This window comes from Helianthus annuus, chromosome 4 (genome assembly GCF_002127325.2).
Source record: "Helianthus annuus cultivar XRQ/B chromosome 4, HanXRQr2.0-SUNRISE, whole genome shotgun sequence".
NCBI lineage: Eukaryota > Viridiplantae > Streptophyta > Magnoliopsida > Asterales > Asteraceae > Helianthus > Helianthus annuus.
Genome location: NC_035436.2, coordinates 195,346,051 through 195,418,139, shown reverse-complemented (window position 1 = coordinate 195,418,139; position 72,089 = coordinate 195,346,051). Strand labels below are relative to the sequence as shown.

Sequence of the window (72,089 nt, the reverse complement as noted above, 5' to 3'; positions counted from 1 at the left end):
TTTACATATTAGCCCTTGGATTACAGTTGTATATAAACTAGCAATAACATCCGCACGTGTTCTGAACGTGCGCACCTTGCAAATATAGAATGAATTAGTCTAAATGTTATGTTATGCGTTAATCATATGAAAACACGCGTTTCGACGATCTGATTGTGCTCGGTGTGATCTATATAAGCATTGCGATTGGATCAAAACGTAAAGTAAATCGAGTTTATGTCGTATGATCATAACGTATTATATGTGACCCGGCTTATATAGCGGGTATAAAGGGAAAACCGACACATGTAATCAAAAGGGATTAATTAGACCTTTTGAAAAAAGGGAAAAGTAAAATATGACTGCACTCGGTTCGAAACAAAATTTACGAACATACATATAAAAACACTAAAACAAATTGTATTTGACCTGAGTCGTTTTCCAAAATAGATTACGCTGAAACGTAGACCAACTCGAAATTATAGCAAAACGCACATAAAAATATGCACGTAAATATTTGATCTGACTCATTTCTAGAAAACATTTACGTAAAAAATAGAGCAATTGAAACATGTACATAAGAATATGCATGTAACCGTGCCAAGCAGCACCAATGTCACATCACTACTAGCGACCACCAACATCGGAAAAAACTCGTAAAACTAAAATAAATAAAAAAGGAAAAAATAATACACGACGAAAAGCAGACATAAAATCGTTGAGCCACACACGCCCGTTGCGGTGCGTTAATGCGAAGAAATTAGAATGAAACGTAAAACGTAAATAAATAAGCCGATCTAGCACACGTGCGTTGCGACAAATCCGTCAAACGGGGAAATAGACGGGTCGCGATGCGCCAGTCAAACGGGAAAAAATTGACAAAAATACGTTGAATCTCACACACATGTTATGGCGTGTTAACTCGCATAATTTAGAACTGAATATAAAACGAAAAACTTGCAAAAGATGAAAACTATGGGGGGCCTAAGTTGAAAATAAGAAAGTATTGAGGCTAAATTATAAAAAATAAAAACTTTAGGTTAAAAGTTAAAAAAGCAAAATGATTAAAATGCAAAAGATAAAACCTTTGAGTTAAAAGTGAAAAATCAAAACTCTTTTTTGGAAAACTCCTCATGCATGAGGGTACAAAACATTAATCAACAAATTATTATTGCTAATTGGAGTAATATGGAAATGGGTCTCCAAATTAACCAAAGCGTCATTGCTAAGGGTGAACGGGGCGTTCTCGGGGAGTCCCATCGGTGAGGCCTTTCCCCGATCGGGAACACCGCCGCCATCACCGCGGGGTCCCGAATCGGGGTGGGTTTTGATTGTGGGTTCACCGATTGATTTTGCGCGTGGATCGAGAATTGACCGTTTACCAACGGTCGAATTTTAAAAAAAAAAATCAATTTTTTTAAAACAATATATATACTAACCAATCTTAATTCATTTTTTACCACATTCACAACAAACCAACACCAAAATTCTCAAATTTATATCTTTCAAACACAAAATGGATTCCAAGTTCCCGTTTCTTTCTACCCTACCCGACTTTCCCGACGATGGAGATGCGTCGTCAAGCGATAGTAGCTTAGTTTTCTTCCAAAATCTCATCCAACAAGCGGAGCTACTAGACACGGCATCGTCTAGTAAAAAAAATATGTCCGTCGAGATCGTGTGGGGGGCCACGAGACACTCATGGCCGATTATTTTGATGAAAATCCAAAATTTAGTGAAGATACTTTTCGTCACAGGTTTCGTATGTCCAAGTCTTTGTTCCTAAAAATTGTTAGTGACGTGGAAGCGTATGACGAGTGGTTTCAAGAAGGCTTAGACGGGAGAATGAAGAAAAGCTTTACACCGTTGCAAAAGGTTACTTCGGCAATTAAACAACTTGCAACCGGTAACCCACCAGACGAGGGGGACGAGTATTTAAATATGTCTGAAATGACCTCTCGTGAGTGCCTTGAATATTTCTGCGAGACGGTATGCAAAAGGTATGGCGGTGAATGTATTTTTTTTTCTAGTTCGAATGTTTTTTTTTTTAATTTAATGAAATGTCTTTTATTTAATTTTTATTTTTAAAAGGTATGGCGGTGAATTCCTACGTAGACCAACGAGCCACGACATCGCGCTATTGTATCAGGCTCATGAGGATAGGCATCACCTACCTGGCATGTTAGGGAGTCTGGATTGTACACACTTCGTCTGGAGAATGTGCCCCACAGAATTGCGTGGACAATACATGAGAGGCGATCATCAATACCCGACGGTTATGTTAGAAGCGGTAGCGTCTCAAGATTTGTGGATTTGGCATGCTTTTTGTGGGCCAGCGGGTTCACAAAACGATATCAACGTGCTGCAACAATCTCCGTTATTTCTTGCTCAACGAAATGGAACGGCGCCAAATTGTCCATTTCAAGTGAACAACCATTTATACAAACGCGGGTATTATCTTACTGATGGGATCTACCCTACCTGGTCCGTGTTTGTGAAGTCTTTTCCATATCCACACGACCCGAACGAAAAAAAATTCAAGAGGCAACACGAGGCCGCAAGAAAAGATGTGGAACGGGCGTTTGGTGTGTTAAAGTCGAAGTGGGGAATACTAAATCGTCCAATGCGTTCGAAAACGGTGAAAAAAATAAGGTCCATCGTGTATACGTGCCTTATTTTACACAACATGATTATAAAAGACGACGGAAGGGCGATAGCACCGGTTCATATTCAAGATCCTCCAGTCGAACCCGTCTTCGATGATACAGCCTATACGGAGCTCATTGACGAAGACACGCATTGGAGGCTAAAACACGATCTCGTTGAGCATCTCGGAAGTTTAGATTTGCCTCACCTTGAAGTTGATTCGGACGAGGAGTAGTTTGTTTTTATATTTTTTTAGGTTGAATGTATCTTTTTTTCTAGTTCGAATGTTTTTTTTTTTAATTTAATGAAATGTCTTTTATTTAATTTTTATTTTTACTAATCTTTTTTTAATTTATAAAACATGCATTATTTTAGAATAAAAAAAAAAAAAACAACTCACCTAATAGGTGAGTGCCGCCATCAAAACAAGGTATTAGGGGAGTGTATTAGGGGAGTTGACGTGGCTTGATCTGATTGGCTATGTGTAAGATGGGGGACTCACCTATTAGGTGAGCACCCCTTACACCCTAAAGGAGCATATCATTCATTAATCACTTTAAACGTAAGAAACTTATCATGTGGCATATCATTCATTAATCACTTTAAACGTAAGAAACTTATCATGTGCTAAACATGTGGTTATAAAATTGTAAACACCACGTTGCTAGTTCTAGAATATCACAAATTAAACTTTAGTTGACGGGCAACCTTTATCCTAAACGTATTGGGTAGATTATATGATTTCTGTGCATTTTGCAACTATTGTTACCAGTTCATATAATTTACCTTTGTTGAATGAATCATATAATTTACCCAATATAATTTACTTTTGTTGAATGAATCATATAATTTACCAGTTCATTTTTTTTTACTAAATTCGTGTCAATTTTGCAACTATTGTTACCAATCTGTTAAAATCATTTTGTAACTTTAAGAAAATCAGGTTAGTTAATTTAAATTTAAACAACCAAAACCTTTTTCATGATTCACTTAATTTAATATGAACCCATGGCATTATAGCCTAGTGGTATCTTGGGGGTGGGATAAGGCTTATGACCATTAGGTCATGGGTCCGATTCTCACAAAGGGGGTTTTCCCAGATTTATTGGGTTTCCCCCTGAATTGGTGTATAGGCATTATTGCCTAGTGGAGATGGATATGATCGGGTGGTTCTGCTGGTGGCACGATGATACTTCAGTGGTCCGTCAGTGATCCAAATTTGCCGTTCAAAAAAAAAAAAAACTTAATTTAATATGAATTCATATTTCTTCTATAAATAAGAGCTTAATCAGTTATTATTCTAACGAACCTATTAAATACATTATTTATAAATAAGAGCTTAATCAGTTATTATTCTAACAAACTTATTAAATACATTAATATTTTCCAAGTTATTATATCTCATCAGGGTTTTTAAATTTTGATCGTTGCATCTTAATTTATAATTTTGTTAATAAATTACTTCAGTGGTGATGTGCTTAGCATTAGGACAAACAACTTATAACGGGGAATTGGCCTCTAATAATCACACCTAGACCTTATTGGCCATTAATAATCCCACCTCAGAATATTCACCTCACCAGTCCCACCTTGCACCTATTTTTCTTACAATGGTCCCCCGTTAAAAAAAACTTAACGGAGTTAAGCTTTTTTCCAAATTACAAATAGATTTTTAGGGCTTTTGATTAGAACGACGATACGAGTCCATTGATGTAAAACTTGCCTCAAAACGGTGCTTCAAACGATGAAAACGGCGCTCCAATTCGGGTGTTTAAATTTCCAATTTACCAAAATCAAGTCACTTGGAGCACCATTTCGAAGTAAGTTTTACATCAATGGACTCGTATCATCGTTCTGATCAAAAACCCTAAAAAATCAGTTTGTAATTTGGAAAAAAACTTAACTCCGTTAAGTTTTTTTAACGGGGGACCATTGTAGGAAAAATAGGTGAAAGGTGGGACTGGTGGGGGGAATATTCTGAGGTGGGATTATTAATGGCCAATAAGGTTTAGGTGAGATTATTACAGGCCAATTTCCCATGATCTAACATACATATCTATTGGTTGTGGAGTTCAAGGGTAACCCACTTTAACACACGTATCTAAGGATCTCGGGGGCATGGGGTTGGTAGCTTACATGCTCTGAACATTGCATCGTTAGACAAGTGGACAAGTGGTGGTGGAGATTTAAAGCGGGTAGATCGAGTGTTTTGAGTAGAGTTGTTTCGACCTTTCATGATAGCTGGAAGCCTTGGAACCCAGTTCCAGTTAAATCCAGTTAACATAGCAAAAATAGAAGCCAACTTAGGAAGCCATTCTATAGACATTCAAAGTTATTTTAAGTGGTACGGAAGTGGATACGAAATTGACTTCTTGTTAGATCGATGGGATTGCCTAAGTGTTCCAAAAGATATGTTTCCCTATTTATATTCATTAGAATCCGTAAAAATTTCAAGGTAGAAGAACAACAAATTGGTTCTTTGTGGACTTGGTGTTGGAAGAGAGAGTTGCAAGAAGGAATTGAAGTCACAAAACTTCAAAAATGTCCTTCATTTTTCACTTCATTCTCCCCCACTTATAATGACGAATGGGTTTGTTGATGGAGTAACTCTAGTGACTTCTCAGTTCAATCACTTTGGGTAGAAATTCAATGAACATTCACTACCCATGGTAGTTCACTATATCCAGGGTCAAATTCCTCCCCCCCCTCCCTCTCCTTTTTCAAACAGTGAAGGCATCCCAAATTTGAAGCCCTCTCTAAGAGAGGGGGAAATACCAGATCAAGTTGTGTAGATGCTAGATTTCTTGGTTCATTGATGGGTTGGCAAAAGTACAATTCTTAATCGGTTTAATCTTACTAAATTATGTGAAATATATTCTTGAATTGCACGACTTTGAGATGGTTTGTGTTTTCCAGGCCTTGACAGGTCTAAGGTGCGTTCGGAAGGCTTTCTGAAACATTCAGATTGAAGATGAACAAATCGGGGCCGAGAAACAAGAGAAACGAAATTAAGAAACAAAGAAAACAGACCGAACAAGGGCCAAGGCGCTGACGACCTGGCCCGCATCAGCGACGCTTCTGCGCGTCAAGAAGCATGGTAACTCACGTCGGACCAAACGGAGCCACGTCGCCAATGTGGTGAGACGCATAGGCGACACTTATGACTATTTCAAGTCAGATTTTGATGAGATCTGCCCTTTATTCCGATTTTCATGTGGGGGTTTCAAAAAATTCGAATATCATTGACTCTTGAACAATTCCCACCGATACTTACCTATCCTTGACAAATTCTAAATACTCACAGTCACCCAATTGAAGAACCAACACCAAGAATGGAAGACACAATCATGATTTCAACCACAATGCAAGGCTAATTCCTCATAATCATCCCCGGGTGAAAATTGTAAGTAGTCTAGGGTTCTATTTGCATGTTTGGTTTTATAGAAACATTTTGGTAATATTTTGATTGTAAGATTTGTACAAATCACCTTTTAGTGTTGTTAGGAATTCATGGTTGTAAATGATTTTCTTGCATCATAGACATTGTGAAAGGATAATTGCTCTTGATTTTGGTTTGTATTAGGGTTTGTGTGGGTTATTACGAAACATACTTTTGTCCATTAATTGATGAATGTTGACGTCTAAGATTAATGATTTGCTTATTTTTTTTCACAAACTGGAGAAATTATTAGAATTCTTAACTTGATCAAACCATTTGTGTGAATTGACCCTAGTTGCTTGTTAATCCAAAACCCGGGTATGAATACTTCTACAATATATTTCACAACTCATTTTAGTAAATCATTTTTTTTTATAATCATCAAGCTAGTTATAATCATTATTGTTTAACACAATATTGAATCACTTTGTGATTCATCTTTCTAAACAAACTTTTTAACAGAAAATAACAAGCTTCATAAAAGATAACGTTTTCATAAGTGACCTATTTAATCAAGTAAGCCTAAACATCGACCATAAACTCTTCGTGGTTCGACACCCTTCTTACCATTAACTATCTAGCTAAGAGTTCTAAGAAGCTCATTTTAACTTTATCTTTGACCAGACCCTCGATTCGACCAGTCACCAGCTAGTTACATGTGTTTACACCACAATCACCGAGTCTCGAATTATTGCTTTGCATAAACACCAACTCTCAAGTTGCAGTTCGGTTGACGGCTTACTAAATGTCCCAAAACAAATGTTAACATCATTGTTTCACAAGAAGGCCTTGTAACAATATTATGCCTACTGGTTGGTATTATGGAGAGCAAGAAATGACAAGTCCCTGATGATACGGCGTTCTTGATCACTAATGTCCGTGAAGACATCAAGACAAATGGATTTACCTGGGTGATACACATGGCGGATCTGCATTCCTTAGGGCATAGAGAATGCATACTTTCCATCCCTCCCATCCTTAAGGCACATAAGAGAGGGAGGGAGAGAATGATTGCCATATCGATTTAGATTAGTTTCTTTGATACTATTAAATAGGGGTGCGAGGCATTGTTCCCCTAGTTCAGACCAAACTAATACATCATCATCATTACAAACTAATGTTGTTTCTCTTCCATTGTAGATCTAAAAGCATTTACAATCAAATCTCTTACCACATCTTTGTAATTACATTAAAAACACTAACTTTTCTCTCTCTTTTTTAATTAAATAATATTTTTTTATACTTTTATCATTACATTTTATTTTCTTTTTCACCCACATCCACCTTCAAAAATATTAAAAAGCTATAAAGGTGAACAATATCTCCTCTAAATTTACTGATAACAGGACTGTAATTTTTTCTTGTTTTTCTCCCTCCTCCACGCTTACAACAATTATAAAAAAAAAATAGTTTTACATTTCCCATGCGCTCTCTTTCTCTCTCTACACTCATACCTTCCTTCTAAGTCATCCAAGGAACCGTTACTCTCTCTCTCTCTCTCTACCGGCGACCACCTCAAACTTTCAAGATTCATACATATACACCCACCCACTAATCATCTTATAGTTATTATGTGATCAACCAAACAAACAAGATCCAAATGGAATTGGGTTCTGCAGCTTCTTCAAAACCCCCACAAATCTCCGATATGTTCCAAAAGTTTGCAATCGCATTCAAAGCAAAAACCGTCGAATTCTTCACCGAAGAAGAACAAGAATCCGCCGCCACCTCCGCCGTCGTCTCCGCCGCCGTCTCCGACAACGAAGACGGCTTCACGTTACTCGACTCTACCGAAGACTTCATCCCCGATCAAAAGGTTATTATCATCAAACCTGATTTCAATTTTGAAACTACCGAAAGTCAAACTAAAAGTCAAACTCCAATTCAAAAGCAAAATACTGTTTCCATCATACAACCGTTTGATACCCACTTCGGTAATTATCTGATCTCTTCTGTTTTCGCTGTGATTTCATCGTTTGAAGCTTCGTATCTTCAGTTACAAACCGCACATGTGCCGTTTGATGGAGAGGGTATTATGGTAAATGATAAAGCTTTAGTTAATCAGCTTCAAAAGCTGTATGATTTAAGAGGGTTATATATAGATTCTCGAAAGAATCCGGATTTTAATGTTGATTTTACTAGTGGGTCTTGTTTAGAAGCTCAGGTTAATGAGAATCAGAGCAAGTTACGAGCCCTAGAAACTATGTTTAATAGGTTACAGTCTGATATTGATGGTAAAGATGATAAAGTTTCGATTTTGAGGAAGCAATTAGGGGAAATTGAAGAGGGTAATGCGAAATTATCGATGAGATTGTCGAAAAGCTTGAAACCCCCAAATGGGTTTTTGCCAAGAATTAGGGTTTTTGATTCTATGTTGCGCGATGCGTGTCGATCTGCGCATCGGTTTACCAAATGTTTGATCCAGTTGATGAAGAAAGCTGGGTATGATTTGGATGTAGCAGCTAGTTATGTTCATCCGGATGTTGGGTATGTGAAAAAGGGGCATCATCGGTATGCTTTTTTGTCATATGTTTGTTTAGGTATGTTTCAAGGTTTTGAAACTGATAATTTCGGTTTGGTTGGATACGAAGGTTCTAATGATAATTCAATGGAATTGTTTGAGCATGTATCCGTTAATCCGTTGGAGACTTTAAATAAGAATCCGGATTTTCCTTTCTCGAAATTTTGTGAAAGAAAATACGAACAGCTTGTGCATCCGACGATGGAATCTTCGATATTCAAGAACGTGGACAGAAAGAATTTGGAGGTTATGGATTCATGGAGATCGGTTACTGTTTTCTATGATGCTTTTGTTAATATGTCTAGTTCAATATGGTTACTTCATAAACTGGCTCGTTTGTTTACTCCACCGGTTGAGATATTTCAGGTGGAAAAAGGGGTCGACTTTTCAATGGTTTATATGGAAGACGTAACAAAAAAGTATTCGATTCTTGAAAACGGTATATCAAAAGTGGGCTTTACAGTGATACCCGGGTTCAAAATAGGGAAGACCGTCGTTCAAGCTCAAGTTTATTTAACCGGATCAAAGAGTACAAAATGAGAACATTCGCAGCGGGTTGACGGTTGACCGTCAATCTTGGTTGGATGTTAAGAGATCTTATCTTGTGGTTTACAAGTGAAATTTTCGGGTAATGTATTTAATTTCACATTTATTGTTTGTTTTTAGCTTAAGTTTGAGTGTTTAGTGTTGTGTAGAGATTTCTGTACAGATGTTCTTTGTTTTTTTTTTTTTTTTTTTTTTTGAGTAATGATGGGATGATACTAAAGAAGATAACGAAATGTATGTTTACTGCAAAATTGTGAAAATATCATAGCAGTTTCCAAAATCTTGTAATTCAGTTTCTATCAACATTAATTCTTATCGGTGAAAAAGAAATGCAATTTTTAGCTTCTTGCGGGTCAAAACCTGAATCTCCTTTAGATTTTTTGATTTTGTTGTATGTTATAGTGAAGAATCTGCTTGAATACTGTAGCCTCATAGCAATGGTTTTAAGTTGTTATATATTAGTTAAACCGAACCTTCATGTAGTTGATGAAAACAGTTTTTTCCCATAGTTGTCAAAAGCGGCTATAGTGTTGCCACGTAGCGGTGCGCCCATATGGCGCTATAGGATGTTTAGCGACAAATAGCGACTTTTTCCATAAATTTTTAGTTTATTTTTTATAAATCTAAATAGCGATGTCCATTAGTTTTTATTTATTTATTTATTTATTTATTTTTTAATTTCACGATTGAAAAAAGAAGCGTATTTAGATGAAATATACATGTAAAATGTTTCTTAAATTTTCTACTACTTATCACTAAACATGAAATAGCGGGCGCTATTTCGTCGCTATTGCTACGTAGCATATTAGCAGCTTGTCGCTATTTACTGCTATTCGCTGTTGACAACGATGGTTTTTCCCCACCTCTTTGTTTGAACTTTCAATCAAGATGCTTTCACAACTTTAACCTCTTTCATCTTTCTGGATGTTACTTCTTTTGAATTTATTCATTTTCTTAAGTTATGGTTGTTATTATATGATGATTCTTGAATATTTTACCCTAAGTCAAGAGGTAAAAGCAGCTTGTTTTTTTGTTTTATTTTATATAAATTTTGAATTCCAATGCTGTAAGGCTGCATCTATTGAGCATATTCTTGAAGAAATTCAAGAAACAGAGTCAACTCAGTTTATGTTTCTGGAATTTTCTTTAAAAAATGATTAGGGTCAACAAGATTTCCGTGTTTTGTGGTTAAAGGATTATTTATATATATATTTATGTTAGTTTAGGTGGAGTTTAGTGTTGTTTCATAAAAAGATTCTTTAGAGTTGTTCATAAGGCCCCAGTGTTTGTCTGTAGCTTTTCTCATGGTTGTATTTATTTAACAGTTCAAATAAGAAATGAAGAAAACATTGCTGAATATTTGTAATATAAATAATTCCGAGTTTAAAGCTCGTATTTAGATCTGAGTTTCGCTTGTTCTTGTCGATTTGTTGCTACTCCACCTGACCTTGGTTTCCTTGTATTGAAACTTTGACGAAGGTACGATAATAGTAAATTAAAAGAAAGGAATAGAAATGGCGCGGATGACATTACAGGCGCACTTCGACTAGAATCCTAAACCACTGATTCACTAGTAGAGAGACACTTTTTATACACTTTGATATCTCTACAATACAAGCACCTATTGATGCTGGTTTGAATCATGTGGGTGAACTTTTAAAACTATTTATTTGACTTGTTGATCATAAACTAGTCAAGTGTACCTATTAAATATTATAAATTGACTTTTATCATTTTTTATGGTAAATACTAAATAGTACAAGTCCTTTATAATTTTTTGGAACTTGGAAGTCATTTGGGCCGGTCAGCTGCCTATGACTTGGGACACTAATAAGATTTAGTTAAATGTTGATTGTGACAGTACTTGTTGATCTTAGTTAAAATTAGTGGTTGAGATTCATCGTATGTATGTAGATATGGATGTTCTCATTAGGTATATGCCATCAAAAAACGCCAACTAGTGAAGTCCACTTACGTTGGACTTTTTTCCATATCATGTAACTAGGCTATTGGGACACTTGTCATTCATAGAGAGCATCAATAATTTGATTTTCTCACATTAATTAAATATTAAATATTAAATATTAAATATCAAATATCAAATATCGGGGATTTAATGGATAAATAGAGGATTTAATGGATAAATTTTTAAATTTTCAAATCAATTTTAAATGTTTCAATCGTAATCATGATTTTTTTTTATTTAGCTTTGATTTGAAATTATAGAAAAAAATATAGTAAATGTAGAAGATTTGATGGATAAATTAAATTTCAAATTAATTCATAACCCCTAATCCCACCACAGTCTCCCTCATCCTCTAGATCACCGTCATCTGCTTGGAGCTTGGAATCGTAATCCACCGTTTCCCTCATCAGCCGTTGCCTCCAACCCCTTTCATCTGCTCGGAGCACGGAATCGTTAGAATAGTCGTCGGTTATTACCATGTCACGCTCACTTACTCTATCATGGATTATCTCTCTTTCCAAGGTAATCAACAAACTAATTTATTAATCTGTTTATAGTACTTAATTTGATCTTTTTGTTGATGGGGTTTTCGATTCTATAACTCATACTTGTCGGTTGTGATTATTCTTGAATGTGGCATGTTATGATAATAAAGATTTGTTATTTTATATCATCTAAGGGTATGCTTCATTCATGTTTTTTTAAATTTACAAATCAGATTGGATATATAATGTTATAAAAGTGATAAAAGTTGATTTGAAAAGATCTTGAAACCAGGGGAAAGTATAATCTATATTTTGAAGATGAATTGGAAAGGGCTGGGGGGACTCGATTAAACTCAAAAAAAAAAAAAAAAAAAAAAAGAACGAAAACATATGACATTTAGTTGTAATCAATTTTTAATAGCATATAAGGGATCATCCTTCATCAATTTTGGCTCAATTTCAATTTCTAGGTTTAGTTTGTTCATCTTGGTTAATAAATCTTCCAAGTATAGATAATAAACTGTACACTATCAATTTTTGTTGAAACTTATTCTTTAAGGTACTGTTTACATGATGTAGCATCTTATTTGGTAATTCTTCATTTAAGTGTTTAAGGTATTGTTATACGTATTAAGGCACTGTTTACATGATGTAGCATCTTATTTGGTAATTCTTCATTTAAGTGTTTAAGGTATTGTTACATGTATTTGTTTATCTCTATCCTTTGTTGATTGGAGGTCATATTATTAAACTTTTTGTGTTTATTTGCAAAAATAGGGGAATATGAATGATTGCAAGGAATGTGGAGCTCCATTTAGAAATTCTACACACCAGTAGCAACATATACAAACAGGCATTGCAAATTATTTAAATGATTTCTATTGTAGGTAATGTTATGTAAATTTGTGTGCAGACCTGAAGAAACAGTGATCTAATTAAGGTATTAATTAGGTGGGTTTATGTTCCTTTCATAGAGGTTAATCTTCTTTTAGGTATTTGAGCTCCGACTGGTTACTCAACCTGCAAAACAGAACACCGTTACTCGTTAAGAGGGGAATGTGGGGGTTTCCCTCTTAACCGGGCTCCGGCGTGAGAATAAGCGACTGCTTTGAGAGTAATTAAGTAGTAAAGAGTGAGAGCCAAGAGAATAGAATGAATAACCTGAGGGATGAAGTTCTCTATTTATAGCCAGAGTGGTGTAAGAGGTTGTGGGCTGATGGGCCTTGGGCCAGAAACGGACAACAACGAATATGCTCTTTGCCTCGCTGGCCTCGACTGCTTAGTGGCTTCTAGATGCTCGTCGGTGCTGGCGCACCTTGATTGGAGCCACGTGTCATTGTTGTCGGCCTTGTTGTCCCTTCTGTCATCAGCAGACAAGTGGAGATCGTGGGACAGTTGTCCCCGTCTCTTGATTGGTGCCATGTAGGCGTCCTTGTGTACTTATCGTCAGAAGATCGTGGCGCACGATTGAACAGAGCCTGCTGGACGTTCATTGGCTCTTTTTCCTGCCACTCGTACCCTGTGTACCTCTGTAGGTAACAGCGCGTCTTCTTATGGAGAGGATTTTGCTTGGTGGCAACTAACCCGCGCGGGGCTAGTGTGTTCACTTATACCATTGTTTTCATGCTAAGTGTTGCTATCTGACTTCATTATGTGCTCTTCCTCGCGCGGGGCTAAGTCATAATGTGACGTAAGCTGCGCGAGGCTGTTATTATCAAGTTGTTATGCTAAGGAGTATGGTCTCACGTGCAACCTGTTATGAGGTTTGCGCGACTTTTTGGGACCATACCCCTTCAAGTCCCCCCAGTCCAGTGCTGCACCATGCGCAACGCAAGTGGTTGGAGCTCTGGACTTGATAAAAATAAGAGAAGGGGAAGTTGTCCTTTTGGTCTTGACTTGTAAGGCGCATGTAGGAAACTGTAGTTTTCGATGCGCAGGTACTAGGCAGGTGTCGAGTGATATCTTGTTTGTCCTTTTAATCGCGCGAGGTATTGTAGTCTTCGTATATCTGGCGCGACTCTTGTGACTTCTGCATGAAGTTACTTGCACGTTTTATGGCGGGAAACTTCGAAATTTGAACCTCTGACAGGTTGGTGGGATAAGTCGCTGAGGGCGACGTTTGAGTTGACCCCTGACACGGGTGTCATCATGCCGCCTGCGGCGGTTGCACTTCATGTCAGGAGAGTGGGTGCCACGCGCGCGTGGTAACCGTCGTCCCTGTTTTCCCGCTCGACGTGGCAACCTTTCGTTGGTTGCCCTTGCGGCTAGTGCGGCACGGTTACCCATCGCATTAAATGCGATGGGTATAAATATCCGAAGAGAAGGGTGAGAGATTCACTTTCTCTTCGTTTCTTCTCCAATTTCCTCTCAAAACTCTTTGAATCTTCAAAGTGTTCTTCGTTTTCTTCAAGATTTCTTCAAATCTTCAAACTTTCTTCAAGTTTTTTCCAGCTTTTTCTTGAAATATGAGTGAAGAACATCAAGAAGCTCCTGTTAGTGAGGAGGGGCCAGTCCCAGTCCTGAGATGGGACTTAGGTTTATTCGAACAGATCGTTCGAAGTTTTAGGTTTCCACCGGAGTGGGATGCCCGGTACCCTGCTCAGGGTCAGACCGCGGCTGATGCCCCACCCGGTTACATTACTTTGTTCGAAGACTTCTTCCTTCAAGGAAACTTCCGGCTGCCGGCGACTAACTTCTTTGGTAGCATATTGTCCTACTACAAGTTTCATATTTCGCAGTTAAGCCCACCTGGGATGGTGAGGGTGAGGCACTTTGAGTTCTTGTGTCAATCTCACGGCATTGAGCCGACGGTGAATAAGTTTCGTGTCTTCTATCAACTGCAAAGAACAATGGGGTTCTTTTCTTTTGCTAGCCGTGGTACGGCTAAGAAGATTTTGTTGAATCCTCCCAAGAGTTTCCACGACTGGAAACCCAAGTTCTTCTTCATCCGGGAGGAAGTCTTGCCAATAGCTATGCCGTTTAGGGAATGGACCGAGGTTATACCAAAGGAGGACCTTCCTATACCGAAGTCTGCTCAGTGGTATCAGCAGCTTACCGCAACCCCTAACCGGGTATTTGGGGAGAATGTTCTGGTTGCTGCCAAGATGAGTGACCAGTGGTCACCTAGTAGCAGGGAACTCCCGGTCTTGAAGATCGGGGATCAAGGTTAGATACTTTCCCCCTTTTTGTTTTGTTTCCGAGTACATTCACTTAACTGGTTTCTTATACTTTGTTTTTGTGGTGTAGAGACGCAACTCTATCAGGCTGCCTTCCCAGCCTTTGGTGGCTCCATGGGCGTTCGCCCTCTGCGCGATGATGAGGAAGGCTGGTATGACCAGATAAAGGGGAACTTCATGTTTCCTCCTGCTGACGCCTTCGCCTCGCCGCCGGATGCAACTGAAGGTGCGCAGTATCCTAAACCTCGTCCATTGCGCTCTGTGACTTCTGCTGGGAAAGAGACTTTCTATCTTTCCAGCGAGGAGTCAGTAGGGTCTTCGAATGGCGAGTTAAGTTCGTTGCCTAAAATCTTTGCAGGTGTGTTGCGCGATCTGGGGGTTGACCCAGAGGAGAAGAAGAAGAAACCTTCGAAGAAGAAAAAGAAGGCGGATGTTGAAGTGACCAGCAAGGGTCCTGGCGCCAGTCGCGCAACTACTGCTGCTGTCAAAGGTACGCTTCGCCTCCGGCAACGTGACTTAGACGATTACGTGATAATCAGTGACTCTTATGAAGGTTTATCATATGCAGCTACGGGAAAGACTGGCGCTGGTGGGTCAAAGGGCTCTGGGAGCGCGGGTTCTCGTAACCCGGATGCTGACGCAACTCCATCTCAACCTGAGGATGAAGAAGAAGAGGAAGAAGAGACTGCCCCGTTGATTGGAAGAAAGAGGGGTAGAAGCGAGGTGACAACTGGTATGGCCTCTGCGCCTGTTTCAGTTGTTATTCCCGTTGTTGGGAAGAAGAGCAAGTTGCGCTCGTTATACCAGTTTTCTCCTGGTATGCTCTTATCTCCCTTCTTTATAATTTAACCTCTTTTTGCTCAAGTGCGTTTGCTTTATTCTTGTAGAGATCAAGAAGAAGACCCCTGAAAAGGGGGTTAAGTTTGTTGAACCCAGCACGAAAAGACCTAAGGTTGCCACTGAACCTTCCGATTCTGCTGCGCGTGATGCTGCGAAAACTGCTGAAGCGCAGCGAAAGGCAGAAGAGGATCGGAGGAAAGAAGAGAGTAGGATTGCTGCGCAGAAGAAGGCTGAAGAGCGAAAGCGCAAAGAAGAGGAAGAGAAAAAGAGGAAGGAGGAGGAGGAGAGAAAGCTGGAGGCGGAGAGGAAGAGGAAAGCGGAAGAGGAGAGAAAGCTGAGGGAGGAGGCGGATAGGCAGAGGAAGGCGGAAGAGGCGAGGAAAGAAAGATCTGCCGATCAGTCTTCTGTTCAAGGGCAGTCTGGTGTCCCAAAACCTCCCCCTGCTGCGCCGATTGTTACCTCTAAGGGGTTAGGGCGCTATGTGTCTAGTGGTGCAAGCTCTGGAGGAGCTGGGGGCTATAACCCCAATGTGATAGGTGCGAAGGATACCGTCGGGGACATATATTATAAAACTTATACTGAAGAGGAACGTGGTGATGCTCCTCATCAAGCCCCTTGGAGCTTAAGGCAAAAGGATACATTTGTTGAATTTGGTCCTTCTCGCGATTGGTACTTGAACCAATTCACTCCTGGCGAAGTTAACCGTCAAAAGGCGAAGCCGCATGAAATGTTGTATCGCACTTACATTCTTGCCGAGGCCAACGCTCGATCTGCTAACCATCAGATAGTTCGTGAATGGCGAACAATGGTCAGAGAGCGCGCCGATTGGGAGGCTTACCGAGAACGTGTGCTAAAACGTGTTGGTGAATTTGAGAAGGCTAAGGCCACATTTGATGAGGAGAAAGCCAAGTTTGAGGCTGATAGGAAAGCTGAAGAGTGGGGTCGCGAGGGCCTGCAAAAGAAACTTCATAATGTGGAAGAGCAACTGGCCAAGGAGAAGGCCGAGTTCAAGCGTATATGCGCTCAAGACAACGAGCGTACTTATGCTCTACGCCAGAAGATCGTTGGTCTTGAGGCTACAGTTGCGGACTTGACCTCAAAGGTGGAGGAAGCGCAGGGTGAAAAAACTGCCAAGCAGCAGATGGAGGTTAGTTCTACTGATTCCCGCTCTTCCTTTTTGTTTACGAGATTTCTCTAAGTCAATTCTCAAGGTGTTTGTCAATTTTTAGGTTGAGCTGACTGAAGCCAAGGTGCAATTGTCTAACAAGGACAAGGATCTCCATGCCAAGGACGTTGAGATAGCGGAACTCAAGCGTCGCTTGAATGAGCAAATCGACAGATGCGAGTCTTTGGAGATTGACCTTGAGGCTGAGAAGGTCAAGGCCACCGATGCTGAGGAGGCGCGTGCTGTCAGCACTGCGGCGCTTAACGTGGCTCAGACAAATTATTCTGAGGCCCAAGGCATTGTGGACACGCTTGTTTCTGAAGCAGAATGGATGCGCACTCGGGGAATAGTGCTGGTAAGTCCCTTTTGCCTTACCTTTTTCTTTAACATGTTGAAGAGTTTATTCTTAATGCTCCTCTTTTGATGAAGGTTGCCAACTCCATCCTGAACGCCGGCGAGCTAGATCGCGCTGTTGCTGCTCTTACGGATGCGGCGCGTGCAGTTGGTCATCGAGGAGGTTACCTGGAGTGTGCTGATCACGTTGAGCGAATGCTGGGACAAGAATTCGATACAAGTCATTGCTCAGTGACGGAACAAGCTGATGCTGCGCTGGCCAGTGCTGAGAACTCATATGACAACCTCTCCTTGCCCATCATGGACTTGGTTGTTAGTGCCTTAAAAAAGGATGATTGGTGTCAGCGCCTCAAGGCGATCCTTGATCCACCGATTACTGTTGAATCATCTGATGAGGAAGCAGCTGGTGATGATGGCGGAGGTGATGACGATGGCGACGATGGTGAAGGGAACGAAGATGATGATGGTGAGAAGAAAGAAGACAAATAGAGTAGGTTGTTAGTTTGTTGATAGGCGTTTGTGCCTTTGTTTCTGACTTGATTGTAAGTGATGCGCTTTTGCGCAGTTTTAATGACAATGAAATGCCTTCGTTTTTTCTGTTGCAATTATTGCATTGCTGTAAAAACTTAGGTTAAATTAGCTCGAATAAATGGAAGCGTTATCTAAGTATAAGGTGGCCACCCGGTTTCGCGCTTTGTTTGCGGAGGACCTTGGAGGTGGTTTTGAACCATCTCAAAATGCTGGAGTGTTTTCGCGCTAATCAGAAGTTTAACATGCATTTGTAACGAAAAAACAATGTAATAGAACATGTCGTATGTTTTCATTCAAATCAGAAGTTGGCTCTTAGGCCTTCATACATATTTGCCAATGGCTCGTAGCCGGCGTGGCGAAATTGAAAAATGGCGCAAGGCCGAAAAGGTTACATATAGCATTTGCGCAATTGTTGCGCATTCCAAGTTCTTGGTAAGATGTGGCCATCTAAGGTGCGCAATTTGTAGGCCCCTTTGCCTAGGACCTCATGAATCAGATATGGGCCTTCCCATTTAGGTGCCAATTTCCCTGGGCGTTCCGCATTTGACGCTTCGTTGTCGCGAAAGACGTACTCCCCTGGATTGAAGGTACAAATGCGAACCCTTGTGTTGTAGTACCTTTCCAGCTGGGTTTTGTATTTGGCCTCTCTGATTCTTGCGATTTCGCGCCGTTCTTCTAACAAGTCTAAGTCTAGACGCCTTTCTGCTTCATTGTCAACCGTGTTGACCATGGTCATTCGCGGCGAGGGCAAGCCAATCTCTGCCGGGATTACCGCCTCTGAGCCATAGACTAGGCTGAAAGGGGTCTCGCCGGTACTTGTCTTTGGTATGGTCCGATGAGCCCATAAAATGCTTGGGAGCTCATCGACCCATCCGCGCCGCCTTGTTCCTAATCTGGCCTTTATCCCTTCGACGATGCATTTGTTCACACTTTCCACTTGTCCGTTGCCTTGTGGGTGCGCAACGGAGGTGAAAGTGTGTTCAATGTTCATCTCCTTCATCCAGTTCTTAAGATCGTCTGACGCGAAGTTGGTGTCGTTGTCTGTCACGATCTTGAGCGGGAGGCCGAATCTGCATATGATGTGCTCCCATATGAACTTGCGCACAATCATGGCTGTGGTGGATGCAAGGGCTTTGGCTTCTACCCACTTCGTGAAGTAGTCGACAGCTACTATGATGAACTTTACGGCGCCGGGGGCATCCGGGAAGGGTCCTACCATGTCAATTCCCCATTGCTGAAAGGGCCATGCGGTGGACACGGGGATAAGATCATTTTTAGGCCGCAACGTTTTTGGAGCGTGCCTCTGGCAAGAGTCACACTTGCGGATCTCCTTCATTGCGTCAACATGCATACCCGGCCAGTAGTAACCGGCGCTCATGATCTTCGCGACGACCATCCTTGGTCCGGAGTGGATGCCGCAAATCACTTCGTGGATTTCCCTTATCAAATAATTCGCGTCCTGGGGGTCCACACAGCGCAGTAGTGGTCCCAAGAAGGATTTTCGGTACAAGATACCGTTGTTCATTTCGTACTGTAGGGCTTTGTTTTGGATCTTTCTTGCTTCCGCTTTGTTCTCAGGAAGCACCCCCTCTCGCAAGTATTGGATGATAGGGGTCATCCATGATGTCTGCCCTGTTTCGATTACGTTAACTTGGCGCAGTAAAACCGATGGGTTCTTGAGTACCTCTATCCTTACATCCTTGGCTAGATGTTGAAAGGAGGTCGAGGCGAGCTTGCTCAGGGCATCTGCGGGCTTGTTTTCTGAGCGATTGATATGTATGACTTCGTGGGTTTTGAATTGTTGGAGCAATTCTTTCGCTTGTTCCAGATATAAAGCCATGACTTCACCCTTCGCGTCGTATATGCCATTTACTTGACTGGCTATCAGGAGTGAATCCACATGTGCGCGCAAGTTTTTTGCTCCCATCTTGATGGCGAGGCGTAAGCCTGCCAGAAAAGCCTCATACTCAGCTTCATTGTTGGTGTTTTTGAAGTCGAGCTTAATGGCGTAAGTAAACTCGTGCTTTTCTGGGCTCACTAGACGTAAACCTGCTCCCGCGCCATCTTCATTTGATGCCCCGTCAGTGTAAAGCATCCAGATCTCCTCTGTTGTGTTTTCCTTGGGAGTCTCTATCATCTCGCACTCCTTGATTTTATCGGCCGGCACTTCTGTGATGAAGTCGGCGAGGACCTGCCCCTTAATGGCTGGGCGCGGCCTATACAAGATGTTATGTCCGCCCAGTTCAATGGCCCACTTTGCCAACCTGCCTGATGTCTCAGGCTTCTGAAGTATAGTGCCAATGTGGAAGTTGGTAAGCACAGTTATCACATGGCCTGTGAAGTATCGGCGCAATCTTCGGGAGGCGTGTAGTAGCGCAAGAACCAGCTTTTCCATTGTGGAATATCTTGTTTCTGGGTCTGTGAGTACCCTGCTGACGTAATAGATCGGGGTTTGCACGCCGTTCCTGTCTACCAACAATACTGACCCTACTGCCTTATCCGAGGAGGACAAGTACAGCACAAGGGGCTCTTTTTCAAACGGTGCCGTCAGCGTAGGGAGTTCGATCAGACACGCTTTCATTTGTTGAAAAGCTGTTTCGGCTTCCGGGGTCCATTTGAACTCTTGCTTCTTTACGCAATTGCGCAACGTGCTAATGAAGGGATACGACTTTGCGGCGTGATTGGAGAGAAAACGATTTAGCGCGGCCAGCCGGCCGGCTAGTCGTTGCATTTCCTTGATGTTTCTTGGTGATGGCATTCGTTCTATAGCTTGTACCTTCTCTGGATTCACCTTGAAACCGCCGTTTGTGACAATGAAGCCCAGAAACTTCCCTTCTTCCATGCCAAAGGAACACTTGGCTGGGTTTAGCTTCATATTTACGCTGCGCAATGAGTTGAACGTTTTTTCGATGTCTTTTATCATTTGGTCCTCCTCGGGACTTTTCACCACTAGATCATCGATATAAACCTCAATGTGCTTTCCGATGTCACCTGCGAAGGTTTTGTCCATCAAGCGTTGATAAGTCGCGCCTGCATTCTTTAAACCAAAAGGCATTTTGGTGTAGCAGAATATTCCAAGATCAGTCCTGAAGGCTGTCTTGTCTTCATCTTCTAGCTTCATCTGCACTTGATGGTATCCTTTATAGCAATCCAAGAAACACTTCCATCGGTAAGGCGCGAGGGAGTCAATCTTTTTATCGATTTCTGGCAAGGAATAGCAATCCTTTGGGCATGCTTTGTTGAGATCAGTGTAATCTACGCACATGCGCCATCCGCCATTTGATTTCTCGACCATCACAGGGTTCGCCACCCAACTCTGATATCTTACTTCCCGCAAGATCCCGGCTTTAAGCAGCTCGCATACTTGCTCGTTCATTGCCTTTGTCTTGTCTGCCCCTAGGCTGCGCCTTCTTTGGACCTTTGGCTCGACAGATGGGTAAGTGTTTAAGCAATGCTCGGTGATGTTGCGCGGGACACCGGTCATGTCTGCCGGCGTCCAGGCAAATATATCCATGTTGCGGAACAGCAGTTGCTTCAAATGTTTTCTGATGTCTGACGAAATGGCGTGGCCAATTGTCACTGTCTGCTCAGGGTACTTGCGGTTTAAGACCCATTTTTCTGGCTCGGTCGTAGAGACCTTCGCCGCTTTTGTCGGGCGCATCTCTTCAGTTGACATCACTTCTTTCTTGGCGTATATGATTGCGACGCCTGTCTTGGTAGGAAACCCTATGGCAGAATGAGGTGTTGAAGTCACCATGTTTAGTTCGCCTTGTGTTTCCCTTCCAAGAAGCACATCATGCCTTGATTTCACTGGCATTACCATAAAGTTCACATTTGTTGTTCTTGAGTGTTTCCCGTCAGAGAGCGTGACAGGGAAACTGATTTGCCCGAGAGGGAAGACCATTTCATTGCAAAAGCCGGACAAAGGATAATCGACTGGCTCGAGTCTCGCTTTGTCTTCTTCATCGAGTTGGTTGAAACATTGTTCGTAGATGATGTCGGCTGTGCTTCCTGGGTCGATGAAGATGTATTCAGTTTCATAGTGACCAATTATGCCAGTAATGACGACGGGTCGTGTAGCGCGAGGACCGCCGCGCACTACTGGGAATATGACTTGCTGTTCTTGCCAAGAAGGCTCGTAGGGCCGTTTGCCTTTTTCTCTCGCGGTGTATCTTGGTCCGTTGACCATGTGAGTCTCTAGCCGTCTCACCTTTTTGTGGCTGCCTTCATCATGACGCTGGAGTTGACGGGTGTCCTTGCGCACATTCTTCACTAAATGGCTTAGCTTGCCGCTTTTGAGCGCTCTTTCGATTTCCTGGCGCAAACTGTAGCAGTCATCGGTCAAATGCCCCGAATCTTTGTGAAAATCGCAGTATAAGTTAGGGTCTTGCCCTTTCTTGTTTGTCATCGGCCTTGGCGCCTTGAAATCGACATTCTCCGTCATCAACACCTCTTTTGGAGTTTTTGTGAGCGGAGTCCAGTGTTTGTCGCGGTTGTCGTCTCTGACTGCTTTCTTGTAACCGATTCGGTCAATCGTATCTCGCGCATCTTCTCTGTAACGTGGCCTGTCGTCGCGGCCTCTGGGTCTCTCAGACTTCCAGTCATGACTCTTGTACTTGTTGCGCTTGTTGTTGTTGTTGTCGCGCGGCCTCTCGTTTGCTCTTGAAAATCGATCTTCGGAGTAATAACCCTTTCCACCAGCAAGGGACTCCTCGGTTTGCGCGACGATCTTTGCTGCTTCCATCAGTTTATCCCACTCTTTTGGCATCCCATCTTTGCCTGTGATGGTTCTAATGAGGCTATCACAGCGTATAGCCTTCTTGAAGTGGCAGCGCATGAGTTGCTCACTGACGCCGCCAATCTCTAAACATTCTTTGTTGAAACGCGTGATGAAGTCCTCAAGACCTTCACCATCCCTTCGCCATATATCTTCTACTTCCGCCGTATCACGCTGATAGCGACGTTGTTGGCTAAAATAGCTTAAGAATTGTGTCTTGAAGTCTGTCCATGACTTAATTTTTCCGGGCGGAAGGCTGTCAAACCAGGCGCGAGCCGCTCCGGTCAGCGTTTGAATGAACAGGTGGCACCACATGGGCATGTTCCAACCTCCCATGCAGCCCACACTCGTGAATGTTCTGACGTGGTCGTCTAGGTCAGTCAACCCATTGAATTTCCCAACGGTTGGGGGTAGCTTCTCTCGTGAGAGTGGTGCGAGTGCGATTTTCGGGATAAACTTGGAGTGTTCCGCAGCTTCCGCTGGCCTGTAAGCCAGGCGGAAATCTCTTTCAGCTTCTTCTGTATAGCCAATGTGTTGTCTTGGCTTATAGTACTCGTGGTTTTTTGGTAAACGATTGAAGACTGACGACTCTTCATCACCTTCCCATGTAGGATCGTATGGGTCGGTTTCTTCCCATTCATTGTTCATGTTGCGCGGCGTGAGCCGGCTGTGAACAGGGCCTCGTTGAAGGTTCGACGGATATTCATAGTGACTATCCGTTTCCCCTCTTGTATCGCGCGTGTCTTGTACGCTTACACGTCTTGTAGGGGGAGGCCTGTTGGTTCTGCCTTGAAGATTGGCTGGTGGTGGCATTTGGCGCACCCCCTGACTAGGAGGAGTGACCAAGGACGGTTCTGCCGTCAACACTGCTTGCTGCGCGATGAGCGATTGGTATGCTGCATTGATAGTGGCGATGTTCTTGGCATACCACGAGGCTGGGGTTTCGCCCTCTGGTAAGCCAAGTAATGCAGATACATTTTGAGGTGGCACCGGGTTGGACGGTCCTTCGCCGTTGTTACCTGGGGTAGCCATTTGTGTGATACGGGTAACGCTCCCGCGCTGACCCCCCGTGTTGGTGATCTCAACTTCACCTATCTCTTCGATTTGGGCTTGGAGGTTTTGGGCTCCTTCACCCAAGGCCGTGTTGGAGTTGGCTCCGAAGCCGAACTCTGGAAAGATTCCTTGACCAGTCATAGTCGAAGGATGAAAAGATGTCAAAGGCTCAAATAAAGAAGATGAGGGTGGTTATAGAAAAAATCGGTGGGCGCCAATGAAGAAACAGTGATCTAATTAAGGTATTAATTAGGTGGGTTTATGTTCCTTTCATAGAGGTTAATCTTCTTTTAGGTATTTGAGCTCCGACTGGTTACTCAACCTGCAAAACAGAACACCGTTACTCGTTAAGAGGGGAATGTGGGGGTTTCCCTCTTAACCGGGCTCCGGCGTGAGAATAAGCGACTGCTTTGAGAGTAATTAAGTAGTAAAGAGTGAGAGCCAAGAGAATAGAATGAATAACCTGAGGGATGAAGTTCTCTATTTATAGCCAGAGTGGTGTAAGAGGTTGTGGGCTGATGGGCCTTGGGCCAGAAACGGACAACAACGAATATGCTCTTTGCCTCGCTGGCCTCGACTGCTTAGTGGCTTCTAGATGCTCGTCGGTGCTGGCGCACCTTGATTGGAGCCACGTGTCATTGTTGTCGGCCTTGTTGTCCCTTCTGTCATCAGCAGACAAGTGGAGATCGTGGGACAGTTGTCCCCGTCTCTTGATTGGTGCCATGTAGGCGTCCTTGTGTACTTATCGTCAGAAGATCGTGGCGCACGATTGAACAGAGCCTGCTGGACGTTCATTGGCTCTTTTTCCTGCCACTCGTACCCTGTGTACCTCTGTAGGTAACAGCGCGTCTTCTTATGGAGAGGATTTTGCTTGGTGGCAACTAACCCGCGCGGGGCTAGTGTGTTCACTTATACCATTGTTTTCATGCTAAGTGTTGCTATCTGACTTCATTATGTGCTCTTCCTCGCGCGGGGCTAAGTCATAATGTGACGTAAGCTGCGCGAGGCTGTTATTATCAAGTTGTTATGCTAAGGAGTATGGTCTCACGTGCAACCTGTTATGAGGTTTGCGCGACTTTTTGGGACCATACCCCTTCAAGACCCATATGGAAGTTTGGGTGGTAACTCGAATGTTGCTACTTCTTTATCGACATATATACATGTATGCATTCTTCCTCTTTTAAAAATTGATATATTCTTTAATTCTAAATCATACGTTTCATATTTACTCATTAAACAAGTTAGTGCAATATACAAGCAATTTCTAGCAAATGAGATTAACCACACTTTGACAAGGTAATGGCACTATTACTCCTTTTTCTCAGGTTACCATTTTGTTTTTATATTTAATAATTGAACATATACATGAATTACACAGTTTAAATACATATGATGTATTTGGTTAAGACACACAGTCGTTAATATACGTTTTTTGAAAAAATGAACTTTGATATGCTATATAATTTTATAACATTTTACTTTGTTTTTTTAATTTATTATTAGGTTAACGTCTTTTTTTTCTAACCCTTTTGGCCTCAGTCCAAAAGGGTAAAAGTGAGGGCTCAGATAGTGCAATAGACGGTTTTTAAAGATACAATTTTTATTTAGTATATAAAATTATATTTATTCAGCCCGTGTAATACACGGGGTTCTAACCTAGTTCAATATAAATAAAACAAACCATCAGTGATCAATCCACAATTTAATAAGATACAAAACAATAAAGCACATTTGTTCTTAACCTCTTGGATTAGTAAGTAACTCGATGTCGGGTTTCCACGCATCTGGGAGAGCCAAGTGGCTAGCGGGGGTCGAGTAGTCAACCTTGATCACAACGTCCGGTGTCACAGTGGTTGGCACGTCGTTCCTTGCCGTTAAAAAAAGTAACTAACTCGATGTGTGCAACACATTAAAAAAATATTAATGTCCAACATTTCATACACCCACGGTCATAGAGATTAGCATAATTAAAATTGAAATTTTAAACTCTTAATAAGTAGCAGAGTTCAGTACAAACTCTGTTCAAACTTCAAACCCCAAAACCCATGGAATCTCACATTATTTATCCTTTTCAAAAGCAATTTGTTCATTCATATTTCAACAATTATTAATCAACAAAACAAATATTCGACTGATCTGCAAGCAGCTCTTTTAGTCGTTTTATCGAACCTGAAATGTAACTCATATGTTAAAAAATACAATATGAATGAATTTGGCCCATTTCCTGTTTAGTTAGTGATTTAAGCTAGAGATGGGCATAAAAATCGGTTCCTACCCGATTCCAGTGGACCCGACCCGGACCCGGTTGCGGTTCCTACCCGATGCTCAGAGGAAACGGTCCCAGGTTTAAAAAACCCGACGGGTATTACCCGGTTCTCATATTATGTAAAAAAAACAACCGTACCCGGTTCCAATCTGTACCCGGTTCCTACCCGTACCCGGTTCCTGTCTGTACCCGATGCCTATCTGTACTCGGTATATTACCGTTGTAACCGATTCCTTATGACCGTTGGAACCGAATCTTGAGTATCTCAACACATGCTCAGAGGAATTATCAAACAAATGCGAACCGATTATGATGAGTCCCGAAGGAACCGATTTTGTACTACTTGAACGATTATAAATGCGATTTTTTTTTCACAAACGAACTTTTATTTCACAAACGAAACGGTTACATTGATCATAAAGTTAAACCAACAAACATCACACATAAAACATAACACATCAAACATAAGTAAATAAACGGATCCACCAAACTACACATTAGAAGAACCGGATCCTTCGCCCTTTTCTTCCTTTTTGCCTTTGTCACCGGGCAATGTTTGTCGATATGCTTCTTGAGGGTACAAAAATTAAAAAAAAAAATCGATTCCTAACGGTACAAAAATTAAAAAACCGATTCCTAACGGTACAAAAATAAAAAAAAAACAACTTTTTCAGGGGGAACCGATTCTGAATAGTGTGCAGCAGCTTTATTGAAAAACTCACTGTAACCGGTTACAAATAGTACCCGTACCCGGTTCCACACAGTACCCGTACCCGGTTCCATTGTACCCGAAACTGGTTACGCCGGTTCTAAATATATTGACATGTACCCGGGTTGTATCCGGAACCGGTTCCACTGAGCACCCGGGTCCACTCACTTGTATCCATACCCGGTTTCGGGTTAGAACCGGTTCCAGGTTTTAAGAATACCTGATTATGCCCATCTCTAATTTAAGCTTAACCAATTTGGCCAGTCAAAAATAAATATAACCCAAATCAATTTGCTTATAAATGGGTTAAAATGGGTTGCGGTTTGACCTATTATTTTTTCTTTTTGATTTTTTTAATCTAAATTTTGAACGTGTCAGCAGGTCGACCTGTTTAATAAAATGGGTTAAACGTGTTGACCCAAATACAACACGTTTAATTAACAGGATTAAGCTTGTCAACCGAAATAGGACATGTTTATTAAATGGTTAATCACACATTCACACATAAAGATCATTCATACTTACTCCTTACTCCTTTCATGCTGAGGCTGCTTCAATTTTTTCAAGCTAGCTCACAATCTCACTTTTAGCACATATTATCCAATCTTTCATGCAGCAATTGCAAAAACACAAGAATGATACAAGTACGTGACAATGTAAACTCGTATAAAACATGTTAAAATATAGTTGTCCAAAACTTTTCAGAATTAGAGAAACCTCCTCCTCACTTGGTGGTTCAAGAATTTATTAAGGGGAAAAGAAATGTTCAATTTTTCTAGCCAAATACCAGGGTGTTAGTACTATAAAATACATCAATAATCATAAGAAGCATGTAATATAATTCTTATTTATCGGTATCAGATGACAAATTCCAATCTTGCCTTTACTCACTAAACTGAGATCTTCAAGAAGAAGAATGAACCTTCAGACTTCTGAAGAGCTAATTCCAAGTAATCAAAAGCAACACCTAATCAAACTTTAATGAAAGAACGGGTGTCACATTCTATTTAATAAAATATAAATTAATTGATATAAAGAAGCAATAAGAAAAAGGTTTGAGTCACACCAACTTCTTTCAAAACATCTCCTTTAAGATATAACTAAGTTCAAAAGATTGTATGATTCATACTCACATTGAAACCATATATAGTAAGAACATCATAGCTCCACTCATTTAGAAAGATTGAAGATATTTGTGCGTAGAAGATAATAATTTATGGCATTACTTTTGAGTTAGAACTTAATGCCAAGCAGAGCTCCAAAACAAATACCAACAAAATTTGCTTTAAAAAGTGTACATAATAAAGACGTCGCATTGGCTCAGTGGTTATGGAAATGAAGGAAGACTCTTGACCGAAAGGTCTCGAGTTCGATTCCTGATCCACCCGGGTTTTACCGGCTTTGCATTGTCGTGCCCTCGGGCGGGTGCAGGGTCGGGTTTTCCCCGGAACTGGTGGCATGGTGGGCTAGGGGCTCCGTGCGTGCAGGTTGGGCTGCCGCGGGCTACCTTTTGGCCAATGGGTGCCGCGATTCTTATGTTGGACGTTCAAAAAAAAAAAAATAAAAATAAAATAAAATAAAGACGTCATCGCTAACCGAAAACCCGTAGTGTCACAACCGAAAACAGTAGCGATAAACTATATTCAATCCAATCTATAGTAATTCAATATTTGCAAATGAGAGTGAAAATTTAGTATCAGCTGATTTCTTTTTTTTTATTCATGTACCTGAATGGTCCTTTCCAGTAAAATTAAACTCTGCCTATTTTACTAACATGGAGTTGAAGGATAGAGGCAATAAGTATAATTAGATAACCAACCAATGATAGTTTTTATCATAATAAACCAATCTCTATTTATATATTTCAAAAGCAAAACCACAAGAGATAGCTCATATTACTTCCATTCCATTGACAGAACCCTCTGAAGGTTTGTCTTTACAAAGCTCAATTGGTTCTGACATACAAAAATACACTTAGGGGGTGTTTGGCCTAGTTTTTTTAACAAAGCTTATAGCTTTTTTTAGCTTTTTTTATAAAATAAGCTTAATTTGATGTTTGGTTTAGCTTTTTAAGCTTATGCTTATTAGCTTATATAAGCTAATTTGAATAAGCTTATTTGATGATGGTTTTTTAGCTTATTTGTAGAAGCCTTCTTTGTGTAAGGGCAAATGATATAAATAAGCTATAAGCTAATCCAAACACATTAAAAAGAGCTTATCAAATGATAGAAAATAAGCTATAAGCTACTTTAAAATATAAGCATAAGCCAAAAAATAAAAACTAGGCCAAACACCCCCTTAGACTACACTTTTATTGATGAACTCAATTAACCTAATTAAGAGCATACTATCGAGGCATGCTTCATGACACAACATGTTCATACAATGATTTTCAGAATCAGATAACATGAGGGGTGTGAGGGCACCCAAACAAACATTGTATAACAATGAGTCAAATATCGATTCCTTATGCCACGAATCACAATACGGAATTACAAATTTGAATTCAAATTAAACGTTTGAGATGGAGATTCAACCATCAACCCTAAAAGGTAACACAGAAACGAAAAAAATTAAAAAAAAAATGATTAAATGAATAACCAATGAGGATTGAATGTATAAACAAAATCTATAAACATTAAGTTCTAGAGAGGAAGGCTTACTTGCGTTGTCACCAGAGAACAGAAGATCGCCGTTTACGGAGCGAGTGGGTGGAGATGACTGAAGATTGTCGTTTCCAACCACCATGATTATCAAGGGGCGACGGACGTTTTTTTCCCCAAATCATGTATTATAGGTGAAGATGAAGATGAGTGATGCGTGATGCTTGATTACCATACCTGAAGCCTCTTCACATGATCTAAATTCAAAATCATACCTGAAGCTCACGAGAAGGAAGGAACCTTTTCCTCTTTTGGATGATGGGGGTTTTATTCCATCAGTATTTAATTGGTTAAAAAAAAAAGAAAATTCTCTAAGACCATGTGTAGTGATAGAAGGTTATAATGCCTCCATCATAGGGCATTATACGATACGTGGCGTCCTAGTCAGCAAGGGGGCATTATAGCAAAAGTGGTGTAGTGGGGCACTATGCCAATAACCCCCATTCAATCATTTTACAATCATTTCACAATTATTATTTTTAATTTAAAACATAAAATAAACTTCATTAATTTAAAAATAAAATTACATTACTTGAAAAAAAAATAAAAAAAAACTGAAAAAAAAAACCGAAAATAAAAAAAAAACAGAAAAAAGCTGAAAAACAGAAAAAAATAAAAAAAAAACAGAAAAAAATAACATGATCTAGAGTCCATATTTTTCTCTAATTTTTTGACGACGCATTTGCGCAAGGATCAACGCATCGCCTTGTAGGTGGTCGATAGGTTTGGACAAAAACTCGATGTCCTTTTCCATTTGCCTCGCCTCTTGCATCTCGTTAAATTTTTTGGTTTCGGCCACTCGTTCCTTCATAATCTCATAACGTTGGTGGCCGAGGTCGCGAATGTCTTGGAGACGACGGTTCATCTCCTCGAAATCATCCTTTAACTCGAGATCGGAAGACGACTCGACCGTTTTTTTCCCGTTTCCCTTTCTTCTACCGGTGGGTCGGACCAACTCTTCTTGAATGCCCTCGTCAACGTCCACCGACTCATTTAAATCAACATTGCGGGCATCCGATGTCGGAGTTGACGGGTCAACGGAGGATGATGTTTTTGACCTTTTAGCCCGACGTCTACTACTAGACGTCATTGGATTAACTACCGCCCACTTTGGACTTTTTCGTAGTAGCTCCCAACACTTGTAGTACGTGAAAGGGCATTTTGTCCTCTCGAACTCCTCCAAACTCTTCGTTAAAACCCCCACGTCACCTTCACCGCTCGGCCGATTATCGTAGTTACGTTGGAAGACTTCTTGGAACGCATGACACTTGTTGTTGATGTCGGTCCATTTGCTAGAAATGGAGTCTTTGTCCCGATGTTCGCCTTGACCCCACGTGCTAAAGAAGAGTGCACGAACCCTATCCCAAAAAACCGGGCCCGTTTGAAAGTTTGCTACAAAAAAAAAAAAATAACTTGTTTGTTAAAAAATAAAGTAACAAAATAAGTAAAATAATATTTATATAAAATAGTTACCGGTCTCTTCGTCCTCCGAAATGTCGACAAACGCCCGAGTCAACGCGTATTCCTCTTCCTTCGTCCATTTAATGATATTTTTTGTACGCCGCGGTGCGTCCTTATCCTTCTTCTTATGCGACCTTTTGCCGCGTTTCGATGTTTCTTGCACCGGTTCGGGTTGCGTCTCCGGTACGACTTCCACATCGGGTTCGGCTTCGGGTTGTGACGGTTGAGACCCGCCGGCTTGACCATAGCCGAAAGTAAGCCGCGTAAGTTAAAAAGCTCGGGTCCATGTCTTGAAGGTTGTACGGGGTTTGCGGTTGGGTTGTGTTCGGGTTTGCGGGTCTAGCGGGGACACCAAAAGGAGGGCGGTATGGATGCATGATTGTATAAAAATTAGAAGAAAGTGGGGTTTTTTTTATAAAAGTTAGAAGAAAGTGGGAGAGAAAGTGGGAGAGAAAGTGAGTTTTTTTTTATAAAAATAGGTGTGAATGTAGGGTATATATTTATAGTGGGAATATTTTAAATTAAAAAAATAAATAAATAAACAATGTTACCGTTGGGGAACGGTCAAAAAGTGTGGCCCCCATCTCTTTTAAGCGTTATTTTTAAAATGCCGGAGGAGTTTTTTTTCGAAAAACACGCCCCAAAACGCCCCCTGTAACGGGGGGTTGGGCGTTATAGGGCGTTTTCGGGCAAAAATTTTTTAAAAAACGCCCCACTACGGGCGGTCTAAGATTGACACATAGGATGGTGTTTAAATGGGGGCTTGAGAGTTTGCCACCTAGGATTGAAAAGTTTTACTTTATTATATAAGAAGATGGGCTTAGTCTTTTTTATTTTTCTAGAAACATAATAATCTTTCAAAAATAAGTAAAGAAAATATATAAAACTAGTATTACTTGGAATGTGAATATGTGATCTCTATACCTAATAAAAGAACAAAGGTTCTGCCACTTGGCATCACCACATTCAACCAATACACATGTCAACACCACAAGCCATCCTTTCTCCTTCTCTCCTACATGTCAATCCCAGGCTTCTTCTAGGCCACATGTCCATTCCTTATTTTTTCGATTATTTCTATTTTTTAAACAATTGCCAAAGGTCAAAAGACCATTAATAACTGCAGACAAATTGGCTTTCTCCCTCCTCTCTCTTCCTGCAAGTCAATGGAACCGTCCAAAATAAGCAGTGAGACAACAGTCTTCTTTCCCTTTCATTGCCTTCTTCTTCTTCTCTCCTTCTCTGTATCATACAGATCAATTCCATTTCGAGTTTGGATTCGTAAGCACGGTCTACTTCTCTTTCAAAATTCAAATCCCAGATCTAAAAATCTCATTTCAAATTTCAAATCCCTCTTCCTCTCTTTCTCTCTTTCTCTCTTTCTCTCTCTCAAAGATTCCGAAATTCCTTAAACTCTTAAACCCTAATTTTCTTTTGTTTCACTGAAATTGAAATTTTGTTTGGTTTTCTGTTTGTATTTGGGTTCTAGGGTTTCCGTCGGTATTCAACTTCAATTTACGATTCTATTGTTTCTTGTAATCCACGAGAAGGCTGTGAATCTGTTGTTTGAGAAGAGGCCGGAGCAGTTTGGAATCGGCGTTTGATTGTTGTTTCGAATCGAAGGTTTGTCATATTATTAGGTCAGATAACCATTTAGCAAGTTAAGGATTGTGTTTGTCATGTTTACCTCATTGTGTTTGTGTTGAATGATGTGAGTGCATTTTTAGGAAGATGTAGGTATATTCATGGAAATCCCGCATATCGGTGGCCATCTCTATCCCTCTCGTCCGTCACGCACCGTCGGCAAAGTTTCAGGTAAGGTTTCTTTGTTATTCGTATAATGTTCAACTTAAGAGTTAGGCCGGTTGGAGCTGGAGAATCAGAAGGAGATTCCTCATTACACACTTCATCAGATTCAGCCTCGTGTGGAATCCTTTGAGGAACAGGTTTGTTTGTTAGTGAAATTCTAGAGTTATTTGTATTTTCACTGCCTCTGTATTGCTCATACTTGAGTAATTGTGAATTTTTTTTATTATCTTTGTGTATCTCTGTTTAACGCTGCAGATTTCAACTTTGAGGTGAGTTTGTATATTTTAGGTTAGTGAGAAATTAATGTTTTAAATGTGTTTGCAGTTTTGTTTGTTAACAAAAATTAATGTTTTGAATGGTTTCATGTCATGCCCACGATTGTAGTAATTTTAGAGTTTTCTAATTCAGATTCCCCTTTTCCTCTCTTGATTCATTAAAATGTGTTTTTTATAGTTAGTTTGTTATATTTTGATATTTCTTAGTATAGTTGTTAATAGACATCGCCTCTTGCGCCTAGGTCCATTTTCTAGGCAAGGGGAGACGGAAATTCTTTAAATTTCGGCAAGATTCCAGCCATATTTTTCTTCTAATACATAATTTCGGCTCTGATTTGCTTGCGGATACCGAACAGGTGATATCGGAGTCGAAGATATTGGATGTGTTGCCGAATTTCCGATGGTTGTTTGCAGGAAAGTTTGAAAAGAGGTATGCGGCTGTGCAAAAGAGGCGTGATGATTTTATGCAGGTTTGAATTGATGAGTTTAGAGCGGGTGGTTTCTGGGTGGTGAAGAGAAGAAAAAGAAGACATTGCTTGAGATTTTATTGTCTCTACAAGATGCTGATCCGGAGTATTATACAGACGAAATGATCAAAAGCCTTTCACAGGTATTATAAATAGTTGTACGCGATGCCATATCGCGTATACATTTGTGTATGTATAGTGGCGGATCTTGAACTTTTTTTTAGTTTCGTTTTAGTAGATTCTCACAATTTTTTTTTAACAAATTAGTTGAAGCCAGTAAAAATAGATTACATATTTAAGGGTTTATACAAGTAAAAATAGACACACCGGCAAAGTTCACCAAACATTGTTTTGATATAACTATATTAAGACACAAAAAATAGCTAATTTTGTGATTTTCTTTGTTTTCGTGGGTGACAGGCTCTATTACTTGGAGGAATCAATACATCGGTCGAGACGATGGAGTGGGCGATGACGCTTTTACTTAACAACCCGAACGTTTTACACAAGGCGCAAACTGAAATCGACATCTTCGTAGGATGCGATTGATTAGTGAACGACGCCGATCTATCGAAGCTTCCATACTTGCAGTGTATCATCAAGGAGACGTTAAGAATGCACCCAACCGCGCCTTTACGTCTTCCTCATGAGTCATCCAAAGATTGTGTGGTTAGTGGTTACAATATCCCACATGGTACAATGTTGTTCGTGAATGTGTGTGGGCTATACAAAATGATCCAAACACTATACAAGGAGATTTTTAAAGAAATTTGAATTATATTTTGTAAATTTAAACTATCCTATATATTTTTAACTATATTTTTTAAATATAGAATAAAATTTTATCTTCTTTTTATTTCCAAACAAAATTAAACTACCCTCATTTGTTAAACCGCGTGTACACGCGGGTTATAACCTAGTATCTTTATAAACATGTAAGAAAGAAATCACATTCACAATGACATGTGGCAAAAGTGTCCAATATTCAGTTTTGTTCGTAAATGCATATTCTACAATCACTTTCACCCATGTGCCATGTACCATCAGAATGTAATCACTTTATTGATATTTTTAGGTGATAAGCAACATAAACTAGCATACAATAATCAGAATGCAATCACTTTATTGATATTTATAGGTGATAAGCAACAAAAACTAGCATACGATAAACATATTTGTGTATAAGTTCATATTTAGAGTTAATTACAGCGTTAGTCCCTATAGTTTGTAGAAAGTAACAACCTAAGATACTAATAGTTTAAAATAACATCCTAAGGTATTAACCTTCTAATTTGTAACAAATTAGGGTACTAACACCTAACCCGGTTTAATTTTAACAGAGTTCAAGATTAATTAAGTCCTTTTGCATTCTTCATTTATCAAAACTAATAAAAAAAACCCTTAGATGTATGAACCCTTACTTATTCTCTTTACGTAGGAAGTTACATAATAATGTCAACATGTGACATGAATATTGTGATTTTTTTTTTTACAAAGCAATGGTAGGTAGTCGGGCAACAAGTTGCGCCGCCACCCCTTTTGAATAGATTCTTTTACTAAATTAAGTTTAATTGTGATATTAAATTAAGTTTTTTATGTTAAAAAAAAACATATTTTGAGTCTTTTTGACTAATGGATTCTTTTACTCACATTTACCAAAAATGTAACTTTTGGCTATTTTGTTGATTAGTTTATGAAATAATCAAAACTTGTAAGGTAATACGTAGTGGGGCGGTATGTCCAAGCATGGCGCCGGCAAAACGCCGGGCACACCAATACGCGAGGCGCTATGAATCGAAAATGAGGGGTTGGCGCGATGTTTATAGCGGCGTGATGTGTGGGTTTGTTTGATTTTTTTTTTCCTTTTTCTGCTTTGTTTTTGTGTTTGTGTTGCAGGTATCCATCGAAGAAGAAGAAGAAGAAGGAAGACAAGGAAGAGGAAGAATTTTAGGGTTTTTAATTTATGGGCTTTGGGCTAGTTTGTGTTTTGTTTTATATGGGCTTTGGACTGATTTTGTGTTTTGAGTTAATTAGTGTAAGGTTTTTTTTATTTTTTTAGTCCAACTTTTTTTTAGTGGAACCGTTTTTTTTTTTTAGTGTAATGTTTTTTTTTTATTTTAGTGTAATGTTTTTTTAATTTAATGAAATGAATTTTAATTTTATAAACTTAGAAAATAATTATAAAAAATTAGAAATTAATAATTGAGTATGATTAGGCGGGGGCTTTATGACTACAGCCTCAAGTTGCATAACGCCCCATAAAGCCCCTTGCTGACGTGGCATGCCACATGTCGCATAACGCCCCCCAAAAGGGCCTTATGACTACGGATGGCCTAAGGAGACTCGGATTAGGATTATATCTGATATGAAATACAACCAAATTAATCTGTATGAGAATTTTTATGTTTTTTTATTGAAGATGGTTGTTTTATCCAAATTAACCCGTATGGGAATTTGTATTTGTTTTTTTTTTTATTTTTATTGAAGATGGTTGTTTTATCCAAATCAACCTGTTTGTGAATTTGTATATGTTTTTTTATTGACATTTTGTTATTTTATCCAAATCGACCTGTATGTGAATTTGTACGTTTTTTTTTATCGAAGATTGTTGTTTTATTCAAATAACCCATTTGGGAACTTTAACCTCTTTCATCTTTCTGGATGTTACTTCTTTTGAATTTATTCATTTTCTTAAGTTATGGTTGTTATTATATGATGATTCTTGAATATTTTACCCTAAGTCAAGAGGTAAAAGCAGCTTGTTTTTTTGTTTTATTTTATATAAATTTTGAATTCCAATGCTGTAAGGCTGCATCTATTGAGCATATTCTTGAAGAAATTCAAGAAACAGAGTCAACTCAGTTTATGTTTCTGGAATTTTCTTTAAAAAATGATTAGGGTCAAAAAGATTTCCGTGTTTTGTGGTTAAAGGATTATTTATATATATTTATGTTAGTTTAGGTGGAGTTTAGTGTTGTTTCATAAAAAGATTCTTTAGAGTTGTTCATAAGGCCCCAGTGTTTGTCTGTAGCTTTTCTCATGGCTGTATTTATTTAACAGTTCAAATAAGAAATGAAGAAAACATTGCTGAATATTTGTATTTTTAATTAAATCCGAGTTTAAAGCTCGTATTTAGATTTAAGTTTCACTTGTTTTTGGCGATTCGTTGTTACTCAACCGGACCTTTGTTTCGTTGTATTGAAACTTTGGTGAAGGTACAGGCGCATTTCGACTAGAATCCTAAACCACTGAATCACTAGGTGAGAGACTTTTTATACACTCTTTGATATCGCTACACTATAAGCACTTATTGATGCTGGTTTTGTTGGGGTTGAGTCATGTGGGTGAACTACTAAAATTATTTATTTGACTTGTTGATCATAAACTAGTCAAGTGTACCTACTAATATTATAAATTGACTTTTATCATTTTTTATGGTAAACAGTACAAGTCCTTTATAATTTTTTGGAAGTCACTTGGGCCGGTCAGCTACCTAAGACTTGGTAATAAGATTTAGTTAAATGTTGACAGTGACAGTACTTGTTGATCTTAGTTAAAATTAGTGGTTGAAGTTCATTGTATGTATGTAGATATGGATGTTCTCCTTAGGTATATGTTGGGCTGCAAACGAACCAAACGTTTAGCGTACAGTTCGTGAACCGTTCGACGGAAAGTTCGTTTGTATTCGTTCGTTTATTAAACAAACGAACATGAACAAGAAATTTTGTTTGTTTAGTTAAATAAACGAACATAAATAGAGGCCGTGTTAATATATCAAACTTTATTTTTGTTAAACATATCTTAACGAATATATATGTGTTAATCAATTACATTATATTTATTCAACATATGTAATACATGGGTTTATTCAACTCGTGTAGTGAAATATACGTTTTTTTTTAAGATATAACCTTTTTTATTACTTTGTATATAAATTATTCAACCCATGTAATACACGAGCTTCTAAACTAGTTAGTTATCAATATAAACAAATAAATAGTTTAAAATTAATCTAAACTAGTGTATTTGACCGCGCCTTGCGGCGCTACGGTACCGCGAGCACTGTATCAGTATCGCTTTGGTTTGCTATAGTACCAGAACGATACATGCACTAAGTATAGAAATCAACATGTATTATACATCGATCCAAAATGATAGTAGCGAACACTGGTACAGGCACCAATGATGTTCGAACGGTATCGACCGGTTCAGCTCGTCACGGTACCGATATTTATATCCCATCGCGGATAGAGTTGTATAAATGAAAAATTATCGAAACCAAAAACAATAAAAGTGAGTATGGTCCTGGTACTAATGTTGTTTGGTACGATACGATGTAAGTTTATTGAAAGCAAAAACAATAAAATACATAATGGTACCGAAACTGATATTGTTCCTTCGGTTTTGGCACGTTTAACTACGGTAGCGACACAATATCCCTTATTATACATGAAACCATAAAAATAGATACACGTACCATCACTGATCTTGTTCGGTTTGGTATGGTACGATATGATAGCGATACGGTGTCAGTTTATCGAACGCAAAAAAACAATAAAACTAAATACCAGCATCGATACAGATTTTGTTCGGTTGTTTCAGCTCAGTCTGGTACGATAGCGACACAATATCCGTTTTCAATAAAAGTTATATCACAATGTTAAAAAAGTTAAACATAGAACAAATAATAAATTATCATTCATCGTCCATTTTGGTTTGGTTTAATACGACAACGACACGGTGCCCATTTTCAATAAAACTTATATAGCAATGTTGAAAAAATATATAAACATAGTTACAAACTAAGATTTTTTTAAAAAAGTTAATAAATAAAACTTATTAGAAAAAACTAAACTAAATTATAAAAAATAAATACTAAAAACATAGAATAAATAAATAAATAAATGATCAAAAAAGAAAAAGTAAACAAATACTTTAAAAATATAAATTACTGTTCATGAAGACTTTATGTTAATAAGTATAACTAGTGAAATTTTTCCGCGCTTCGCGGCGAGCATCTGGTTAGTATTTGTTTGGTTCATTACGATATCGGCAGTCGCTATAGTTATTGAAAGAGACCTTACATCGATCTAAAACAATAAATACGAATATTGATAACGGTAATATTGTTCAATTGCGTCGCTATAACTATCGTATCAAAACGAACCGAAACCAACGGTATGACATATGTATCGGTACCACTATTAATTTTTATTGTGTTTTTGCTTTCAATAATTTGACATCGTGTCACTACCATACCACACCTAACCTAACAACATCGGTATCGATATGTATTCACTTGTTTGATAACATATATCGTGTCGCTACCCTAGTGAAACAAACTGAAAATTTTTAAAAATAAATAAACATATATGCGAATTTAGATTTTTTTAAAAGTCAACGAACGCAAGTTATTACTAAAAAATTCAAATTGGACGATAACTAAAATACTTCTTATAAAAAATTAAAAGAACAAATACTTGAGAGTTATCAAAAAATAATATCCATTACTAAAAATCAAAATAAATAACAAATAAAAGACTAAAAGAATAAAAAACAAATACTAAAAAAACATCAATACTATTCATCACCACTTTTATTTGATATGTATAAATATAAATATAATATAATATAATAATATATAAAGTGGTTTAAATTGATTTTTATTTTTAAAATATATAAATGAATCAAAGAAATGATTGCGGATTTTCAGATCCATTTCTTCCCGTTAGGCCAAAATTTCCCAAATATCGTTTCCTTGTTAAACACCCCCTGACCCCTCCCAAACGTCTAGAGAGTCGAATTTGGGCCTTGACAAGCCCAATGGGTGCCTCCACAGCCCACGAGACAAGTTTTAACTTGGGTCTTCTAAAATCTAGTTCTTTTTTCTCAACATCTTACCATTGAATATGGTGTGATTGCATTCGGGTTAAATAATCAGTTACATTGCGTTTACATCTGCTCTGTTTTTTTAGGTACATAGACACCATGTAATTTAAATGATAATAATTTGTTTCATGGTAATAAATTTTTGTTAATGTTCTTTAAGAGACTTTGACTACTTTGACTTTTTTTTGAAAGGCAAGGAACGATGTGTCAGCCACCGTGACATCGGGCGCTGTGGTCAAGGTCGACTACTTGACCGCCGCCAGCCACTTGGCTCTCCCAGATGCGCGGAAACCAGACATTCACCCGCCCGAAGGTACGACAGTGGAATAATCAGTAAAACCTCGCTTCCCATCCAAGACGAACCGGCGCCACCCATATTCGCCCTTCACCTGGATGCTGTAGAAAATAATGAGAGTGGGAGTCGAACCTGGTCACAAGAAATACCAAGTCTTTCCCCAACCACTCCTCCACTATCTCATTGACTACTTTGACTAAACTAGAGGACTTATCTCTCATAAATAGTTGAAAAAAGGATCGTACTCCGTTATTTTTCGAGTTTGAATTCAACTTTAACATACATTAATTCGTGTTGCAAAAACTTATCTTTAATAACTATTTCAACAGACGGATGTTATATTTTTAAACAATTCACCAAAAGTAACGTTTATCCTTGTTAGGAAGAAGGTTTCTTCAGTACAAAATGAAGCTTATTCTCTTTCGTTCATTCTTCTTCTACATTACTATCGATCCACATATAAGTCGATTATTTGAATTCCCAACATGCCTGGAAAATTGATTTGTTAAGCTGAGTTTTATTCCAGATCTTTTTGGAACAAAAAATACATATTCAAGATTTTGTGGCCTTATAACTAAGTGAGTTCTGATGAAGAAATGGAACCTTAAGTGAGATTTGCGACTTACCAAAAACATTCATTATAATACTTTATTAGATTGTTTTAAAATCTATCTGATACTTGCATGACTTGTGTCAAGATCATATAAGTACACATGCTCTAAAGCTGTCTGGTAATTTTTAGGCTGCTTTGCATGCAACTTTTTTTTTTTTAAGGTAAACTTCATTAAAACAGGTCGGCCTGATTAAAAAATGCAGGACCGCATTAAAAACCAACTACAACCTATACAAAGAGAATTACACCAATCTCTCCAAACAACGTCCCTATGCTTTGCATGCAACTATGTTGATTATCTCCTTTAGTCTTTAATCGCTAAGTAAATATAAAAAAGGTAAAATAATTACATGATAAATGAAGTGGTGGTTCATTGGCAAAAGGTAAAATCTTTAAACACTTTAGGAGAAGGGAGGTCTTGGGTTCAAGTTCCAAAATAAAAGAAATTTGCCGTTCAAAATAAAAAATTACATGATAAATGGTTTGTTTTACCGATAAGGACTTATCGAGGTTTTTAAGAGATATATGCCTAGAAACTTGAACCTATACTTTGTTTTTCAACAACATTTTTTACATTTAAATACCACATAACCTTTTATTTGTAGAAATTTGAACGCACATCATATTTTTCAAAGAAGCACTACACTACTAAGTCATAGGTTGAACCTAACACTTAAAAGGAAAAACTACTTCTAACAACAAAAAAATACTCATTTATTATTCAAGTGATTGTTAGTGCATGTTTTGGATGACAAGAGCTTAAAGATCGTTTTTGCGTGTTTATCTTGATTTGAGTAAGTCTGTAAGCGAATACATCTAGGAAGCGAACCTAGACAAGCGAGTCTAGTCCTTTGCTTATTGTCTGTAAGCAAGCGAAACTAACGATAATTATTGATTTTCACTATAAATAGGTGTGTAGGACTTGTTTCATTGTAACCTTTTGAACTATTTGACATTTCAGAGTCTATAGACCTATTCAACAAGTGAAATCAGAGAATGAACGAATCGATATTTACATCTTGTGTTCACGTTTCTACCTTACATATCAAATTTACATGATGATTGCACTCATGACACTCGCATGTTTTGATTACGCAATTATGCACAACTGTATTTGATCCTTATATAGAAGATCCGAAGTGTACTAGGGACCAACATGGTTAATCTACTTCTCTCTAACATTCACTAAAATCACAATGATAGATATTCAAACACCAAGTATTAGTGACATCCATGAAAAAATTCACGTGTCCGCCATCGTGCTTTGTTAATTGTTAACCCACATTTACGAGTCTCGATCACTAGCTAGATTGTTGAACTACCCAATTGTCATACTACTCCCCGAGTATGCATGCCAGAGCGAGTCACGAGCTTATCCAGGACTACAACAGAAGCTATCCCTGTTCGAACTACAAACAGCCAAAGCACCTAAGATTTTTGCATCCAGACCTTCTAGACTAACCTACCTACCGAAGCTAAAGCTTTAATCATATCTGCATATCTTATAGTACACCTCAGAGTTGGGTGGTCCTCTCAATCCCATGTCCACTATCGTAATCCCAAATTGTACCATCTCAATCCCTCTCTCCGCTGCTTTGATGGTGTATCGTTAAGGCTAATCTATATTAGATAAAAAAAACAACTCCAACTGGCCTCTCTTATAGATCAAGAGCTAGTTCTACCATGCGATTTGATTAATATTGTGTCAAGGCATAGTAGAGAAGAATGGCTCATTCATAGTGTGGCTAGACACTTTAAAGGCTATTCACATTAAATTCGAAATGGACAACAATGGTGATGGTAAGTTTGGTAGGTGGATGAACCACACAACCATCTTCTTCAAATCACAAGGATGGCATATCAAATGGTATTCAATGACATAAGAAGGTAACTTAGCACATGTCTCTCCATCCTCTATTAATTCCCTCATTTAAAAAAGAAATGTAGTCCCAAATTACCTCCTAATGCTTTAAGAAAAAGAAAAAAGCAATGTCAGAACATGAGATTAATCATGTTACAAATTGGATGGGATGAGTAGAATCAGCATGAAAGGGCCTTCAAGAGTGACTAATTACTAGACATTAAACATGAGATCTCCCTTTTGATATGATAAAGCAAGAGACTTTCATTTTAAGATGATAGGATAAAACAAGAACCCCTAATAATTCGGTCTTTATTAGACATTCAAGCAAAAGTACACACCAAATATAAAAACCCTAATTAGCTATTTATAACTTAGCCCTTCAATTTTTTAATAAGGTGAAACACCCACATTGGCTGCAGTCAGAAATCCATCTTTCATGAGCAGGTCCTCTCCCTCCTGTATAAAATCAAACATAAAGATACATATGTATGCAGTGAAACATAAGCACATAAAGGATAAGAACATAAAAAGAATTTAAACCAAGGTCCAAGATAGTATTGGATTATTATTATTGTTAGAGTTTATTACCTGTTGGCACACATTGGGTTTCTTCACGGGTTGATCAGGCATGAGTCCGAAGTGGATGTGAGGAAAATGGGCCCACTTAGAAAACAAATAATCAGATAAAAGAATTAGATAAAAAGAACAACCCTAGTTTAAAAAAGAAACTAGTTAGATGTTTTTTTTTGGATTTAAGCTAGAAAAACAAGAATATTATTTAATCTCACATTTTTTGCAGCTGCACTGAAGGCCTCTCTGTGACTGATATCAGGGTTTCCTGCTTTGATACGTTGGATCTCTTCCCTGCAATTCATAGGTTTAAAATTAGAATATTCAAATTTTCTTTTTCTCATCTATTATTATAATACACACACATATATATATATAGTAAATTTAGTATTTGAAGTATTTCAAAAAGGAACTACAAAGCTCTAGTTTGTCATAATTTTTAGTGGTTAATATTGGTTAAAACAAAATAGTTTTCTACCTCATAAAATTAAAGTGCATATATCGCTTATTTGTTACACATTACGTCATTATATTTGTCATACATGTATCAACATATATATTTGACTTAGAAAAATACATGTATTAACATATATATTTGACTTAGAAAAAATAAACAATTCTTCTGAGCCAAACTTAGTGCTTGCAAATTTTCATTAACTATTAGAGTTTATTAACTACAGTGTTAAAACCAACACTTGAGATCAAACATCAATGTATCCACTAGCATATACACAGAGAGAGTACACACATATATATATGGAGGTCACTTTTGCAACCATTTGCATTTATAGTACAAGAGATACAATTAATAAGTTGTACCACCATGCTGTCTAAACAGTACCCTTTTAACTTACAAAATTGAAATTAAGGGTACTTTAAAATTTCAGATTTGAAGTTTGTTCTTGTTCTTTATGTTCTAGCATGTTCATCATACGTTCTTTCAACTTAAATGCTTATATCATTTTAACTCACAAAATTAAAATTAAGGGTACTTTAAAATTTCAGATTTGAAGTTTGTTTTTGTTCTTTATGTTCTAGCATGTTCATCATACGTTCTTTCAACTTAAATGCTTATATCATTTTAACTCACAAAATTAAAATTAAGGGTACTTTCAAATTTCAGATTTGAAGTTTGTTTTTGTTCTTTATGTTCTAGCATGTTCATCATACATTCTTTCAACTTAAATGCTTATATCATAATAAAACAACTTCATGTTTTCGTTTATAAATATAAAATGTCAATAAATTTTAACAAGCAATTAGCTGTAACTAGGGTTGTAAACGAATCAAACGTTTAGCGAACAGTTCGTGAACCGTTCGACGGGAAATTCGTTTATGTTTGTTCGTTTAGTTAATGAACGAACATGAACAAGATATTCCGTTCGATTAACTAAATGTACGAACACGAACAAAGGTCTCTTTCATTCGACTACGTTCGTGAACGTTCGTTTACATTCGTTCAGTTTTGTTCGTGTTTGTTTGATTATGTTAATTTGTTATAAGTTTTAATGCTTTTTAATATTCCACTTTCCCTCTTAAGTTATACTTTCCTCCTTTTTTTTACTTTCCACCCTAAGCATTAGTTAATAATTATATTAAAAAATAGTAAATTGTAAACCCTCATATTAAAAAGTTGGACACTAAAGACATTTTTTACGGTATGTCTAAGTAACTTTAGATAATTATGTCTTAAGTTAACTAAACTTGATTTCTCCTATTTTGCTTTTAGTAGACTTCTTGTGTATTCTTGATTTATTATTTAATGTTTGTATTTGACTACTTGTGTTAGATATTTAAGATTAATGGTGTTTTTTTTTAATTTAAAGTTTAATGTTTATTTATGTTCGTCATTACCAGTGTTCACAAACAACTAAAATTCCTTAACAAACGAACACGAATATAAACTTTTGTTCGACATGTGTTCGCGAAAAGTTCACGAACATCTTCATTTCCTTAACGAACATGACCTTTTTCGTGTTCGTTCGGTTCATTTATAGCCCTAGCTATAACATATAGATCCTCTTCTATTGAAGATCATTAGCTTAAATCTTTCAAAAGAAAGAAAAAATTTAAGCTCGCTCTTTTGTAACACAAATAATGGTGAAATTATTTTGATTGGAGTCGTCAGTACACCCACACATGACACATTTCCTTATGTTTTGTACACTGGTTATATATTTTAATGTGTAAAAAGATTTTGTGATCAAAGATATATCTTTTATGTGTTAAAAGTTAAAGATACTTACTTTATGAATCTGTTGTAAGCAGAAGGCACTCTTTGGCGCTTTTCTGGAGCTGCAAATACAAGACAAACAAAGCGACAAAGTAAACAGACAATACATTAAAATCGTTTCACTTCTGACTATTTTTAAACTATCTTCTTCATACACCACCTCTCTCGCCCCTATCATAACATCATCATTATCTTTATCTATCAAACAATTGTGACCATTTTACTTTCTGGGGTAGAAACACTTTCTGATTTTGATAAACTTTAAAACATAAAAGCAAATAAAAGGTCTGAAATATCAGATCTAAGAACAAAGATCCAAACCGTGAGAAAACAAAAAAAAAAATAAAAAATGAAGAAATTATTGTTTTAAAAAAACAAACAAACAAAGAGGTGAGTATTACTATATTAGGTCTTGTTAGGGGATAGAATATTAGGGTTTCTTGAATGAGCAGTAATGTAACTCGTTGCATAGTTGATGAGGTAAAGTTACCTTTTTGGTTGCAAAAATTATAAAATTCAGAAACAACAAAGAAGGGAAAGACATGAAATAAAATCTAGAGAAAGAGTCTCTTTCTTGTTACCAAAAACAAGAGTTTTCAAGATCCAGTTGAGTGTATAAAGCTTTTGAAAGTACAAATACTGTAATAATTTCGTAATCATGCTTCATTTTCTCAAAACTACTCAAGATTAGAATCACAAATAGTATAGTATATTATGTCAAAATAACTAATTAATACTTTCATATAACTTCTTACTTAATGTATAGTTAGTAAAACAAAATTAAAAAAAAAAAATTGAAACCAAAGAACAAAAGGACTGAAATCTTACGTCTGTTCGCCACAGGAGGTTTAGGAAGCTCATCAACTCTAACAGGTGCAAAGGGGTCGTTTGGATTTGGTAGATTCATGAACAAGTTAGATGGGGTGTTTCTCATCTCCTCCTGAATATATTTGTTTCACATCTTAAGTAAACATATATGTAAACATTTTAGAGAATTAGGTCTAGATGATAACTTTTTTTGATCTTTAAAAAAAAAAAAAAAATTCTTTTGAAACCCATATATACAATGGGAGAATCTGGAAGCAACCCAAGATTCCCACAAAGAAAAAGTTGAGAAAAAACCATAATTATGTGTCAAACACACACACACAAAAGATAAGTAAATAAAAAAAACCCTAACCCTAAAAATCCTTTTATTTTACTTTTTTTTTTTGGAAAATGAATGGTAGAAATTAGAGAGTAGATGTACATCATATGTGATTTGAAAACCTTTAAAAAAAGATTTCATGAATTACCCGTGAAATACCCATCTGGGTACGTTCTCTTTTTAAAAATCTAACAGAAGGCATAGATATTGTTTTGGATAAATATATTTTTAGTAAATTTATACCATAATGTTTTGAGGAGAGAAGAAATTATGGCCCAGATGGAATTGAGTAGCAGCAGTGTTGGCGGCGGCCGAAGCTGGGAAGAGTCGCATGTTGACCGACAAGAGATTAGTGCAGTGCCCACATCGGACGGTAACAGTTGTGTACAAACTGCTGCAAGGAACACTCACCTACAACACCAACAAAGATATTATTTATCTATCTATCATCAACATTTTATAATATTCCTTTTGTTTTTCTTTCAGGTACATCCTGAAAATCTTTAAGAATATTTGAAACAAAGATAATCATATCAAAGATCTATAGTTGTAAAAGTATTTGAGAGTTTATTCAAGATTGTGATGGCTTCAACAGGAGAGATATGTGTGTATATATATAAGTAATAAGGTTGATAATGATGATGATGTTTTGTACCGCAAGGATAGTTTCACAAAAGTTGCATTGGACATAACACAGCTGCTCGGAGGGGAGAGAGAGGTGGTGGTGATGGTGGTGGTCCGGTGAAAAAGCAGCTGAAGATGACATAATTTTCCTCACTTTCTACTCTCTATTTTCTCTCTCTTGATGGATTCTCTCTCACAGATTGATTTGATTGATTGATAAGATTGACTGAACAATGTATTTGGATTGATTGATGGACAGATTAACAACCTTTGGGATCTGACCTCCTTATGTTTATGTTTATGTGTGTGTGTTCTCAAAGACATGTGAGAAGGAAGTTACAAATGAGAATGTGAGAGAAAAGAGAACGAGAGAGGGAGACCCACTATATAGGATAGCACTTGGATGAATCAAACCCTACAACCCCTTTCTTCCTTGTTTTTTCCTTAATATTATATTATTGTTCTTTTGTTGTTTATGACACATGAATCATTGTATTATTATTGTGATGTTTCTTTCAAATTGATTTTTTTTACTTTACCCCATCTATGTTTATTGCATTGCATATAAGGCTACAAGGGTGTAGGGGGTTCTCGGGTTCATGATTTGGGTTCTTTGGGTTCGGCGGGAGCACCGCTGCAATTGGCTCGAATTGTAAAAAACATGAGAGTCAGAATGTGAAAATCAGATAGCTAATCCTGGTTCAAGCCGATGAGACAAGTGTTACTTTTTTGGACATTTGATTTTTTAACGCTAATTGTATCGCTAATTGTATCGTGGGTTTATAAAAAAATAGATTATTTTTAAAACTACAAATTGCATCATTTTTATCGAATTTCAAAATGATTTTCTAATCTTCTACTTAAATGGATCCAAAACAAGAAATCGAAGGCCACCCACAAATCATCTAAATTGAAGGATGGTTCGAGTTCAAGCCAAAATTAACCAATTCCGCTACAACTATTTCAATATCCATAATTCTAACCACAATATCCACATATACCAACAAGGGCGGGCCTAAAGCCAACCCAAGGTGGGCGGGCGCACCCCCGAGGAAAAAATAATTTAGTGCTAAATTCCGTCGAAAATCCCGTCCGCACCCCTTGGAATTTTCCGTCCACACCCCTTGAAATTTTTCGACCGCGCCCTTGAAATTTTTCGTCCGCACCCCTTAGGTAAAAAGTGTTATCAATTTATATTTTAAACCCAAATACACATACCTTTACCCACTTATAATTCCCAACTAGCTAGCCCACTAAGTCTTAGCCCATTAACCAAACCCAACAATATTTCAAACTATAATAAAATAATTAAAGCCCAAAACCTTTAGAAATCCTCTCCCGCTCTCTCTCTCTTGCGTCCCTGCACTGCCAACGAACAACATCACCCAGCGACAACAGTCCAACAGCCGGCGACCACCATAATCAGCCACCATACCACCATCGTTTGACACCAAATCTAAACGGAATCCGAACACGGGTAAGTTTCTTTGTTATTTTGATGAGTTTGGTTGATATTATAGGAGAAAAAAGGGTAATAAAGTTGTTAAATAGGTTTCAAATTTTATGTGTTTTGACGTTGTTTATGGTTGTTTAGATGATTTTTAGGGTGATTATGTTGTTTATATATTTTTAGGGTGATTATGTTGTTTATATATTTTTAGGGTGATTACAACTTACGTTATGATTTCTAGGGCTTGAATAGTTGAAAATTAAAATTGAAACATTATGTTATGGAGCGATGAACTTATGTTATATAAAGAAAGAATTGCTTAAGAAATTAGTTTTAGATGATATTTTGGATAGATTTCAAAAAATGAAAACCCGTAGGGCGTCGACGTTTTAATTATGTTTGTAACAAGGTTTGACATGTTTTTGATGATTATATAAATTTAGTTTGATGTTCGTTTATTTTACATGACCCGACCCGACCCGACCCGATACGAACCGATTTTTTTACTTATATACCTAGGGCATAAAATTTTTAAAAATGTTCCGCACCCCCATAGAAAAATTCCTGGGTCCGCCACTGTATACCAAACATGACTATTCAAATTGCTACAACTCGAAACCTATTCAACACCCGCTACCAAAATCTACCATATTGTAACGCAATTCGTGTTGAAGAAAGCCAATACCTTACTAATGATGAAGAAGAACAAGAATGTACAAGATGATGAAGAAGAAGATTTGGATCATAACGAGGACCCGCTCAAAATAAATGAAATTTCTCTAAATAGGCACTTGATAGGATTTGGAATATCAAACAAGAAGTTGCATTGGCCAAGGGTTTTCTTCCTACGTTCATATACCCAAATGTTAAAAATCAACAAAAGACTGACTCAGAGTTCTTGCACATTTCAAAGCATTACTAGTTGGAAGCAACATGATTCTCAGCCAAATACATTCATAATGAAAGGATTTAAATTTCAAGATGAGTGGGTTCAACAGACTATGGCGGTGTTTGTTTTTTGAGAAAAGCACTTCAGAACCTCTTATGTCTGCCCCACGCAGACCACGCGCAGACGTTTGAATCTGCAGCTTGTTTGTTTTTTGAAAGTGATTTCATTAAAAAACCTCTTCCAAACCACTTCCTCAAACAGACTTGGCCTCACATCTTCACACCTCTTCTAAACCATTCTTCTCTTTCACAACCCTAGTATCATCTTCTTCGTACACAACGACGTTCCATTGTATCTCCACAGCCGTCACCTCCGTCGAGATCTCCACAGCAGCGACGCTCCGTCGTTTCTTCCCCACCTCCGTCAAGATCTCCTTAGCAGCGATTCTCCACAGGTAACTTTAATTTTAACCTGCTCAATCCCCTTTCTTCAACCTTTCTTTAACCTGCTCGATCCCCTTTCTTCAACCTTTCTCCACATGTAACTTTAATTTTAACCTGCTCGGTCCCCTTTCTTCAACCTTGGATTAGCAGGAAACCAACCCTGCAATCCCCTTTCTTCAACCTCTTAGGGTTTTTCTTGTTAGGATTCTCCACAGGTAACTTTAGTTTTAAGCTAAGATAATCAAATTTGATTTTTTTGATCATAGGATATATGAATTACACTGATTTTGTTTGACCTGTTAATGAATTCACTGATTTTGTTTGACCTGTTAATGAATTCATTGATTCACTTTGTCTTTTTTTAAAAGTTGGAAGCTGTTTGTTAATCCTTCGAGTATCCACTGAACTTTTTTTAAAATATTGATTGTTTTGATCATAGGATATATGATCCACTCAGCTTTAGGTGCTGTTTGTTAAGCCTTCGAAATCTGTTAAGCCTTCGAAATATGTTAAGTGCTAGAACCCAAGTAAGTCTTCGAAAAAACAAACAGTCTTCTTCTTGCAGACTGCAGAGGTTTGTTCCACCTTTTCAGCTGCAGATGTCTGCAGATGTGGTTCGCAGACTGCAGACGTTTTACTCTGGCCTATAACTCCAACGAGTATAATTTCTATTTATTTATTTTTTATTTATTAATATTTAGATATATTATTTTAGCGTATGAATATAATATATATATATATATATATATATATATATATATATATATATATATATATATATATATATATATATATATATATATATATATCGTCACTAATAAACTAACGCAAGCTCAAATTTTGATATAATGAAGAGAACAATGAAGTAGGGACTACTAAGTGATGTGAGGGTATTTAACCTGTTTTAAAGTGTTTAACTTTGAGGTTTTACATGATATGTGTATGAAAATGGTGTACTTTGAGTTGGTTATAATTTGCAGGTATCCGGAGCTTAATGTATGCCTTTTGAAGCATAGCGGAGGGGTTTCGGGAACCATTATGGAGAATTGAAAGCATACATGCGCTGACACCATGTTTGGGACGCCAGGTTGCACCTTTTTTGGTGCAATATAACAAAAAATTTTCACTTGGCGTTGGTTTTGGTGCCACCTTATGCCATGACCAGATTTGATACTCAAAATTCCTTATTTCTCACTCTATTTAAGGTTAAACGTCCCTCAAACGCAAAGATCATCAACCCTAGCCGTTTTTTGACTTCCTAATGATGATTTTTGGAGTTCCCAACCTCAATCCATTCAATTCTATCATGCAATCAAGATACCAAACATAAATTAAAGATCTAATGACGAATATGAGTGGCAAAACCACCCGTAATATCTCTGGGACTAGGGTTTGTGTTAGTAATCGTGATAACGGTTGCTACATACTTTGGATTTGGATTTTGTCTAATCATTCAGTTAGTTAGTTGAATCTTTATGTTTAGTTGTTTTGATTAAACAACTTTTGGATTATAAACGTACACTCGTTTTCATTAGCTTTTTGGTTTTGTTCTTCAACAATTGGGATTAAAATCTAAGTTGTCATTGTTTTTTTACCTTTAGCCATTGAATTCGATTGTGTTTGTGATACTTAGGATTGGTAATTAATTAGGTTACTATTTTGTTGCATCAATATTTTGGTTTCAATCATGGATCATTGCAACCAAATATATTAATAGTTAATTATCTATCAAAACAAGTAGGTTTACAATCATGTCTATGTGATTTCGAATTCGCAACAAACTAGGTGCTTAACAACTCGAAAACCTATAGATTGGTCCTTTTTTCCCATAATTGTTTTTCATAGCAACATTCTCAATCAAACAAAATAATAACTTTAGAACTAGCCAATCAATGAAAACCCCATGAACTATAACACTTTCCACTAATTTTGCATGGATTCGACACCATACTTGCTCTTTACTAGTAAAAGTGAATATAACACACTTTCTAAACATGTTATTGAACGACCTTACGACACCAATCACCAAGAAGTGAATAAGGAGGAAAAGTTTCCCCCACGTGGACGCATGAGAGATTGTAAGAAACCATGCGAAACGGACTGTTATATCCCCGACCTTTTAATTCCATTTCCATTTCAATAAAAACATCCCACGAGCCAAACAGACCGTTAGTTTTTTGCGCACTAGTAATCAATCAAATAATTGTAACTTCCTTTAACCATGGGGACTATCTCTAGAGGGAAAGTTATAGAGTGAAAATAAGTTTGTATAGGTGTTCAATGTATAGAAAAGCTGACTTAAATGTGCCTTTAAACATTCTTGTTAGACTATTTCTATCATAGCCAAATATTGGCAAGATGTACTTTTCATACTCGTGATTCCTTTTCAATTGGTAAAGCCCGCATCTTTGGCCTAATTAACGCTCCTTAGCTATCTCTAATTAATGAAAAATAGTTGCCGTGTTATGAACTATCATCTCATTATTGGTTTTCAAGTCATATAATGATAAGTACCTCGATCTTAAGGTTCTTAGCAAGTCCCCTTTATGAAAGGCTTCGAACACTTTCGTTAGTCAATTTCATTTCGCTTTATTACAACTGGTGATAATACAACTTTTGTCTAAAATGATTACCTTACTATAACAGACTAGATATATCAACAAAATCTATTAGTAACAACTCTATTTTACCAAAAATCACTAATCCCTTCTTCATCTCCTATCCAACTCATATTTTATAAGGATTTGAAATTATTTTCCTTTGATCCTATTTCTTTATTACTGCATTATTTATTTTAGCCTTGATTGGCATTTTCTTTTTTCTCAAACCCAAAAGGTATAAATGTTCGTCTGCTGATTAATAAAAAAAATTAAGTCTTGATACCACTTCTTTATGGTATTAGAGCGGGTGGATCACCACTCAAATAAACCTCGAAAACCCTAAACCATAAGCCGCCGATCACAACAACCATGGCCGGTGATGAAATTCTAAAATCTTCCAAGTGTGATGGAAGTGTCATTGATCACAATTCCCCTTACTATCTTCACCCATCTGACTATCCCAAACGAATGCACGTTAATGATGTGTTAACCGAAAAACATATTGCGATTGGGCATATGAGATGACGAATTTATGTCTGCCAAAAACAAGATAGGCATCATGGATGGCAAAGGGTGCCTAGGATGCATCATGATTATGGCATACTTAGACATTGAAGAACCAATATCCATGGATCATCCAAACTTTTCCAAGGAATTAGAGCCTTTAAGGAAGAAAGAACAAGGCCTACTAGGCACAAGTCTATTAGCTTTGGGGGCTGTAGAAAATCAGGGAATAAGAGAGCAAAGAAGGGCATGTTTGAAATAAAGGGATGAGACCTCCATTTATAGGGGAGTTGAGGTCCAAGGGTGCACGAATGTGCATGGGCGAGATGCACCGTCCCACAATAGGTGTACTTCTGGTCTCCTATTTTGTATTGTATGATTTGTCTTTAGTGGAAGCACGGTCGTGCCTGGACATGCACGAGTATGCCTAAAGTTTTCTTCATTGCACACCACACTTATATGATCTTTGTTAATTTTCCAAAATGTGGGTCAAGGCGCTTGTGCACGGTCGTACACCTTGTGGTGCATGGGTGTGCATCCTGGAAACTTGTATTTTCCGTTCGTTTTTCATCGGTTTTCGCTTTTTTCAACTTTGGACCTTCAAATCCTAAAAAAAATATAAAAAAAAGAATTATTTAGGTTCCGTTTCCGTATAAAAATGCTTTAAAAGTACATATAAATGGGGTAAATATGCATAATAAATATGTATAATTGATAGCACATCAATCTACCTGAATCGTTACCTCCCCAATTCCAACGGTATGGTCTACCTGAGAAGGATGTTTCAGAAACAAGATTTATAGGTTGTTTATAGTTGATCTTTATTCTACTGGGGCATTGATCCATCAGACTTTTCCATCTCTAGCTAACACCAAGACTTTTCCAGCCCCAACACCAATACTTACTGGAAAAAATCCTTTGGATCTTCCAATATCAATAGGTTGATTGATTCACTCGCGTATCTTTCAAAAGGAATAAAATATAAGATTTCTTTCATGATTCTCAAAGAGATTACTTGGGTACGTTCTTCCAATAACCAAAAAAGTGTATCATGTAAGATTTTAAATGGGGTTTACTCATTTAAATGGTTTGAACTTATAGTTCAAGTGTGAAACTAGAAAAAAAATGGAAGATTTGATGAAATGGGATAAGTTTTTTTTAAACTCACTTAAAAAAAATCAAAGATGCTTTCCTAAATGAAGTTCTAACTAGGGTGCAGTAGGGTCGAGTCTAAGCTTGACTATGCTCGAGCTCGTTTAACTTATCGAGCTCAAGCTCGGTTTGTAGATAGTTTTTCAAGCAAAAGATCGTCTCCTTTATTAATTTTTAATTATTTAAATTAATTATAATTATTATTTTATAGGTAAATTTGTTATTTTTCATATTTTTACAAATTGTAAATATTTTTGTTTAAATATATATTTAATATATTAGTTAAAAGTTATATAAACAGTGGCTCATTAAGGCTCGCGAGCCGACTCGAGCTCGATAAACAAAGTTTACGCTCGGCTCGTTTACTAAAAGAGCTTGTTTCTAGGCCTGAGCTTAGCTTATTTCGAGCTTTTTTTTTGAGTTAAGCTCGAGTAGTTTGCGAGTAGCTCGACTCTTTTGCACCCCTAGTTCCAACCATATAGTTCTTGTTTGGAATGAGTCAAACTCAAATTTGATGCTCTATATCCAATAAGTCAATGTGGGAACAAGTTAAATCAATGGATTAAGATTTTAAACATGGTAAATAGAAAGTCAACCTTGCTATAGAGAAGTTAGAACCAGGGGCGGCCCTAGGTGGGCGGAAGGACCACCGGTCAGGGCCTGATATTTCGAATGGCAAGTTATTTAAAAAAAAACCCTGATATGTATATATGTAAAAAGATTAATAGGGTATATCCATACAAACACTGATATAGGCCCACGTAGAAAACTATTCTTATGGTTTATATTAGTTATTAGTCAATGGACATTAAGTTTAGACTTTTAATGAGCAAAATACTCAATTTCGTGTAGTTTCGTGTAGGTCCCTCTCGGAGGATGAGGTTCAACCTTAACCTTGTTATACTAACACACTAGCAAGTGCGGAATCCAAGCTAGTGAGCAAACCGGGATGAAACAAGCACAAACACAAACACACAAGGATTCACCGATTAACACCACTTGTATTAATGCGAATGAAAGGTTCCGGTTACAAGCACAATGTTTACAAATCAGTTTTTGCAAACTCTCTAAGTGTGTGTGTGTTCACAGCAGAATGCTCTCTATCTCTCGAATGTGTCTGTGTGCATATGTCAAATGAACACACTGCATGGGTATTTATACCCAAACACAGGTAGTCTGTCCAAAGGATCATCAAGGCAGATCGAAGGATCCGATAGATGATCGAAGGATCATCTATCGAAGTCAAACCTGTCGAAGGACCTATGTATATCTCGAAGGATGATCTTTCGAGATTCATCTTTCGAGCTCATCGAAGGATCTAAACTATCCTTCGATGAGACATCCTTCGGCACAGACATTTTACATTCATGCACAAACTGTTTGGCCAAGTCAAACTAGGAGGATAGTTGACTTGGTCAAACTTACAAGACTAACATAGACATCGTTTTACATTGAGACCGAATACAGACAAAGTACAGACACAAGTGCACCGACAAACTCCCCCTTGGCTGTAGCTTTGTCTCGTTCTTGATCATCTTTGATCTTCGTGTCTTCAAGTCTCGGATGTCCTTTCGAGTCATCAAAGTCAGAGGATCTTCAAAGTCTTCACGTCTTGAAAGCAGAAAGTGTATCAACAAACTACCCGTATCATGTAGGAAGTGTGTTGACAAACTCCCCCTTAACATAAGCTCCCCCTTGAGTTATGCTCGTGAATGACTTGATCTTCAAAGCTTAAGATCCTTGTGGTGTTGATGATGGTCAGCGGCAACTCGATCATCTTCATCTTTTGAGTGCCTTCACGTCGTGTCTTCATTCCAAAGCTTGTCATCGACCATGTTCTCCTAGCCTTTAGAATCTGCACATGCAAGAAATCTAAACGCGTAATGAGAACAACTGCTTGGAATAGTTAGTATAAACAAATGACACACGTATGACCATGTTTCAATCAAACACCGTCCGACAGTTTGAAAGTTTAATAAATTTCTCAATTTTAGATTTAACTTGCAAAACTTGCAAATTTCGACCGTTTATGAAGATTTAGCCAATTCGGTTTTCGTTCAGGTTTCAGGTAACGAAGACTCGAGCTCCAACATCGTACGATCGAAAATAAAGAAGAAATAAATTTTTTTTTTTGGCTTTTATAAAGTTTATATTAAAACAGATTTTAGGTGTGTTTTAATATTTCGAAAGACAACAATTTTAATATCCTTTGAGTGTTATCAAACGACATCACCGCAAATGTCGTGCTGATATGCACCAAACGACGAAACTGTTTAAAATAAGACAATAAAAGTTAAGCAGTAAATAAATATTTACAGACATTCCTTTTGCGAGTTTTGAGGGTAAGAGAATCATATCAGTGTACGGTCATGCCAAAACACTCTTGTTGTTCAGTTAGTTAACATTAAAATAAGCATCCTATAACAATTATCGGTATTGTTGTCCACTTAAGCTCAACTTATCAGATGTAATCATGGCGAGGGGATACGTTAAGGTATGATTTATACTTACCGACCGGTGTTCATCCACATCACGACACATTCCCGTATCAAGGTATGCACGAGGGTTCATCTTACCGGTGAGTATACCGATTATCATCTGTTTGACCGTATAAGATGTGAGATTCTCACTTATTTTGATTTGAAAACAAGCCCCATGTGATACAATCACTTATTGATGAGGAACTTGATTTTCATATGCATGAGGGCACAGGAGCAAGTCCGTGAACAGGTCAGTACTTCCGTACAGCAGAGAGACGAACTTGACTCCCGGATAAATGTGATATTTTATCACTTATTTGTTTGGACATGTGATTGTTTATCACTTATTGAGGTCGAATGCAGTATGTAATATGTACACGTATGTATGGTATCATGGAAGATCTAGACTTGCGTCCCCGTTATTTTTCGGTAAAAGATACAACCATGATACCCAGATGATAAGCAGCATAAAGACCGAATATCTCAGAACCTCGGCAATCTATCAAACGAAATTTCGGTACTAAGACCATATGCCAATGAATGGTTCCCACCTGGTCTTCAGTCGATTTAAGTTTATATCACCCTGCACACTTTAAAATGATTGTGAGCCTACCGATACATCTTATATAGAGGAGCTGCTTATCGTTTTTCATTTAAGGTTTAAAGAGGTTTGGATAGACCACTGATGTACTATCATTTTCTCTTTTGCTCGCCAGGAAACTCATTTTTGTTTTTCTATTGTTTTTGTGTTTTTGAAATTTTTTGATGTTTTTGGATTTTCCGATTTTTGAATTTACTCCCCCTAAAATCAACAAACTAAGACAAATTTAAAACACAAAGGTATTTACAAAAATGATTTTCCGATGTTGGTTTACTCTTGCTTGACCTTAATGCCGTTTACCAATAATAAAAAGTCAAATCTTGATTTGTCAAATGCTTTGGTAAAAAGGTCGGCACGTTGGTCATCGGTGTGGACCTTGTAGGTCCGTGTTTCGGGATCCAATCCGTGATTTTCATGTTCATGTTCAAAGATGGAAGAGATAAAGAGATGATAAACAAACAACTTTTGTATTAATCCGGTAGTAAACATTACAAGTCGGCCCGATTACATGGAAACCGAACTAATACCAAAGAAGTATACATCCAGGGAGAAATCAAGTGGTGATTTCTCCCGGTGAGGACTCAAACCTCCTATCACTCTCTTGCACACACTTGTGCTCTCACTCTTGTGTTGCAAATGACAAGGTGTTGGTATTTATACCAAACACAGGTTGCACGGTCGAAGGATTAAACTGACTGGTCGATAGATCATCTGTCGACCATCCAGCTTTCGAAAGATACACACATACCTCGAAGGATGCCATATCCTTCGAGGTCCATCTTCAACCTTCGATGGATATCTTTCGAGCTCATCGAAGGATACACAATCCTTCGATGCCTTATCCTTCGACACCAACATTAAACAACCATAAACTGTCTAGCAAACACACACGGTCAACCGAATAACCCTCTCGTTTGACCACTTCAAACGAGCGGGTCTATACACGTTCGATAGACCGTTTCACTAACTATTACAAATTCAGCGTAAAATAATGACTAATCTATTCGACAAGCATCGGACACAAAATCTGCATCAACAAATTCCCCTTTGTCCGTTGCTGTCGAATGCTGAAAATGCAACTGCAATCATCGATCTTCAGTCAAGTAATCATCTTCTCTGTGTAAACAAATTCCCCCTTGACCGATGATCCAGGTAAGTAGTATCTTGATGCTCATTGTATAAGATTTCCCCCTCAGAGTACGCGCATCCGTGTTGAGTGTTGTGCAATTTCCTCAAAAGGCTCAATTGACCGATCTTCCGCTGATCTTCCAATACTCCAACCGGCATTTGATAAGGGTTCCATTCTTTTACAACTGCATCAAGTCTTGATCTTCAAGCGTCTGTGCAAAACATTCCACGCTGAACCGTTTGTATCACCAGAAAATCACAAACTCTACCACCTGTGATTGCGTTTAGAAATTTACCGAAGAAATTCAACATTTGAAAATTTTTATCCCCCCGTTTCTTTGGTAAAATCTCTAAACCTTAACAGATTCTTTCCACTTCAAAGAAACTGTCGTCAAATGTTCACCAATTCCCTCCACTGAGCGGAACTGTCATCAATCTTCATTGAATGTTCTCGGTTCCGAAAATTCACGAACATGACTTTCTTCTTTGCATAAACTAGTTGAATAAGAACGTCCCCTGGTACCCCGTAGGATCTGACTTGTATCCCCCCAAAGACCAAAGACTTTGTGAACTCGTTAGGACCGGTATAGACGTTCCAGGTTCATACGTTCGTCTTCAAATGCGAGAATATGACAATAAACAAAATCCTTTCGAACATTTCCGAATAACCGGTAACAATCATAAATACTGATGCGCGGAAGCGAACATATCGTGTTGTTTTTGGCCCATAATAGTCGCGTTACCATTTTTGTCATTGCATCGGTAACCGTGACTACCCCACAATTTTTCAAACATCAAGTTTTCATCATCTCTTGTTTTCATCATGCTGCATCACCCCGCGCGCTCCCAAATTCATACGAATTTTGACGTTGACATTTAGAAGCGCGGTTCAAATCAACTTTGCGAACACCCGACCCCACTTCATGTTTCATCTAAAACATTTGGTCCATATGAAAATAATACTTGTATCATTTGTGGCCCAAAAATTTATAAGTGCAAACAATAGTGTTAGGCCTAATATTGAACCAATTCGTTGTGGCCCACTTCCTTTGATGGCAACTAATAAAAACCATTAGTCAACAACCATAATATTATTCCATCACAGCCGACATCCATTCTTTCCCCTTTAAAAGAAACGATCCATCAACACATTGGCTGTAATTGGGTTGTATGGGCGGCAATTATCAACCACCAAAGTGGGCGGTGCATTGGAAGGTGAACACAAACAACAAAATGAAATTTATTTGGTGTCATGGGCGGTGCATTGATATTTGATCCACCCACAAGTTTGCAACCCTTTTTTTTTTTTTTAAATCATCAGCCGACATCAACATGTGTAATCTCTTTCCCCAAAGTCAGCCGATAAACATCATCTTCATTTTGTCTTTATTTCATTCTCTTTCTTCGATAAACAACAATCAGCCGACAACTTTCATGTCTCTCTCCTGGTCCTTTTCATCGAGACACACAACAAGCATTCAAAAGTCAACAACCCTCAATGAAAACATCACCAGCCGACCACATCACTTTTCAACCGGATCCTTCGAGAAATGTGATCCTTCGACATCAGTTGATGTTGAATCTTTCGAAATTTTGTATGCATCAAGGAATCCTTCGACATCAAGATGACATGACCTTTCGAAATCAATTCATGATCAGTAAAGGTGATCTTTCGAATTTGGTGGGAATTATAATTGATCCTTCGATTCTGTTGACATGACCCTTCGAACAGAAAGTTGACATGACCCTTTGAACAGAAAGTTGACCTTTCGAAAATTTATAAGTTGACCCTTCGAAAACAGGTTGGGGTTAAGGATGATCCTTCGAAAATTTGAAACTGACCCTTCGAAGTTCTTTGTGGGTGGAAGTTGATCCTTCGATGTTCTTTACATCTTTCAAGTTATGAAGATGTGAAGAACATCAAGAACACAGAAGCCTGGGAAAATCTGCAGATTCGATGAAAACATTTGTACACGATTTTTGATGAAGAAAACCTGAGTATCATAGAGAAAAACATAAAACCCAACACTCGTTTTATCACAGATCTGGATATTCGGGTCCAGATCTGAGTTTTTCTCACTTTCACCATTTTTACATCTTGAACAAAAACCCACAAAAATCACAGATCTAGAGCACATGTGACTTAGTAAACGGTTAGTTTTACTAAATCGGGCACCATGGCTCTGATACCAATTGTAGGTCCGTGTTTCGGGATCCAATCCGTGATTTTCATGTTCATGTTCAAAGATGGAAGAGATAAAGAGATGATAAACAAACAACTTTTGTATTAATCCGGTAGTAAACATTACAAGTCGGCCCGATTACATGGAAACCGAACTAATACCAAAGAAGTATACATCCAGGGAGAAATCAAGTGGTGATTTCTCCCGGTGAGGACTCAAACCTCCTATCACTCTCTTGCACACACTTGTGCTCTCACTCTTGTGTTGCAAATGACAAGGTGTTGGTATTTATACCAAACACAGGTTGCACGGTCGAAGGATTAAACTGACTGGTCGATAGATCATCTGTCGACCATCCAGCTTTCGAAAGATACACACATACCTCGAAGGATGCCATATCCTTCGAGGTCCATCTTCAACCTTCGATGGATATCTTTCGAGCTCATCGAAGGATACACAATCCTTCGATGCCTTATCCTTCGACACCAACATTAAACAACCATAAACTGTCTAGCAAACACACACGGTCAACCGAATAACCCTCTCGTTTGACCACTTCAAACGAGCGGGTCTATACACGTTCGATAGACCGTTTCACTAACTATTACAAATTCAGCGTAAAATAATGACTAATCTATTCGACAAGCATCGGACACAAAATCTGCATCAACAGACCTTAACAACATCGATTAGCCTATTCTCAAAGCAATCACGTATGAAGTGATATTTGATTTCGATGTGTTTGGTCTTTGAGTGCTGCACAGGATTTCTAGTGATCTGTAATGCAGCAGAATTATCAACGTAAATAGGAGTAGTTAGGAATTCAAAACCGTAGTCCCGCAATTGTTGTTGGATCCAAAGAACTTGGGAGCAACAACTTGAGGCAGCAATGTATTCAGCTTCGCATGTTGATGTAGCGACGCACGTCTGCTTCTTGCACTGCCATGTGACTAGGCGATTTCCTAAAAACTGACATCCAGCCGTTGTGGATTTGCCGTCGATTTTGCATCCGCCATGATCAGAATCACTGAATGCGATCAAGTCAAAGTTATTATCCCTAGGGTACCATAGACCGGTGTCAGGGTAACCCTTCAAATAACGAAAAATCCTTTTTACAGCTGCAAGATGTGAGGCCTTCGGGTTAACTTGATATCTGGCAATCAGGCACGTTGGGTACATTATGTCTGGCCTTGATGCTGTGAGATACATAAGAGATCCGATCATTGCGCGATAGTATGAGGGGTTAACAGCTTCACCCTTCAAGTCTGGAGTAATTCCGTGATTTTGTGGCAGTGGGGTACCAATGGGCGTTGCATCAGACATCTGGAACCGGCTCAAGATGTCACCAACATATTTAGTCTGATGGATGAATATCCCAGACTCAGTTTGTTGCACTTGTAGGCCCAAGAAGAAGGTCATTTCCCCCATAGCACTCATCTCGAATTTATCCTGCATAATGCGCTCGAAATTCCTACACAAGACATCATTAGTAGAACCAAAAATAATATCATCAACATATACCTGTACCAGAAGAAGATCTCCATCTTGTTCTTTGATGAAAAGAGTACAGTCGATAAGACCTCTTCGAAAACCGTTCTCCAGCAGATAGGTGGATAAGGTTGCATACCAAGCTCGTGGTGCTTGATGAAGACCATAGAGAGCTTTGTTGAGCAACCAAACCCGATCGGGATGGATAGGATCTTCAAAACCTGGAGGCTGTTCGACGTACACCTCTTCTTCAACCACACCATGTAAGAATGCACTTTTCACGTCCATCTGATAAACCTTGAATCCTTTGAATGAGGCATAAGCCAGAAAGATCCGAGTTGCTTCCAGACGTGCAACAGGTGCATAGACTTCGTTGTAGTCGATCCCTTCTATCTGACGAAAACCTTGAACGACTAAACGTGCTTTGTTCCGAATAACCACTCCACGGTCGTCTTTCTTGCATTTGAAAACCCATCGAGTGCCAATTTTCTTGTAATTCTCAGGTTTTTCAACAAGCTTCCAAACACCAAGCTTTTGAAATTGCTGCAATTCTTCCTGCATGGCTTCAACCCAAGCACTGTCTTTCAATGCTTCTTTCCACGATTTTGGTTCTTCTTGTGACACGTAACACGCGAAGGACCAGTCATTTTGTTGACCAGATTCTCTTATAGCTGAATACAAACCAGCATTCCGGTTGTTTCTCAGCTGATTACGCGTCTGCACACCGCGATGGACATCTCCTATAATATTCTGCTGGGGGTGGGTATCATGAATCCTCATTTCCGGATTTTCTGGCACACGAGCATTGATACCCAAATTGTTAAGATTAAGATCAACAACCAACTCCACACCAGGAATGTGTGTAGAAGTGGATGCATTCCCTTCAGCAGTGTCTACATTCTGCATATGAGGTGTATCAACAGAGGCACCTTGAACAGGAGCAACTGGAGCCGAAGATCCTTCAGCTGCATCATGATATTCATCATCTTCAGAAGATTCATTATAATCAGCAGCATCTTCATAAACCTCATTTTGAACCATATTGTTGACAGACGAAGAAGCTTGTGGGTCAACAACAATAGGTCTAACCAAAGGCGAGACAGCAGCGTTGTCACTTTCCAACAACATCCTAGCCGCTGCTGATTCTTCGTCAAAGGTTGGCAGATTGAAGGAGTCAAATAGTCCATCATAATCGAACATCCACGGATCACCCGGAGCCCTAACAGGACTCGTGTACCTTTGAACCCTCACTTCACTCCATAGCTCAATCTTTTTGGTAGCCAGATTCCAAACACGAAAATTCGGAGTTGCATATCCAAGGAAGAAACCCTCGATGGCTCGTGCTCCAAACTTTCCATCCGGCTCAATCATAGTACATGGAGCACCAAACGGTTCTAGGTAAGAAAGATCCGGTTTCCTTTTCTGAAGGAGTTCGAAGCAAGTTTTGCCATGTCTCTTTACTGTAAGAACTCTGTTTAACGTGTAGCATGCAGCCGATACAGCCTCCCCCCAAAATTGAATAGGGAGTTCCGACTCTACTAACATTGTTCTTGCAGTTTCTATAATCGTTCGATTCTTCCTCTCCGCGACACCATTTTGTTGTGGAGTATAACGAGAACTGTACTCATGAAGAATGCCTTTAGAAGTACAAAACTCATCCATAACTTGATTCTTGAATTCGGTTCCATTGTCGCTTCGGATCCTCTTCACTTTCAACGAATAGAGATTCTCCAACATTGTAAGAAGATCCTTGAGGATGCCAGGAGTTTGACTCTTGTGTGCCATGAAGGATACCCAAGAAAATCTAGAATAATCATCAGTAACAACTAGACAATAAGCATCTCCGAAAGTTGTCTTGTGCTTCATAGGTCCAAAAAGATCCATATGAAGACGTTCGAGAGGCATGCTGACAGTGTTGATTTTCTTCAAAGGGTGAGACTTCTTTGTTTGCTTCCCTTTTTGGCACGAGACACAGATATCTTGTAAATGAAAACTTCTCACAGGCACACCATTCACAAGATTATTTTTCACCAAATGGTTCATCTTTCTCAAGTGAATGTGTCCCATTCTTCTGTGCCAAGATATAGACTCCTTTTCCGTAGCTTTCGAGACAAAGCAAGTGACTTGTGCAGATGTAGTAATCGCTTGGCTCATGTCGAGAATATAAAGATCATTAACTCTCGGAGCCGATAAGAGAATCCATTCTTGTGGAATTTTGAATCCAGGTTTCAGCACATAGCAGCTGGCATCATCAAAATGCACTGAGAATTTTTTATCGCAGATTTGCGACACACTGAGAAGATTATGATCAATTTGCTTAACATAATTGATCTTATCGAAGCACACAAAACCATTTGAGATACTTCCCTCTCCAGTGATGAATCCGCCTTTGTCTCCCGCAAATGCAACATACCCTCCTCTAATGTTTCTCACGTCGTATAGGAGCCGTAAGTCGCCAGTCATGTGCCTGGATGCTCCACTATCAACAATCCAGTGACTGTTAATAGGTCCTCCTAGAACATCCTGCACATGTCATTTAAAAACATCTGTTGAGAATGGGGACCCAAGCCTTAGTGGTCTTGGGTCGTCCCTGAGCATCACGAAACGTGATATCAATCTCTTGATGGTTTTCAAGAACAACTGCTCCCCCTGAATTGTCACCCGCCTTAGGTAACCAAGTTCGTTTTTGCCTACCAGTTTTTGAAGATTCTGGTTTTACAGGTTGTGACACACTTGGTTCCCTTTGAACTGTTTTAACTTCAGGTTTTAAAGCTTTTTCAACAGTTTTCATGTTCTTACGTCGTTGTTTAGTTTCTTGTTCTTTTACAGTTCGTTTGTCATGTTTAGGTGAAACTGACCGACGTTGAGGATGAACTGTTTCAGGTGGAGCTTTCTCAACAAATTTATTCTTTGGAGCATTTGGGCAGTTTTTGATGATGTGCCCAATTTCTCCACATTTAAAACATGTTCTCCTTTCTACAAATTTAGGAGAACTTGATTGACCACAAGATGTCGAACTCGTGGAACCCGAGGTACTAGCCTTTTCATCACACCCATTTGTGTGTTGAGTGTAATTGTTATCACTGTTACGTTTTAAGATTGTGACTTGTTTTACAAAATCAGTGTTAGATTTGTTCTCAAAAGTTTCAATCTTATCAGTACCCTTGGATGACACGAACTTGACATCTTTTGCTTTCTTTTGAAATCGAGCTCCTTTTGTTTCAGACTTCATCTGAGAGACTTTATGCTTTTGAGCTCGTTTGACTGGTTGTTTACCATTAGAAGCACTGGGTTGTTGAGTAGTTGAAGATTTTTGATTACCAAACTGTTTTCTAATCTCAGCCTTAGGAATTGGATCACATTGTGTTACAACAATTCCCGGAAGGGTTTTTCCCAAAAATTTGTTTGTGTTATCTTCAAAGACTTTATCAATCAAGGATTGATTTACATTTTTAATTGGGAAAACGTGATCTGAGTAGATTTTATTATCTCCAACCAATGTATACAACACATTACTGCTTTTAACAGTAGACACACATGTCTTATCAACTTTGACAGAATCAATCACTTGGTTCTTAACAGATGAGACATCAGGAGTATCAGGATCACAAAGAATGTGATTCTCTTGTGGAATAAATACTCCTTTCATCTTGTTAAGTGATTTATCCTGTTCACCTACATCCACTTCTGATTCATCATCCGATGTCTCATAGTCCTCGATAATTGGAGGACTTTGCTTCATGGATGATGAAGTTTCTTGTTGCTTAGAGGATGTGTTTGAAGAATTGTCCGGTTTGAACCCTAGACCAGTAGCAAATTCCTCAACATCAAGAGGCACACTGGGTTCATACCGAGGCATTTCCTCCTCATCAGGCATCTTGGTATAATTGTTCATCAAGGGGGGCGGACATTTCTTATACCCTATGCCTTTTTGATTTCCCTTCGGTTGTTGAACATCGATGATGTGATCAAGCAAAAATTGGGAGTTAGAATAACTCTCCAATTTTTGTTTGATCGCATCATGCTCGCATTGGGCAATGGCTAATTGCTTCTTAGTTTCTTCCACAATGTTAATATATTCATTTATACTTACTTGCTTGTGGTAAACTACTTTGTTCACTTCGGACACATTTTTCTTTAAAGTTTCAATTACTGATTTAAAATCTTTTTCGTTCCGAGTTAAAGCCATATTTGCCTCTTTGCATTTGGAAAGTTCAATAACCAAATTTTGATTATGACTATGAAGCTTTTCTAGTTCAAGCTTCATTTCAGCACAAGATTCACAAACACTAGGAGCAGGAGGTTCAGAATTTACCTGACTCGAAGAGGCTGACACATTTGTCATAAAAGCAGTTTGAAAAGAAAAAGATCCGTCTTCAGAAAAGAACTTTTCCATTTCCCTGGATGTAGTAGCAGCCTTCTTGATCAGAATTGATTTCTCACATAAGAGATCATCAGCTTCATTCAATAAATCTTCAACACCAGAACCTGTTTCCTCCTTCACATCAGACTCTGATTGATTATCCCCAGAAACAGAGCCTTCTTCATCAGAACTTCCAGAATAACCAGAACTGTCATCACTTTCAGAGGACTCTTCTTTATGAACATGCTTGATGATCTTTGCATAACAAGCTGTTCCACCTCCTTGATCACCTTCACCAAACTGCACAGACCAGTCACATCCCTCATCAGCTTGAACAGCCAAAGCCCGATTGGGATTTGAAGTTCCAGACTGGCCCTGATTGTTATTAACTGCCACAATCCTCCTCTCACGGTTTTCTTGCTGGGCATTCACATTTGTAGTACTCGTCTGGTTTCTGAAAGGGTTGTGATTGCCTTGTTTTGTTGGTCGAGTGCACTCACGTTTGAAGTGCCCTTTATTACCACAATTGAAGCATGTAACGGCGTTGATATCAAACCCATACTTCGTATCTTTCTTTCCTTCCAACGAAGTTCTTCCAGTTCGAGCCATGAAATCTTTTGCCCTTCTCACTGCACTAGCAAAAGCCCATTTGATATCCATCAACTCCATTTCTTCCTTGTCGATCTGTTGATAATCTTCATTGGTCATGTTGATGTTTCCAAGCTGACCTGCTACCAAACCACAGTAAGCACTGACCATTGTATTGATAATTTCCATATGCTCCTTAGCAACTTCAATGCTGAGGTGTGAAAGGTTTGAATTATCGACTCGGATTGTGTTAGGATTTTGAGGTTGAGGATTGTTTGTATAGTGAGCCTGCTGTTGTTGTTGTGGTGGTTGGACTTGTGGCTGTGTTGGGACGGGAATGTAAGACCTTGGATCAAAAGCCGGAGCAGCAGTTGATTGAGGAAACGGAAGAGAACTTGTGTTGGACACAAATGCAGTTTGCAGTTTAGGTTGCTGAGCTGCAGCGGATCTTGCCAAAACATCGAAGCCTGGAAGGTACATCTCTGTATTCTGAGGAGCGGGAGCTCGCTTTGCTTTCCTGATTTCTTCATCATTTTTATGTTCCAGCTTCTGAATGAACTTATAGATGTTAACCGTGTCTAGAGTTCCAGTATGCTTCAACAACTCAATAAAAGAACTCCACTTTGGAGGTAAGGCGTCAGCAAACCTATTCACCATGTCTTGTTGAGTAGAGACAACCCCATAAGCACACATTTCACTAATCAGATGATAGAAACGTGTTGTCATATCATTTAGAGTTTCGTTTTCCAAAAATTGAAACGATTCAAACTCTTTCTTCAACAAATCATGACGAGACTTTCGAGTAGCTGCATTGCCTTCTCCTCTAGCAACTAAGGCATCCCACAATGTTTTCGTGGTCTTGCAGTAGGAGAACTGATGATAGATATCTTTGTTGAGTGCTTGTGTAAGTGTAGCAAAGGCCTTTTTCTCCAATTCATAAGCCTTCTTGTCATTTTCCAGCATGTTAGCATAACCTTCTGAAGTGGACGCCGCAACCTCAAGATTAGCATTGAATGCATTGATGAAACACGTCCAAAGATCGGTGCTTTGCCCTTGAACATACGTGTGAAAGCGGTTTTTCCATGATGGAAAGTCGTTCATATGATTCAACTTTGGTGGACGATTGTTGCTGCCCGTTTCGCTTTCACTAATCAAAAGGTTTTGAATGCTTTGACTTTGATTGGATACCAAAGCCCATTGACTTGGACTGATTGATGGCGGTGGAAACATACTTTTCGCCCAAGCTGCAGCAGAGGTTAGCTCTTGACTAGATTGTGAGTCAATACTCCAGTCCCAAGGACTTGTACAACTCATTTTGATGAAATACAAATAGAAGACCTACACAAACACAAACTGTTAAAGTTTAAACAGACACGAATTGAAAGATACTGACTTGTTCGAAAGATCAAGACTTGTTCGAAGGATCAACAGTGTTCGAAAGATCACTGTTGAGTTTCGAACAAAGATTTCGAAAGATTCACAATTTGAAAGATCCTTATCTTTCGAACACTAATCTCGAAAGATTCACAATGAAAGATCCTTATCTTTCGAACAACAATTTCGAAAGATTCACAATTTAATGATCCTTATCTTTCGTATAACTATCCTTCGAACTAGATTCCCTGTATCGAAGGATAAGTTACCAACTTCGAAGGATGGGTCGAAAGATGATTATCTATCGAGCCTTCCTTGATCGAAAGATGATCGTTCGATATCGAAAGATATCCTTCGATCGCTTCTGACACAACTGACGAAAAGGTGACAGGTTGGTGAGAAAGGTGATTGGTTGGTGAACCAACTTTCGGCAGAAAGGATGTTCTGACCTCAACTTTTCACCAACTTTGATTTTCAAACAAAATATGCCCAAAATGGCAAACCTTATCCAAAAAGTCCAGTCACCGGAACACACCGGAATTTGGCCGGATATCACCAAATTTCGTAAAAACAAGTTGTAAGTTACCCAACCCGCTTTTTAACACTCCCGGTTGGTTTAGAACACGTTTTTATGCCAAGAAATCCCAGAAAATCACTAAAAACGGGAGCTAAACCAAATGTCCAAACACACCAAGACTTGAACAAACCCGGTTTTTAACAAGGTAAAGAGCCACGGCTCTGATACCACTTGTAGGTCCCTCTCGGAGGATGAGGTTCAACCTTAACCTTGTTATACTAACACACTAGCAAGTGCGGAATCCAAGCTAGTGAGCAAACCGGGATGAAACAAGCACAAACACAAACACACAAGGATTCACCGATTAACACCACTTGTATTAATGCGAATGAAAGGTTCCGGTTACAAGCACAATGTTTACAAATCAGTTTTTGCAAACTCTCTAAGTGTGTGTGTGTTCACAGCAGAATGCTCTCTATCTCTCGAATGTGTCTGTGTGCATATGTCAAATGAACACACTGCATGGGTATTTATACCCAAACACAGGTAGTCTGTCCGAAGGATCATCAAGGCAGATCGAAGGATCCGATAGATGATCGAAGGATCATCTATCGAAGTCAAACCTGTCGAAGGACCTATGTATATCTCGAAGGATGATCTTTCGAGATTCATCTTTCGAGCTCATCGAAGGATCTAAACTATCCTTCGATGAGACATCCTTCGGCACAGACATTTTACATTCATGCACAAACTGTTTGGCCAAGTCAAACTAGGAGGATAGTTGACTTGGTCAAACTTACAAGACTAACATAGACATCGTTTTACATTGAGACCGAATACAGACAAAGTACAGACACAAGTGCACCAACATTTCGTTAAGGTCTTAGGGCAAGTTTTTTCAAGCTCGAACATGATACATGAATTCTCAGGGCTAGCCCTGGTTAGAACATGGTTACATGAACACTAAAGTTGTAAATTAAGGACTATAATGCTTTTAATATATGCAAATGTATCTATCTAAGTAAAAAAAATATATATATATATATATATATATATATATATATATATATATATATATATATATATATATATATTCAGGAGAATAAAACAATTTATGTTTGGGACAAAACTTTGTGATGGTAAGTTTAAGGTAATGGCAATAAAGGAGATTGAACCAAATGTTGTGTAATCTTCTCATGTGGTTGCATCGAAATTAAGGATAGATGGTGAGTATACAAGTTGTCCGTGTACCCACCACCATGCATGAGAGAGAAAGTTAGAGAGAGAAATGAATGTATGGTTGACATTTCCGATGAATGCTTGTGTTAGAAAGATGGGTTGCAGGAGCGGCAGAGGTGGGGGAGAGAAGTAAGAAAGGGACGTTTGCATGGTGTGATTAGCTTTCTCACCTTCACCTGTTGTTTTCAATACTTAACACCTTCCATCTTCTATTTTTTCACTTTGTTTTTTGTTTCTTTTCTTTCTTTTACCTTTTCCATTATGAACCCTAATTAGGGTTAAAGACCAAACTATCCTTGTCAACTCTAGTTTTAAAATAGTTATGTAATTTGTATGCAGTCAATTTGTTCCACATAAAACGGAAAGTTGTATAGTTTTCAGAAGTAATTTTCCACTCATTTTTTAATACTGTTTTACATTTTTTCGACATGAAGTACTTCTATATATTTATATATGAGTGTAGCTATTGGCACACCAATGTGCCTATTGGCACACCAAACGCTAGTTGAATTAGGGTTTATTTATGTTGCGTATAGAACTATACGTAGCATAGGTAAAGCATGGATCTTAGAGCCTGATCAGCAATCATTGCACAAAAAACAAGGGTTTATATACGCTGCGTATAGCTCTATACGCAGCATATATAAACCATCTGAACTTTTGGGGTCATTTTGATGGGTTTGAAGCATCAGTTTTTCACAAGGTTTATATACGTTGGGTATAGAGCTATACACAGCGTATATAACCTTTGATAATTTTGTTTGGTCATTCAGCATATTTGTGGTATAAATTCTCACCCGGTTACAACGTTAACTCGCTTAAAGTATATAACGAGTTAAAAATATATAATGTTTTTTTATTATTTAGTCGATATCGTCGTTAATTTATTTAGTCGATGTCGTCGAAAAGCGTATAACGTTAAAATTTTGAAAATCGTATATACGGTTCAAATATATAATATCGCTATCGAGGTTTTGAAATAAGTTATTATACCAAGTCTAGTGCCGTTCGAATACTATAAACGTTTAAATATTATACCATTAATTATTTTTAAGTGTGTGGTTCGAATACTATAACCTTAAAATATTATACCGTTAAATAATTTGAAATACCCGGGTACTGTTCGAATATGTTACACCGTTACAGCAAAAGTTTGTACCTAAATAACAAAATGATAAAATACTATGGCAGTGGATCCTGCTGCTCCACCTGCTCATGCTGCTGATGTCATTTCACAGGCGGAATGAATTGTCGTGGAGGTAACCCCTCACGCTCTGAAAGCCTCTGCGGCTCTACAGCCATCCACTCCACCACATACGTTAGCCTTTCAACGTCGCGACGTAGCCGCTGATATGATGGGGCAGGACCGGGCCCAACATGTCGTGAGAACTGAGGCGCCCCAGGTGGTCCATGCGGCTGTGGTGGCTCCGGAATGACCATGGCCGGCTCATGCTCCTCCGGCACCTCCGGATCGCGCGGGGGATATACCAAGGTGTGCAAGTCTATACGCTTCGTATAGGTCTATACGTTGCGTATCACTTTATGTACATATGCTGCGTATGGACCTATACGCAGCATATGTCAGACTGATTTGACATGGTACTAGGTTTGATTGTCTGGTCGTGTACATACCCCTTACCTACGCTCTGTATAAACCTATACGCTGCGTAAAAGGGTAATCCTATACGCTGCGTATAGGACTATACGCAGCGTAGGTAAACCCTAAATATGTAGATAGTCAAACAAGGTGTGGAGATAGTGTGAGCGATTTAAATATTCATATTTATATTTATATATTATTGTATTATTTTAAGAACTTTCTAGTGTGTCGTCTGAAGAAGATAAGGCGTGAGGAAGATTGTGGATAAAATAATTAACACTGCTATACATTTTCTTTGAATATAAAAATAAAAGAATGTTTGTCACTAAGGGGAGTGGGGGTGGTTCGTGATGGCCACCCTATCACTCGTTATTTTTTAACGAGCACCGCCGTCACCACTTTGGTAACGAGTGATAGGATTAACTCGTTTATATCACGCGTTGAAGAATTATTGAGGTATGTATATGACTTGTACATTGTGTATTAATACTTGTACATTGGAATCTCATCACTAGTGATGACCACCGCCACTAAAGAATACTTGTGAGTGATAGAATAGTGGTTGCTGACATGGCGGAACATAATTGGATATTTGTGAGTGATGAAATTTAATCACTAGTGACCACCCCCACCCCTAATAACTGTATTTCTTCATATTATTTTTGTACAATAATCACTTAGCAATATGAGTTATATACACGATAAAACTAATAGAAAAGATAAAGATATAGAAAAAAAACATGTCAATATTACAATGGTTAGGATGATAATTTATAAAGGTGATGAAATAAAGCCTTATATGCCGGGCACCTATGCCTGCAATCGCTATTCCTATATATTTGTCACCATTTGTACAGTCTGAAATTGCCAACTTATCATTTAGCCTTCGAGTGCTTTCTCTATGGTCCAAACAAATCTATTAATATTTTTGTATTTTTTTATTGCAATAAAGTAATATTTCTTGTTTTTTTGGGGGACGTGACTACGTGAGAAGTTAGGTCAAACTTCCTAGAAGGATTATAAACTTGTCCGTAGTCCGTAGGTATGACAATGAAATTACCAGGAAAACCTGTTTGGTTTAAGGATCGAAACCAGGTTTCCCTGGGTCTCCTATTGTTGCTCACCAG

At 38.3% G+C, this 72,089-nt stretch overlaps 3 protein-coding genes and 2 long non-coding RNA genes across 9 annotated transcripts; 3 read left to right on the top strand and 2 right to left on the bottom strand.

The window, feature by feature from the left end:
* Positions 1-7,664: 7,664 nt before the first annotated feature.
* Positions 7,665-9,125, top strand: LOC110937740 (protein GRAVITROPIC IN THE LIGHT 1). The gene has a single exon (XM_022180199.2). It carries the CDS (start codon positions 7,665-7,667, stop codon positions 9,123-9,125), a length of 1,461 nt encoding a protein of 486 aa, XP_022035891.1.
* Positions 9,126-14,003: 4,878 nt separating this feature from the next.
* Positions 14,004-17,730, top strand: LOC110937741. The gene is made up of 6 exons (XM_022180200.2): positions 14,004-14,747; positions 14,829-14,984; positions 15,117-15,575; positions 15,646-16,745; positions 16,828-17,118; positions 17,193-17,730. The coding sequence occupies exons 1-6, from the start codon at positions 14,048-14,050 to the stop codon at positions 17,604-17,606; spliced, it is 3,120 nt and encodes a 1,039-aa protein (XP_022035892.1). The 5' UTR covers positions 14,004-14,047; the 3' UTR covers positions 17,607-17,730.
* An 8,634-nt stretch (positions 17,731-26,364) lies between these two features.
* LOC110937742 lies at positions 26,365-29,408 on the bottom strand. 2 transcript variants are annotated; one of them, XR_004890750.1, is made up of 3 exons: positions 29,117-29,408; positions 27,587-28,998; positions 26,365-27,429 (listed from the first exon to the last, which is right to left on the bottom strand). It is a non-coding gene; the product is annotated as an uncharacterized LOC110937742 (long non-coding RNA). The 2 variants fall into 2 exon arrangements; XR_002590995.2 differs by lacking the exon at positions 27,587-28,998 and having other exon boundaries at positions 29,117-29,392.
* Positions 29,409-31,689: 2,281 nt separating this feature from the next.
* LOC110937744 lies at positions 31,690-35,192 on the top strand. 4 transcript variants are annotated; one of them, XR_002590999.2, is made up of 5 exons: positions 31,690-31,858; positions 32,067-32,217; positions 32,305-32,523; positions 33,018-33,271; positions 33,549-35,192. It is a non-coding gene; the product is annotated as an uncharacterized LOC110937744 (long non-coding RNA). The 4 variants fall into 4 exon arrangements; XR_002591000.2 differs by having other exon boundaries at positions 31,691-31,858; positions 32,067-32,200; XR_004890749.1 differs by having other exon boundaries at positions 31,749-31,765.
* Positions 35,193-41,965: 6,773 nt separating this feature from the next.
* LOC110937745 (axial regulator YABBY 1) lies at positions 41,966-46,775 on the bottom strand. The gene is made up of 7 exons (XM_022180201.2): positions 46,395-46,775; positions 45,983-46,150; positions 45,421-45,532; positions 44,606-44,654; positions 42,578-42,653; positions 42,378-42,452; positions 41,966-42,245 (listed from the first exon to the last, which is right to left on the bottom strand). The coding sequence occupies exons 1-7, from the start codon at positions 46,503-46,505 to the stop codon at positions 42,177-42,179; spliced, it is 660 nt and encodes a 219-aa protein (XP_022035893.1). The 5' UTR covers positions 46,506-46,775; the 3' UTR covers positions 41,966-42,176.
* Positions 46,776-72,089: the final 25,314 nt, after the last annotated feature.

Bases quoted from the DNA above. Each gene is read 5' to 3' on its own strand.
- LOC110937740 (XM_022180199.2), top strand. From the start codon at position 7,665: ATGGAATTGGGTTCTGCAGCTTCTTCAAAACCCCCACAAATCTCCGAT.
- LOC110937741 (XM_022180200.2), top strand. From the start codon at position 14,048: ATGAGTGAAGAACATCAAGAAGCTCCTGTTAGTGAGGAGGGGCCAGTC. The intron at 14,985-15,116 runs GTGCGCAGTATC...AAATCTTTGCAG, and splicing joins GCCGCCGGATGCAACTGAAG to GTGTGTTGCGCGATCTGGGG. The intron at 15,576-15,645 runs GTATGCTCTTAT...TTATTCTTGTAG, and splicing joins GTTATACCAGTTTTCTCCTG to AGATCAAGAAGAAGACCCCT.
- LOC110937745 (XM_022180201.2), bottom strand. From the start codon at position 46,505: ATGTCATCTTCAGCTGCTTTTTCACCGGACCACCACCATCACCACCAC. The intron at 42,453-42,577 runs GTGAGATTAAAT...TTGTTTTCTAAG, and splicing joins TCAGTGCAGCTGCAAAAAAT to TGGGCCCATTTTCCTCACAT. The intron at 42,246-42,377 runs GTAATAAACTCT...GATTTTATACAG, and splicing joins AACCCAATGTGTGCCAACAG to GAGGGAGAGGACCTGCTCAT.